This window comes from Sciurus vulgaris (assembly GCF_902686455.1).
Source record: "Sciurus vulgaris genome assembly, chromosome: 3".
Classification (NCBI taxonomy): Eukaryota; Metazoa; Chordata; class Mammalia; order Rodentia; family Sciuridae; genus Sciurus; species Sciurus vulgaris.
Genome location: NC_136463.1, coordinates 153904521 through 153976609, shown reverse-complemented (window position 1 = coordinate 153976609; position 72089 = coordinate 153904521). Strand labels below are relative to the sequence as shown.

Below are 72089 nucleotides of genomic sequence, written 5' to 3'. Positions count from 1 at the left end.
CAGTGAGATCATCCATCCTTTGGTTTTTTGAGATTGGCTTATCTCACTTAGCATGATATTCTCCAATTTCATCCATTTGCCTGCAAATGCCATAATTTTATCATTCTTTATGGCTGAGTAATATTCCATTGTGTGTATATATACATATATATATATATATATATATATATATATATATATATATATATCACAGTTTCTTTATCCAGTCATCAATTGAAGGACATCTAGGTTGGTTCCACAATCTGGCTATTGTGAATTGAGCAGCTATGAACATTGATGTGGCCGTATCTCTGTAGTATGCTGATTTTAAGTCCTTTGGGTATAGACCGAGGAGTGGGATAGCTGGGTCAAATGGTGGTTCCATTCCAAGTTTTCTAAGGAATCTCCACAATGCTTTCCAGAGTGGCTGCACTAATTTGCAGCCCCACCAGCAATGTATGAGTGTACCTTTTTCCCCACATCCTCTCCAACACCTATTGTTGCTTGTATTCTTGATAATTGCCGATCTAATTGGGGTGAGATGGAATCTTAGGGTAGCTTTGATTTGCATTTCTCTTTTTCAGGTCTTTCTTTTAATCTTACAATCTGAGTTCCTAATGTCTGATTGGCAAGGGAAGGGGAGCATTCCGGATGTGGGAGTCTGTTATATGGCCAATACAGAGGCAAAGGTAATTGGTACTTTTCCTCAGTGCCATTTGTCAACCCATCACCCTAGATACCCCTTAGGGCAGTTGGGAGGGGAGTCCAGAGAAGGAACCTTTGAGATCTGCCCAAGAGTAGCCTGGGCCAAAGAACCCCGCAGTTGTTCCAACCCTTCACCCACCTCCATGTATCCAAGGTAGATCAGGACTAGGGACACTGTATACTGACAGATGACAATTGTGCTCCAGGCCTGGGCAGAAAAGTAGGAAATGTCTTCAGCAGATTCCAACATGACTGGTCTGCATAGAGCAGGTGATTGGGAACTGTCTGGGCCAGGAAACATTTCACCCGAGTCTTGAAGGATGGCGGCTGCACTAACTGCATTTAAGTAGCCAACAGGTGCCCATTTTGCCCTCCAGAAAGAAAGAAACAGAAAGATACACCTTAAACAGATATGGGGTGCATGGAGAGAAGCTTACTTTGGTGTAGATCTTGGTGGGACCTCCAAATCTGATACAGCCATTAACCAGCGACAAGTTCTGCTTCCTCGGGTATTGAAGTATAACATCAGAGAAGCTTGCCAAGGCAAGCATATATTAAGCAGATTTTATTTAAAAGTAGTAACAATACAGACTTCTCCCAGGAGAGAGAAGTGGGGCCATGGCTGATGTTCTAGAGTCCCAAGAAGTGAGCACGCCCTACATCTTTTATAGGTTAGGGTCTCTTTTGTTTTTCAGGTCTCTCCCCCCTTATCTCTCTCCTTCCTGCCTATGTGACTAGGCCCAGGAAATGCCGGTGACATAGCAAAGAAAGTGCGAAGGAGATGGCAGGGGGAAGGACCACAGGGAGAATTCAGGCAGGTAGGGGCCCAGGGGGCATTAATTAGCAACTCCCTGCCTACAGTTTTTTGGGAGGGGTAGTTAGGCAGGTAACCTTGGTGACCAAAAGGGCTCTGGAGACACTGACATTCCAATCTCTCCCAGGGTTGGTCTCCAACTTCCCAGAATCTGATGGATTTTATGATGTCCATGGCTTCTATTTCCTTGATTTGACCCCATCCCCTATTTCTATGCTAACTCCCTGTCCCCAATTCTGGCTTCAAAATGAGAAATAAGCTATCTGCAATCCTGCTGTGAGACATTTGTGTGCCTCTCTTAGTAACTTATCAGATAAACAGAAAAGTAGTGCAGCGGTAGAAGATTTGAGCAACACAATTAATGATATTGACCTAAATGACCTGAAATTAAACAAGAGAAGTATAAGCATGTTATGTAAAATGTGGAATTAAATATCAAAAGAGACAGCTTTAAACATTAAAACTCAGAGAGGACTGGGAGGTGGACTTTAATTGATGAACAAATGCTATTGTCTCCTCTTTCGCAACCTGGAGAATCTGAAAACACCACTCTTTTTAGCCAAGAAGAAAAAACTGACTTCCTGCCAAATGGTTCATAGTCTGCTCTATTTGTCTCTTCCTAATTTTCCCAGATTTAAAAAGCAGATGTTCAGTGAAACTCAGATACAAAAGCCCTCCTTTATACTTTTCTAAAATCACTGATCTCTGTCCAAGGCTTATTCTAGAACTTTCTGGAAACAGTCTGGACTTCCATAGCTAAATCATCCACTGGTGCCAAGATAGAGCACAGTAGTAGTGTCCACCACTTCTTCCTAAACCTCCTCTGGAAATTCCAGGCTCACCTCAATATTCATGAACTCTAAGTGGCCAGGTTTAGCAATCAAGCTGCAGAGACCCAATCCCCAACAGCTGGAAAGTGAATGACCCCAGGGGGTGCTCCAAGAAGGAAGGAGAGATGCTGGTAGGGGAAGCCAGGGTCAACACCTCTGGCTTGGCTCACCCTCTACCAACATCTTGACCCATAGCCCACAGCCTCTGAGAAAGAAACTAAGGGTGCTGGTCAGCCACCAGGGTCAGCCTCCCAGAAGCAGGCAGTTGGGGAAACCAGATGGCCTGGACTTTTACTATCTGGAAAGCAACTTGACATGGTGGGATGAACCTGGACTTGCGTATCAGACAGATCTGGATTTAAATCCTTCTTCTATTTCTCACTTGATTATTAATGGGACACTTTCTTTGCTTCACAGAAACAATCTTTGTGGAAATAACTACTTGGAAAGTTTGCTATGGGGAGTGAGAAAAGCAGTATATGTGCTGCTTCCTATATAATCATACAGAGAGCAAGTGCTAATTCCCTGGCTCCTCCAGTCCCCGCAGGCAGCCACTGGTCACTTTCATCCCGAAGCTGTTGAGACAATGGGAGAGAAGGAAGGAAGGAAGTGTAACAGTGGTCCACTTCACCCTTTGAACATAGCTCTGAGGCTTATTTTTTTTTCCATAACAACTACTAATCATTTTATTATCATAATGACAAGACAAATGGTTTTTCATATCACCATTACACTCATGCTAACGATAACAATACTTTCTGTATTATAAATGCTACTTGATCTTTTTAAAACATATTACTTAGTATGCTTGGAGTAACTGAGCATGCTTAATAAAATAAAAAATTATAAAACATTCCAAGATTTTTAATTAACAAAAGTACCTATTTTTAATACAGTTTACACATGACTTTAAATGTTAGTAGTAGAAACAATGAAATTATTTCTTGATTTTTTTTTAAATTGTATTTACTTAGAAGCATTCAGAATGTCAACAAAACAGCTGCAACTTTTTTTTTTTTTTGCAATTACAGAGTGGTATTCAGTTAACAGAACAACAATTATTTCGTATAAGCTGCATCAGAGACAACTGAAGATGAAAAACTACCGTCCCCATATATAACTAATTTGTGCTGTGCACCAACAAGAACCTGCTTTAAATTTCCATGCCAATTTACAACCCCCATACTGTACCAGGCAAGGTTAGTGGCTATTGAAAATACCACCAGGACAGGGCTATCTAAAGACACATTCGGTAGTGTGTTAACTATACAAAAAAAGACACTGTACAGTTTAAAAACAAATCTTACACATTCTTACATTTCAATTTTTTTCTTTAAAAGGAGTGAGTTGTGTACAGGGGGGTTAAATGCTTTATAGACAAGAAAAAAAACTGCGCTAGAACCAACTTATTCATCATCATCATCTTCTTCTTCATCTTCATCTTCTTCATCTTCCTCTTCCTCCTCATCCTCTTCATCTTCCTCATCTTCCTCCTCTTCCTTCTTTTTCTTGCTTTTTTCAGCCTTGACAACTCCCTCTTTTGCTGCATCAGGTTTTCCTTTAGCTCGGTAGGCAGCAATATCCTTTTCGTATTTTTCCTTCAGCTTAGCAGCTTTCTTTTCTGAAGGCTGCTTATCATCTGCAGCAGTGTTGTTCCACATCTCTCCCAGTTTCTTTGCAACATCACCAATGGATAGGCCTGGATGTTCTCCTTTGATTTTGGGGCGATATTCAGAACAGAACAAGAAGAAGGCCGACGGAGGCCTCTTGGGTGCATTGGGATCCTTGAACTTCTTTTTTGTTTCCCCTTTAGGAGGGATATAGGTTTTCATTTCTCTTTCATAACGGGCCTTGTCCGCCTTTGCCATGTCTTCAAATTTTCCTTTCTCTTTAGCAGACATGGTCTTCCACCTCTCTGAGCACTTCTTAGAAAACTCTGAAAAGTTGACTGAAGCATCTGGGTGCTTCTTCTTGTGCTCCTCCCGGCAAGTTTGCACAAAGAATGCATATGATGACATTTTGCCTCTCGGCTTCTTAGGATCTCCTTTGCCCATGTTTAGTTGTTTTTCCTCAGCGAGGCACAGAGTCGCCCAGTGCCCGTCCGGCTCTCACTTGCCCCGGCGCCCTCTCTATGGAGCTCAATGTACTGCAATGGCTGTGAGAGCGGGAGCCAGACACAGCCTCCTCACTCTCTCCGCTCTGTAACCTATTTCTTGATATTTAACAATAACAAGACAAACTTCCCAAGACATGCACTACACACATATAATAGATTCTGTCATCAATATGATGGTCTTGGCATCTTAATATATTATGTTCACATTTTAAATTAAGTCCTATTTACTGAAATAAACAAAGATAAAGACAATAAACAAGAGGATCATAAAGAAGGAATACAAGTAACCAGTAATGTTTTTTATCAACCTCATTGTAATGAAAGAAATACAAATTTTAAAAAAAAATGACACATCATTCTTCAGTTATACTGACAAAGATTAAATACAGAAGGGAAAAAAAAGATAATACCTATGGTTGACCAGGGAGTATACAGATAAGCATGGTCACACATATACTACTAAAAAGAAGTGTAAATTGGACAGCCTTTTTGAAGAACAACATGTTAATACTTATCAAAGCTCTAAAAGTAAGCCCTTTCAATCAGTCACTCCAGTTCTAAAAACTTTCTTAAGGACATAATCAAGCATGTGCCTCAAAATGTACTAGGGCATTCACTGCACCACTTACAGTAACATATAATACAGACAATCAAGAAGAAAAGACGTATCTTATGGCACATCTTTCTTATGCCAGGCAGTGGGTGTCACCTCAATGTCATAATTCCAAACCTTTTTTAGCTTTTTCCTTTCCAACAGAGTCTACCTCTAATAGAGGTGAAAAAAAATGTCTGACTCTAGCTTTCTCTATGACCAGATCTGAGTTGATGGAAAATAAGGGGAAATAACCTGAAGGCTACCAGGAGAAATCTTCTGCACTGATAAAATAATGTTTTAGGAAAAATGGTCTTTCCTGCCTTATAGATGCAATTTAGAAAATATAAAACTGGAAGTTATAATATTATGCTGGGGAATGGAATGAGCCTAAGGCAAAATCAATAAATTGAGCCCCCCCAAAAAAAGTCTTTAATGACATCTCTGAATGTATGTTATATAATAAATATCATTGGTTACTTAAGTCAATTACATTTGGACAATGTTGCCTCTAGTCAAAAGCATTTGAACAGATCCTAGTCATAGAGGAGAATACTTTAGAACCACTAAAAGTTTATGTAACAGAGGTATTATGAACAATAGACAATTTTGAAAATTTACAAAACGGTATGTTCCCATTTAAAAAAAAAAAGTTAACATGGATTCAATGACAAAGAAAAAAGTCTGGAAAGATAACTCAGGGTTTAAAAAGTAGTTCACCTCTGAAAGATGAGATCCAAATGTTTCCTTTTTCCATATCTGCACTTACCATATTTTTCTAAAATGAGCATGTAAAATTCTGCCAACCTTTTTCTGTTTCTATCTATTCAATGCAATTTTAGACAGGAAGCGGTAAATGTATTATACCAGAAGTCTGCTTTTTTAATAGTAAAAGTTTTCAGTTTAAAAAAAAAAAAAGTTTTGTGAAATAAAATTTGATACCATCAGGCATTGATTTTTTTTTTTCTGTAAATATGGAAGATTACAATTTTCAATTCCCTTCATTATGCAGGGGATCATATCATGACTTTGTGCCATTTCGGATTGGAATTTCTTCTGTGAAGCAAAAACAGTCCCAAAATGAAGGATCTTCAGGTGTCATGGGAACAGCAGATGATATTAAATCATTAAAGGTGAGAATAGTAAACTGCCTCTGCGTTGGTATAGAATGATCTTGGGATGGAACATCCTCATGCCTAGATCCATTGGGTTTCCTAAGAGCTACTGCAACAAAATGGTGTTCATCTATTTTGCTTTCCTAGAATGTCCATTCTTTTTCTTCCTCTCCATCCAGGAACAAGAGTGCTTCTTTATAAACTTCACCTATAACCAAGTTTAATGGATATATATCGAATTCAAGCCGTTGCAATTTAAATCCCAGTCCAACACCAATAGCCTTTATGAAGCTTTCCTTCAGTGCCCAATTCCTATAAAACATATCCAGCTGAGTCCATTCATCCTTAAAGCTTCTGATTTTTTCCCATTCTTTGTTGATAAACTTTCTCTTCATAATATGAAAGAACTCTGGAATTGAACCACAGCCTGGAAAACTAGTTTTCATTATATCAATTCCAACTTGTAGCTCAGGTTCAGCAGCAAGCACTGCATAGTCTCCTTGATGAGATATGTTAAAGTTGAAATTAGGGTAAGGATTCAATGAGTCCTTTGCAAGAACTGGTTTTCCTTTTGCCGTTCTTCGCAAATGGATATGATTCCAAGGAATATTCAATTTCTCTGCAACTAATTTCCTTATCATCAGACGACCAGCCATGGCTGCCTTAGCGTCCCGAGCAAAGAAGAACTGGCCAATGCGCTCCTTCTCCTCGGGCTGGATCAATCACACCGCCAGCAGCCATTCTGCACGACTTGGCAGCCAAGTGCCACAGGAAAAGGCCCAAGGCACACCCTCCATGGGATGGCACCAAGCAGAATCGTTTGGCGGGGAAAACCATACACTGAACGGACCTCACCGCCCCCTCGGGCCTCATCTGAGGCTTATTTTTAAAAGGGGCAAGTTTTCCTTTTCCTCTTCTCCTGTTCCCCCTCCCTAACCTAGGGGCAGGGAACCAGATTACTTTGAGTTATCTGTGCTGCACAGGAAGGAGATATCTGCCAGAGGATCTAGGAAGTGAATATCTCCCCAATGCCAATGTTAACACGCCTCAGGGCCCCTGGGACACCCTGTCAGGGCATAGCTGGAATATGGCCTTTGAAGAGCTTCTTTAAAATCTCCCTGTTCCTGCTGAAGGGCAATCACAGCCTTTGGGACAGGAGTCCCCTGTGTTTCTCCTTTGCTGGCAAAGCAATAAAATCTCCTTTTCCTTTTTCCCAAAACAGTGTCCTCGTTATTGAATTGGCATCAGGGACAAGGAGCAAGCAGCAGGATAGTACAAAAACAGCCTTCGGACCAGCCCAGACACCATGTGACCCAGAATCCAAGAGCTCAGGGCTGTGACTCAGCTTCCTCCAAAGTTTTGCTTCACCATGTCCCTCCTCCTTCCCTGTCCCCAGAGGCTGCTCACGGTCTCCATCACTTTCCAGGCACTTGTTTTTCACTGCTGGGCATTGTGTGTTGTCATTCATTAATTATTTCAGCTTATCCTTTGAAAAAATACTCCCCAAATCTGCCACATACAAATGTAAAAGAGAAAGCAGTAGCTGATGTAACCATATTTAAAGTACTGATTTTTTTAAAAAGTGAAAAACTTTGCCATAACCTTTTCAATGCCTCCTTGACAGTGACAACTGTTAACATTTTGATTCTTTCAGACTTCTTCCTAGTTTTATCAGAAACTAATAACTCTCACTCTGCCACTACTAGTTATGTGACCTTAGGCAAATTACTTATTGTCTCAGTGCTTTTGTGTCCTCATCCGTAGGGATAATAGTAATTCCTACATTTGAGAGTTAATATGAGAATCAAATGGGTTAATGTATACAAAAGACTTAAAAGGGCTCCTGGCGTGCACAGTAAATACACAATAAGTATGTACAAATACTGTCAAAATATATATATGCTGACACCGTCCAGCGGCTTCGATTTGGCACAGGGGACAAACGAGTAGCGAGGCTCTTGAATTGGGAATGCTTTATTGTTGAATCAGGAAACCCGGGAACCCTGACTCTCAACCTGGAACCTCCAACCTCGAACTCGAACTCCGAACCCCGGCGCTCGAGGAGAGCCGGCTTATATCCCCTCCAGGAGGTGAAGGGTAGGGCTGACACCAATTATGCAAAGATTAGGTGAGGAGCTAGCTGCCCAATCATGGCAAAGGTCAAAACGAGCAGGCATGATCAGGAGCACTTGGGAACACTTGTGCACACGTTGTGTGCATGGACTTAATTGAATACGGCCAATGATAAATCACCTTGGTGTGTTTATGTTAATTAACCTCCTCACCACCGATGTGACCAAAACAACTTCTGGCTGGCTGCCAGGTGCCATCTTGGCGAGTCCGCATGGCATAGCCCCCAACAATATACATACATATCACACACACCATTTTATTTTTATAAGCAGGGTCAGTATTCTTTGCTAATATCAATTAATGTATTGCTTCTCAGCGGCAAATTCACTTTTTTTGTTTGTTTGTTTTTTGTTTTTTGGTACCAGGAATTGAACACAGGGGCACTTAACCACCGAGTCACATCCCTAGTCCTTTTTTATGTTTTTTTAGAGACAGGGTCTTGCTAAGTTGCTTAGGGCCTCACTAAGTTGCTGAGGCTGACTTTGAACTTGTGATCCTCCTGCCTTAGCTTCCCAGGTCGCTGGGAGTGCCCGGCTCTACTCTTTTATTTATTGGTTCTTTTTAGTTATACATGACTATAAAATCCATTTTGATATAATTAAATAAGCATGGAATATGCTTGTATATATCTCATTTGAATTAGGATTCCATTCTTATGGATGTACACTATGGTGAGATTAACTGTTAATATGGGGTATTCATATATATATATATATATGTAGGAAAGTTATGGCATATTAATTCCACCATCTTTCCTTTTCCTATCCTCCCTCCATTCCCTTCATTCTCTTTGTCTAATCTACTGAACTTCCATCCCCCCCATCACCACCACTGTGGGTTAGTTTCCACATATCAGTGAAAACATTTGACCTTTGATTTTGGGGGATTGGCTTATTACACTTAGTATGATAGCCTCCGGATCCCTCCATTCACTGGCAAATACATAAAGTCATTCTTCTTAAATACTGAGTAATACTCCATTGTGCATATATACCACATTTTCTTTATCCATTCTTATGTTGAAGGGCACCTAGGTTAGCCCCATAGCTTAGCTATTGTGAATTGAGCTGCTATAAACATTGATATGGCTGTGTCACTGTAGTATGCTGTGCAAATCCACCACTGTTTGGTGACAATAGTTCTAACTGGGTGAAAATTTCTTTGCCAGCTGGCGCAATTTTATTCAATGTCAATAGAGGGTGCTGAAGGGACAGTGCAGGGCCTGGCAGAGGAAGGAGTTTGTTTTCCTGGTTCTTGTATATTTCTACCCGCTCCTATCATTGCTGAAAGCTCAGTCCTTGTCCCCAGTGCCAATTCAATAAGGAGGATATGGTTTTGAGAAAAAGGAAAAAGTTTTATTGCTTTGCTAGCAAAGGAGAAACACAGGGGACTCCTGTCCCAAAGGCTGTGATTCTGCCCCTCAAGAGGAACAGGGAGATTTTAAAGAAGCTCTTCAAAGACCATATTCCAGCTGTGCCCTGACAGTGTATCCCAGGGGCCTTGATGTGTGTTAACATTCACTTGTTCATTGGGGAGATATTCACTTCCTAGATCCTCTGGCAGATATCTCCTTCCTGTGGAGACAGATAACTCAAAGTAATCTTGTTCCCTGCCCCCAGGTTAGGAAGGGGGAAAGGGAGAACAGGAAAAGGAAAACTTGTCCCTTTTAAAAATAAACCTCAGAGCTATGTTCAAAAGGTGAAGTGGGCCATTGTTACATTTCCTCACTGTCAATTTCTACATTCCATTTCTATGGAAAAATGGGCGATGACATTTTCAAGCTGATTCCTGCTGAGAGAGGGTGATGTTGAGGGGAAGTGACTCAAAGACCTTGTTTCCTGTCAGGTGGGGTATCAACAGTTAGGGGTTTTCTGCATCATGGTAGTCCAGAGGTCCAGGGTGGCAGTTGGCAGGTGACTGCAGAAGGTATTCGTAGGGCAAGGTTCATACTAGGACAACAATAAGCAAAACAATAAAGCATTACTCTTCATTGGTAAACAATTAGTATTTCAGCCAATTTCTGAAACACAGGACAAACTTGTATCTGTAGAGTCCTTTGTGACAGTTATTAGGCATTTCCAATAAAAACCCTTTCTTTATAGCCTCTAGCTTTCCTTACTTTCGGTAGAGCTATCACAAGTGTATGTTTTAAGTTGTATTAAAAAAAGAAATATTGTTTTTCCTTTTAGTTGTCCATGTAGGACTGTGCTGAGAAATTCCTCAGAGATCACTCTTGGGGATGTATGCAAAGTTTCCTGGCTCCTTTACCTTTCCTCTACCAGAGGTGCTATGTGCCAGGATGGGTTAGGTCTTGATGACCACATGTGGCTTCTCTGGGAAGTATCCAATGACCCTATTTGTAGAACGTACACCACCAGTTGACTTTCTGTTCTCTAGGGTCCTCTAGGTCTCCCTGACTGGCAGATCAGGTGACTCACTGGAGTTTCAGAGCCCTTAGAGGGGTCCCTCCTGTCATTCTCTGGGTACTCACTGACCTTAGAGGGCAAGGGCCAAATATTGGCTGCTTTTTCCTTGGCCCTTTTATTTCCTTGACTTTGGTCTCCAAATTTTGGGTTTTAAACATCCAGCAAGCCAGTTTCACCAGTCTTAAAAGCAGAATACCAGGTTATAACTCCAATATCTATAATTTTACAGTTATTTACCCCTTCTATTTAATTGGGATTTGTATTAGTTCTGGAAGATAGCCTTACATCCTGTGTCCTCTGCAAATTGTTAGGCGTTAAGGCGCAGTTATGGTTCGTCACTAGCTCCCAGAAACGCTCCACAGATACAGGTCTCACACAAGGAACTTTTATTTTATGCAGACGATTCACGTCTGCTCGGGGGAAAGGGAAGGAAGAAAAAGAGAATATGTGCAAGGTTCCTCTCAGACATAGGAATTTCGCAGGCTGAGAGGAACCAATCGCGGAGGAGAATTCTTACAGACTGACTGATGGACCAATGACATATTAGAAGTAACGTGGGAGGCAGGAAGATTACGGCAGCGTAAGCTGGAAATTCCTGTAACGTGAGAGGCGGGAAGAACGCAGATTGACAGGTGGTGGGGGAAGCCAGATTCCTTACACAAATGATGGCCTATTATTTCAAATTAACTCAGTTTGTTGTATTAGAAGTTACACTTCTGTAAGGCACTAGCAGATAACTGTTAAAATTTACAAGAAAGATACAAAATGAAATTAACAATAGCAAAAACACATTCAGTTTGTATAATAGCTACAGTCCAAGAAACATAATTTTTATAATCCCAAACCTTACTTAATTATATTATATCTCCTGTTTATTTTGAGATCACAGTAATCTTTACAACAAAAATCAATCTTTTGAACACTTTAAATGAGCTGAAGTTAAGCCTATTTTGGAGCCGTTCTAACGTGGAGTAAGATGGGAAGCAGAACTTCATCTCAGGTAAGGAGGGGCTCTTCACAAATAACAATACAACATTATATATGAAACATGAATCAAAGAAAAGCTAAGAGAGCTTTTAACTCTTCTTTGTAGGGAGAAAAGTGGCAAAATGTTTTCATGTTTTACAATATACACCTGAAACATATCAGGCTCTCATTATCTTTTAAAAATACATTTAAATTTCTACCCTAGTGTAAAAAGTAACATAAAATTTTACATACATCTTATTGATAAAAGATCCAGTTACAGAACTTTAAATAATATAAATTTCCAATTTAGTTTATTATTTCTATAAGATTTAAAATTACCAGTTCAGACAACTTTAGTTTGGAGAACACCAGCTTGGTAAAGTGCCCTTCCAAGCCTAATATTTTAAAATTTATATACTAGAAGAATATGAGTATACTTAATATACAAAAAACTAATAGTGTCACCATGACACAGATGTCTTTATGTTAACTAGGTTTAATTTTTACAGAAAAATTCAGAATCCACAGACATTTACAGACTTGCAGAGTTTAGCAGTGCTAGCAAAAATCAAGGATAGCCTTAAATCTCTTATACATTTAGGGAACAGTGTTAATAATCAAATTAGACTAAGTCAAGGCAGACAGATAAAAGTCAGTTTTTTAAATGGCAGTGCTGCCCTTTTATACCAGATGCATGTATAAAAGACAGCACTGACTGCTTAAACTGAAATGAACTTTCATTTTATAAACTTTTACAAAACATTTAGCTAAGGCTCAGACAAGCATATTTAGTTTCAGATGTATACATCTCTAGCCACAAACATTTAGGTTATTCATGAAAATCAAGCCTGGTCAAGATCTTAAGTCATCTGTTTCTCTAACAAAGAAAAATCCTAAAAGCAATGGACATCACACTTTAATATTTTATAGCTCTCAAGTCTCGCACAAATTGGCACTCATAAGTGTGAGGTTTTTTTAACAGGCAGAAGAGGCAGAGTAGGATATCTGGCAAAGCTGACTCATTGTACAATTTAAACAATTGTCCAGAAGAGAATGAATGCCTCCTCTTAAGGGTTATTATTATTATTATTATTTTCCCTGGGGCAAGTTATTTCCTCCTAAAACAAATCTTGGTTAAGATAACCAAGGGTTATCTCAGGGTCCCTGTGGCCTAAAAGGCCTTCCTCACTTCTAGTAGACCTCCAGTAGAACAGGCTCTATTTTCTTTTCCTGGAAGGTACTTGCAAATGAAGTTGTTAATTTTGGGGTGAGTATGTTATATTTACATTTAATTTACATAACAAATTTTATCCCAGGAGAGGGATCAAGTAATCTGGTATATTTTTAAAAAAGCTGTGCCTTAAATCTTTTTTCTTCCAGTTTGCACTCAAGGGGTTGAACACAGGTTGAACACAGGTTATTGTTTGACCAGTCTCCCTTATCATCATCATAATACCATCAACTTTAAGTGAGTTCCCCACTCTCAATTGTACCCAGAGAGTCTCCCTTTATATGCTAGGACACTCTGTCTAGTGAAGGTCACATTGACCAAACAGAGACTATTAGGGACATCCCTCTTCAAAAGTCAGCAAGGCCAAGATACAGGTGCTTGATTTCATGGAGACTCAAGGAGACCTTTGTATTTTAGCTCTGTGGGCAACAGGCAGGGCTGCTCCCAGAAATGTCCCCTACCAAATAGGGCAGATCTTAAAAAGGGGGACTATTTTATCCCCAGGTTATAACTTAATAATATTAGAACCCATTGTAATATAAAGCTGCTCCCCCGTCCTTTCCGTTGCATCACAACCTAGCTTGTCAGTCTGAAAGCTGCTCTCCCCACCCTTTCTGCTGCAGCCATTTTCCCCACCTCCCAACTACTTGTCAGTCTGTGAACATCCTAGCTAGCTATTGATTCATCAGCCAGCTTGCAAGTATCCCTCTCCATTATTGGTCCCCTGTTAGCCTGGCGGAATTCAACAGCTTAAGGGTAGCTACCCCTCCATCTTTTTCCTCATGCTTTCTCTCTCCTACTCACTTTCTTTCTGTCTCCTTGCTTTCTCCCTAGCATGTGCCCATCCTCTCTTTTCCTCTCATTTTCTCTCTTACCCTGCAGGGAGACACTCTGTTTGCTTAATAAACTCCCTTATGCGATTTCCCGTGTCTGGCGAGGTTTTCGTGGGTTTTCTTACATTGGTGCTGTGACTCAGAATGGGCTCTTCCACTGTCTTTTAAGCAAGTGGAAACCCATCTGATGCCCCAGTGCCCCCCGGACACAGCCTCACCTTCCATTTTTCCCAGATGCTGTGCTCTGCATCCATCACTGGACTTCAGATTGGTGAGTCCTCTAGGCGGGTTCCCTTAGGCCGGTTTATCTGGGCCCCTCGAGGTGGCTGAGGGGTGAGGGTATCCCCAGCCACGACAGCTGGCCCCCTTAGTCAGTCTTATCTGCTGAGTGGATTCCTGATTTTATGGTGGAGATTCTCTATCAGGGTTGAGTCTCATCTCACACTCGCGCTCCCGCTTGCACTTGCACTCGTACTCAAAAACCCTGATGTCAGGTCCTCAACCCTCCTCGGCTTTTGCCTGGCCCCACATTGATACTTGTGTGACTACACAATCAATGTGCTGCCTCCTCGTCTCCAGCTGACTACTCTGGTCTCCGGACACCCTGGCCACAGACTCAGCTATATCAGTCTCCACCATGGGATCTGGGTCCTCCATTCCGGCAGAATCAACCCTGGGAACACTTCCCCTGACCCCCGGCTTAAAGCCATCAAAATTCGTTTGTGTAATGGCACACAGCTTCCATGAACGAGCGGGCAGATGGAAAGGGATTCCTTAACTTCAGGTCTCTTCTTTCTTGCTTCTTGGCTCTTCCTGCAGGCTCCTGTGCCTCTGGTCCATGCTTCTCTGTCTCTCCCTGCTTCTCCATCTCTTTACCCCATTCTGTTTCTGCTTCCATTCCGTTGCCCAGCCCACCTAGTCCTCCTGCCATGAGGTCCCACATACACTGGTGTGGAGGGAGTAACCAGTCCAACCATCAGTGGCATGACCCAGTAAGGAGTATGATATAGCAGCCCCATTCCCCACAAGTAGTGGGAGATGGTTTCACAATTTTCTGCATCCAAACTTGAATTGATTACTAACCAGGAAAAAGAGTTAAAATGCCCTAGGCATGAAGTTTCTGCTAGAACATGTTAGCTCCTTTCAGATATCAGTCAAGGCTTACATTGAAATGTAAATGGAGAAAGCCAGAATGTTCAGTGGGAGACTAGTCTCAAAACCAAGGAAAAAAGTATCCATTTTCAATTTCTCCTGGGCTGCCACACAGAACACTTTATCTCTCCCTTTTACCTCTTCTCTCTGCCCTTCTTTTCTCTTTTTCTCATGCTATAATTAATGGCTATTATCATTTTTCTTCTAGAACTTTTGTTTTTCTTAAATGCTACATTTTTGAGCTCACAATTTTGATCCTACATACCTAGGTTAATGATTTTTGATCAGTTCTTTTTATCCAACTCTAGAGCTATTGTTGAACTTCTGTTACATTGCAATGGAGATAAACATTACAAGGCCTTTGCTTTTGTGTTAAATATAAGCATGAATAAAAATTAAAATTTAAAAAATGGATCCAAATACTTTTAATTCACATGATTTAAAAAGGTTCAATTTAAATTGGGTAAACTAATAGAAGTAAAATGTCTTTAAAATTAACTCACAAGTCTCTAGGTGGTCAAATTAATAAAATGTTGATGTTTATAAAATGTCTAACATCAATTTTTCTAGGACTTTTCTTCAACAGGAAAGAGATGGCAAATGCTGTTGGTACACTTGTCTGATATCTTGTTTTTTTACACTTGTCTGATATCTTTTTTTTTTTTTACAATAAGATGAGTGAATTAGAGTTGACATGTATGGGATTACTCAAATGTGTTAGAGACATCTGATTAATTTACAAAGTTATTCCATGGAGTAACATACTTAAACATTATTCTTTGTATGTTAAATGTGTTCATATTTTCCAGGTATACAAGCCTTTATGTTCTAGTCTCTATAACGTTTCTGAAAACAAAGAATAATGAGGGCTGGGGATATGGCTCAGTTGGTAGAGTGCTTGCCTTGTAAGCATGTAGGCCCTGAGTTCAATCCCCATGTACCACCAAGAGGGGAAAAAAAAAAAAAAAAAAAAAGCTATCAAAGAATAATGCTTACATACATATATAAAGATTGCTGACATAACTCTTTAGATCTGCATTTCCATCAGAGAACAGAGCTCCATCTGATCTCAGCTTAATCTTCAAAATCTGTGTTTATAACCTTTATTTTCTAATACTCCTTTGCCCGTCACTGAACTTGAGAATTTGGTCATGCTGGTCATGGCAAAACAGGAAAAATTAGCTTCAGGAAAAGCACCGCCTTACTTGAGATAAGGTTCTGTCTCACAACCCTGCTTCACGTTAGAATGGCTCCAAAGTAAGCCAGACTTTAACTCATTTAAAGTTGTATTCAAAAGTTTGATGTTTATTGTAAAGATTACTGTGATCTCAAACAGGGATATAATGAATAACTCAGCCAAAATTCAAGACAGCTATTGCACAACTGAATGTTTTACTGTTGGTGATTCCATTTTGTATTTTCCTTATAAACTCTGTTGCCTGATTAATATTTTGCAGAAGTACACCATAGATTAACTTGAAATAAATAGTAAGCCATCACCTATAGGACAGATAATGTAGATCCCAATTAGATAAAAGGGGGTAAATAACTGTAAAGTTATAGACATTGAAGTTAAAGCCCAGTACTCTTACTTTATGACTGGTGAGACTGGCTTGCTGGATGGTTAAGATCAGACTTAGAGATTGAGATTAAATACAGAGGCCAAGAAAAACCAGTATTTGGGTCTTGCCCTCGGTCAGCCTGAGTCCAGGGAACAAGAGGACTTCTCTAAGAAGCTTTGAAACTATGGGTCACACGATCTCCCGAACAGGGAGATTGATGAGGCACTAGAGGATGAAAAGCCAATTAGTGCACCTGCTGCAGAGGAGGGTCAAGGAAAAAGGGAGACATCCCTGGTGCTTTCAAGGGAAGCCACCTCATTGAGGAGACCCTGCCTAATGGTTGACACTAAAGCTAAGGCTCTCAGGTTCTCTACGAGTCACCCCTGTGGGAACTCAGCTGACTTTAACAGACAGGAGCAGATCACTTTGACCAGCTTGATCTTAGACACCTAGCAAAACAGTTAAAACCAAAATATAGCCATTCTTGGGCATTTAAAAGAAATAATAGTTAAATGTAACTTAAGATGTACACTTGGGTTAGCCCACTAGAATAAAGACTAAAAGCTACAAAAGAGAGATTCATAGGCAAATGTGCCTGATAACTATCAAGAGAAACTGCCAAAGTCAGAAGTTTTAGTCAGTTTAAGGCCTACAGACACAGGTAGGCTTAATCTATGTTTGCTAGTAACAGAAGTATAGAGATCTCTACTAAACTCAGTTTATAACAATAAAGGGATATTTTACAAAAATAAGATGACATTAAGTAACTTAACTATATTTTCTGGGGACATCAATGACATTAAGAGTTAAATGTTGAGTTTACATTCCTGATAACCTGGACAATGTTAAAGATCCCAAATGAAGGCCTTGTGCTCTCCAGCCTTTGTTAGGCCTTGTTATGGGAACAACTTCTCAGTTCTTCCACCCCCTTGTGAGGGATTCATTGGCATGTTCCAGATTCTGCAACATTTATATTGTATTAATCTCATTTCAGTACTCATGTCTTTTTGTTCTTCTCTCATAGAAGCACCCACCCTCAGATGCCTTTACAACCTGCTCTTCCCCAACCAGACTTCTACCATGGACCCCTCAATTAACCCAATTTCTAAAAAGGAAACTCCAAACTGCTTGCCCCACACTGCCCCCTTCCAGCTCGAAGAAGCCAGATCAGGCATTGCCCCCTTTCCTTACAGCAGTAAAGGAGTTCCTAAAATTATAGGGGTGAATGAAGCCAGAATTGGGGACAGGCAGTTAGTGTAGAAATAGGGGATCAGTCAAATAGAGGAAATGAAGTCCATGAAAACCATCTGCCTCTGGAAGATGAAGACCGCACCTGGGAGAATGGACTTTTTACATCTCACCTGCAAAACCAGCCCTAGCCACTTAGGCAGGAAGGAGAGAGAAGGTGGGAAAGAACTGGAGAACAAAAGATTTTCTTATAAAAACAGAAATGGGGGAATGTGATACAAAGCTGCTCCCCCGTCCTTTCTGTTGCATCACAACCTAGCTTCAGTCTGAAAGCTGCTCCCCTGCCCTTTGCATCACAACTTAGCTTGTCAGTCTGAAAGCTGCTCTCCCACCCTTTCTGCTGCAGCCATTTTCCCCACCTCCCAACTACTTGTCAGTCTGTGAACATCCTAGCTAGCTATTGGTTCATCAGCCAGCTTGCAAGTGTCCCTCTCTGTTATTGGTCCCGTTAGCCTGGCGGAATTCAACAGCTTAAGGGTAGCTACCCCTCCATCTTTTTCTCATGCTTTCTATCTCCTACTCACTTTCTTTCTCTCTCCTCCTTGCTTTCTCCCTAGCGTGTGCCCGTCCTCTCTTTTCCTCTCATTTTCTCTCTTACCCTGCAGGGAGATACTTTGTTTGCTTAATAAACTCCCTTATGCGATTTCCCGTGTCTGGCATGGTTTTCATGGGTTTTCTTACACCCATTGTTTCATTCCTTTTGATTGACATCTTTCATCTTCTATCCCCATTAAGATAGACTAGTTAATCATCAGACAATGAGTGTAATGGACCCCAGATAGTTGTGGTTTTTTTTGTTTGTTTGTTTGTTTGTTTTCCAAATGTAAAGGAAATCCTATGAGGTTAAGCACTCCAGTTCACTCCTTTGTCCCAGAGTAGCAGGAATGGGGGTGGAAATGGAAATGGAAATGGTAGTGGACCCAAATGGAGGTTATAAAAAATTCAGACTTACGGACCAAAAGTACACAACCAAATAGAAAGTCACAGGCCAAGCCAACAACCTTGGTAACTTCCCAACATCCGTACAGCATTATTCCAACAATTAGCCCCAATCTCTTAATGTCTGTTCAGCATGGACTCTGATCAATTATATCCAGAAGCCTAAGTCCCTGAACTAGTATTCTCAAGTAGAAAAGCTTTCTGCCAGTTTCCCCCTCACATCATAGTGAAAGAATGGACATTTTTTTAAGCTGTCTGTTTTATCTCAACTCCCTAACGTCTCCCTCCCAGTGACGGGAACAAAGCCCTTAAAGCTGTTCCAGGAATCAGCCCCAAACAGGGAGTAAAAGGGTAAATTGAGCCAGATAGCCAGATAGTGCTCAAACAGTAAGATTACCAGAAACTATTGACCAGAATCTACGCCCTGTTGTAAAACATTGTGAAACATGTTGTATGTTATCAGCAAATCCAGACCCCCTTTGAAATTTCCCAGCCGCTTTGGTCCCCTTTTCCCTTTCATGTGCAACCCCTCCCGATGTGTGGTCTCTGCCTTTATAAACCTACAAGATTTTCTGCTAGGGACTCGACTCCTGGAGTTGGGTCCCAGTGCGCTGGAATAAACACCTCTTGTGGTTTGCATCAAGTGATGCCTCCTGCGGTTGATTGGGGTTGCCGTCGATCCATGGAACAGAGTTGGGGTTTCCTTTTTGGGGGCCTTACAATAGGGAGTTCCACCTTTTTTCCTCTCATTTAAAAATAATTTTTGCAATCATCTGTGGATTTCATTCTTTGAACTCATGAAACAAGAATACAGAAAGGTCTATAACTCACATAGATTTCATTTATCTGCAGAAACAGTGAACTGAGCCCTGTTCTCAAACTCTGATTTTATTCCCATGGACAAAGAGTGGCTGGAAAGCAGGGTAGAGAGCAGGTCCTCTCTGCCCGTTTCTCTATAGACCAGGCAGCCTTCCTGGGATTTTCTTTTTTCTCCTTTATCTCAGGCCTGGTGTCCCTGACCCACAGCAGAATGATTTGCAGCTACCTGGGGCCAGGCTGAGAAGTAGTACTCAGACTGTTAGCACTGGGTTGAAAAGAAAAAAAAAAAAATTAAATCCTCCTTTGCTGTCCTCTATACTCAAATATGACAGGGAGCACCTTTTTGCATCCAACTTAGTTTTTGCCTGTTAAGACTTATTATGTAATCTCATACATTCCTGTACATATAGACTCTTTTTCACTTATTTTATGTGTGACAGACCAAATCCCAACTACAAGATTGTATAATAATTCAGAAAACCATTCGAAGACCAGATTGTTACAGTAAAATATCATCTTTTTCTTAGGCAGGTTTATACCTATAGGTGGCCCATTCAGTCAAGATCTTTTCCAAGAAACGATCTATAGGATCTATAGGATCAACATGGTGTTGCCCATGTCTTAAGGGACCAGAAGCAAATGCAAACAAAAAACTGACAGGATCCAAAACCATGGTGACAGATGGAAACCTTTAAAACTGACAGACCAACTCTGACTTAACCAAGTCCCAATTCCCACTTAACCATGACTTCTACACCAGTGGCACCCCATGAAAAGGGACCAGATATTCCCACAATATGGCCAAGGTATTGCAACTTTACTGCATTTAGTTTCCTTTTTCTCAAAGTAGACCAAGATGGAGCAGTCCTTACAGTGCAGGGAAGGTAGGCGGGAGTTCTATGAAGCAAAGAGGGCTTCTGCAGCTGCTGGGAGTCCCTCCGTCCCTCCCTTTACTTACAGGAACAGCTCCCCTAGTTTGAGCTAAGTAAGGCATGCTTACTTCCTAACTCAGTAGTCAGCTTTCAAAAAGTTCACTTTACATCCTCAGCATGGAAGTGCCATTGCTTGGAGTGCCAGGCCTGCCCATGAAAGCCAGAGCAGAGGCTCCCATCTGGGGTGCAAATTTGTAACCAAAACTCAATCCTTCTCCCCAGTGCCAATTCAATAATGAGGACATGATTTTGAGAAAAAGGAAAAAGAAGTTTTATTGCTTTGCTAGCAAAGGAGAAGCACAGGGAACTCCTGTCCCCAGAGAACTGTGATTCTGCCCATCAGGAGGAACAGGGAGATTTTAAAGAAGCTCTTCAAAGGCTACAGTGTGCCCTGGCAGGGGGTCCCGGGGCACCCTGATGACGTATTAGCATTCACTTGCTAAATGGGGAGCTATTCACTTCCTAGATCCTCTGGCAGATATCTCCTTCCTGTGCAGCAGAGATAACACAAAGTAATCTGGTTCCCTGCCCCCAGGTTAGGAAGTGGGAGAGGAAGAAGAGGAAAAAGAAAACTTGTTCCTTTTAAAAATAAGCCTCAGAGCTATATTTGAAAGCTGAAGTAGACCATTGTTACACTATGGTGTCCTGGCCAGGGACTTTCACAAGACCCAGTGACACTTACCCTCAGAAAATTTTGAGAGCAGCCCAATGGGCAGCTTTCTGTTCCCCAGCCCTGACTTGCTCTCTGCAGCCCCCCTGCAGCTTCTCACCACCACTGTTCCACAGCCACATCTTCTTCCTCCAGTTCTGGCTCCCAGCCTTGGGCAGGTGCTGGGAGGAGTCTTGCGAGTCGGTTCCTCCCTTGGGTTCCTTCCTTCCTTGAGGTTGCAGCTGTTGCCACTCTTTTTTTGTTTGCCACTTTTTTTTTTCCTTTGGAGTGCCCTTGTGCCTCTTGTAGGTAGAATTCTTTTACAAGTTCACAATTCTTCCTATTAAATTTCCTCTTTCAAACTTGTTTCCATCTCTAACTAGATCCTGAGATAATATATAGCTGTAGTTCATTACTTTAATTTGTGCCTACTATGTTATTGTATACCTTGTAAAATTTATTTAGCCATTCCCCTAATGAAGAAAACATGGGTAGTTTCCATTTTTTTTGGCTATCATACCCTGTGCAGTGGTAAGCATGTGTTTTTGTTCATGTTACTATTTCTGAAGGAAAAATTCCTGAAGAATGAATTGCTCTGTCCTGGGTTGTGAAATTAAAGCTATGCAAGACATTGTGAAAATTTTCTCTCTTACAGGCTGCTCTATTTTATATTTCCAACAAAGTAGATAGAAGTGCCCAGTGCCCAGGACCCTGACTCATCTTTTTGTCTTTAACATTTGCTTATGTTAGGGGTAGTGCCCGTTGATTAAGGAGATTGAACATCTCTTAACAACTTAATTGCCCATTTTTATTTCTTCTGTAAAACACAAATTTAGGTTCTTGATGCATCAGTCAGATGGATTTTTTCCCCTGATTCATGGACATTCTTTGTTGGATCATTCCTAAAAGTATGTTAAGTTTTACAAATTTTAATAGGGAGTCTTCATCCTTAGTTACTTATGTAGTAAATATTTCCATCTTATTCATTACATGTCTTTTAAAAAATGTCCATAGATATAGATATAGATATAGATATAGATATGGATATAGATATATAACATGGCATTTGACATTTTTATATCAATTTTTTTCTTTTTCCAGTGCTAGAGATTGTACCCAGGGCCTCACGCCTGCCTGGAAAGCACTCTACCCACTGAACCACATCCTTAGCCCAACAGTTAGCAATTTTAAGTGTACATGAAGTACAGCAGCATTAATTACATAACACTGTGCATCCATCACCACCATTCAGTTCCAGAACTTTTTCATCTTCCCAGGCTTAATTGCATGTTTTTGTTTGTTTGTTTGTTGCAGTACTAGGGACCGAATCCAGGACCTTGCACATGCTGGATAAGGATTCTCACTGAACCACATACCTCACCATTTTTTTTTTTAATTTTTAAAAAATTTTATATTGAGACAGGGTCTCACTAAGTTGCCCAGGCTGATCTCAGACTTGCACTCCTTCTGTCTCAGCCTTGAGTACCTGGGATTTCAGGTGCGCACCGTGCTCTCAGTTCATTGTATATAGCAGATGCTTTGTGCCTTGTTTATACAAAAGTTTTATACTTTTATGTAGCCAAATTTATCAACCTTTTCCTTTATGACTTTAGAGTTTTATGTCTTACTGTGATCCTTTATTGCATTTCCTTATGATATCTTTCTGGTTTTAACTTTTATGTCTTTAAATCTTTCGGAATTTTTGCTCATGTGTGCATGGTCTGAGGTAAGCATCTAACTTTGCTTTCTTGCAGGTAGGGACCCTATTGTCCTAACACCTTTTTAAAAATCCATTCTTTCTTAATTTTTTTATTATGTCACCTTCTCCAGAAACAAAATAAACAAAATCTGACTTATCTCCTCAAAAGATTAGAATTTTTGAGAGGAAATGGACATTTCATGCATTATAAGCTTCCTGCCTCCCTGCACATATAGAACTTGGGACATGTGGGTTGGTGTTTGTGACTGATAGGAAGCTGAAGAGATTTGGAATTTTGCTTTGGTGAAGCAAAGCAGCAGGTGGTGTCAGAACTCAGAATAAAAAAAGCTTCTCCTCAATTCATGAATGGATGTGTGGGTAATGTTGATTTGTCTTAGGATTTGAGCAATCTGGCTCAATCTTTTGTGCAAAGCACTTTTAGTTTGGAGTGTGGGGAACACGATATAGGTAAGATACAGTTTCTCTCCTTATACTGTTTGCAATCCCTAAATGCCCATCAGTCGGGGGGCCAGTTAGGTCACGAAGTTTCCTACTCACCATGGTGCTCTATCAGTCATGAAAAGGATGGAGGAAGTCCATATGTTCTGCTATGGAACCGTCTCCAAGATACATTAACGAGATAACCAGGGTGTGGAACAGTCTGCTGGCATTCATGGGGTGGGGGGTGTTAGGTGGTAAAAAAGGGCGCAGTTATGGTTCGTCGCTAGCTCCCAAAAACGCTCCACAGATACAGGTCTCATACAAGGAACCCTTTATTTTGCACAGACGAATTCACATCTGCACGGGGGAAGGGGAAAAAGAAAAGGAGAAAAATGGCGCATGGTTTCTCTCAGACATAGGAATTTTCCGGGCTGAGAGGAACCAATTGCGGAGGAGAATTCTTACAGACTGACTGATGGACCAATGACATATTAGGACGTAATGCTGGAGGCAGGAAGATTACAGCAATGTAAGCAGGAAATTCCTGTAACGTGAAAGGCGGGGAGAACGCAGATTGACAGGTGGTGGGGGAAGCCGGGAATTCCTTACAGGGGGAATGTAGGAAAGGGCCCAGGTACACATATGCCTATATAAGAATAAACTATCTCTGAAAGGCTATTCAAAACACTGAAAACAGGGGACTGAGGTTGTGGCTCAGTGGTAGAGCACTTGCCTTGCATGCATGGGGCATTGGGTTTGATCCTCAGAACCAATAAAAAAATAAAGGTATTGTGTCCATCTACAACTAAAAAAAAATTTTTTTTAAATACTGAAAACAATAATTACCTCTGTGGAGAGAACTGAAGTTTTGGAGGACAGTTTGAAATTCGCTTTCCCCTTTGAATCTTTTTGAATTATTTCACTGCTGCTTATATTTACAAATAAATAAAATCGGAATTTAAAGAATATGTTTATTACAGGCACAGTGGTACATGCTTATAATCCCAGTTACTTAGAGGACTGAGGCAGGAGAATTGCAAGTTCAAGGCCAGCCTCAGCAATTTAGCAAGGCTCTATCTCAAAATAACAAATTAAAAGGACTGGGGATATAACTTAGTGATAAAAGTAGCCCTGAGTTCATTTGCTGGTATGCAAATAGTAACAGTAATAATAATAACAAAAATAAAAGTATTTTACAATAAAATGAGATACACACACACACACGCACACTTGCATGCAAAAGTGTAAACAGTAGCAGAGAACAGAAGAGTCCCAGTTCTCTGGCTCCAAAATAGAAGAATGACTCCGTATAGGGGCTATCTTTCCATGGTGCTGTCAATCACAGGTAATGCAGCTGGTGGATGGACTGAGAAGCAAGAACTATGAAACTGCTCCGCTTATGCATGGGGTGGGGCATCTGAGCAAAGGTGGCCATGGGAGGGAGGCTGTGCAGATCTGAGAGTGTTCAGTGCCCTGTGGGCAGTCTCTTCCTGCCTCTGAATTACTCTGATTTTCCTTCTCAGAAGTTATAACCTCCTACTAGACACGACGAACAATAAAAGTGGAACATCCCGACCAAGGAGGAGGACCTGGGGAGACTAGAGCAGCCTGAGTCTCATACAGACAGCTGTGCTTGCAATTACTGCAAAATGACTCACCTTTCTCATCAGTGATATATTTGATCACAATCTTCAGCCTAAGTCAAGCCCATTTGTTACAGGCCTGAAACTATTGGCAAGCTGCCTTGTCCTTGACATTTCAAGGTTGTAACTCAAATGGAGAGGTCTTGACTCCCATTTCCAGGACTAGGGCTGGGGTGTGAATTACTTTACCAGATCTGCTCTCTGTTCCTCAGGAAACATTTTGATAAGAGCAACATGGTAGGACTGGGGTTGTGGCTCAGTGGTAGAGCACTCGCCTAGCATGTGTTCGATCCTCAGCACCACATAAAAATAAAATAAAGGTATTGTGTCCACCTACAACTAAAATAAAATTTAAAAAAAAAAAAGAGAGAGAGAGCAACATGGTAAAAACAGACCCGTGGGCTTAGAGATCAGCCAAATAAGAATTCAAACCTTGTTCCTCTAAGTTTCTAACAGCATGACCTTGTTTATTGCTAAGCTTCTCTGACCTTTGATTTTTCTGGTCTATAAAATGAGAACAGTAACACCTCTCTGGCACTCCCATGGGTCATTATTTTCAGCCACAATAAGTATCTAGGCTCAAAGTCTGGGGTTGCTAATTTGGCAGCAGCTCCAAGCCAATTTGGAAGAAGTCACAGGTCAAGACTGCCTCACTGTCTCCTCACAGAGTGGCCAGGCACAGAAGGGCATGAGTGATACCCCACGACCCTAGTAGAAGACGCGTCTTGAAATCTTCCTTTTGCTTTTGCTTACCCCACCTCCCACCCCACCATACCCCTGATGACCTCAGGTTAATGGGGCATGTGTAACTTGGGGGGAGGGGGTGAAGCTGGGACATGATGGTCTTCCCTTTCCTGGGGGAAGTTTGTGGCATTTTCCTGGCAGCGTAGAAGCTTCCTCCATCCCTTCCCCCCACTCCATGCAGGTGACCCTCTTAAAGCTTTCTAAGGTCTTGAAGATTTTGTAAATGGGGAAATAGACTGACAGGAGATAGTGCTGAGCTTCTGATCATGCACCCTGAGAGCCAGGCAACGTCAACAGCAGTGGCCTAAAAGGGGTGTCACAGATGAAAAGGCTGAATCTGAACTTGAGAACCTTGACTGACTGATCTATTAGAAACAGGTTTAGGACCTGCAGAGGCATTGCAGAGAGTTCCCCATCTGCATGCAGGTTTGCTTCCTGTCCCAGAGTAGATGATAGGATAATTATTTTGCCACAGGGATGACCAGGACAATAGAAATTGAGTCTGTGACCCTTATGGCTGCCTTGGCAATACTAATTCTGTTATCACAAAACTAATCACTGTTGGGGTTCAACATCAACCGATCCCCAGAGAGTCAAAGTGCACACACAATAATGCAAGACACACAGGAGGTTTTATTGCAAGCTCGAGCTTGGACTGCAACCAGCCTCTCAGACCAATACAATGGCTGAGTGGGGAGCGGCCCCGAGGTGTGAGAAAGCCCTCTATTTAAGAGATTTCAAGCATTCACAAAGACCTATATATTATTGGTTAACATTTGAACAGCTAAACATTTGTCCTCTTTGGTTGGGTCCCGCCAATCTATTTGATTCTCTTTGGGTCCCGCCAGAACTGAACGGTCCTGGAGGAAGAAGGGAGGAGGGAAGGGGTGAACTATGCAGATGAGTCGGGGCGAGGCCCCCCTGTCCTTGATAAATAAGGTTTCCAGGCAGCTGCACATTCCTCAGACAGGTATCTAAGCCCAGGAACCCAGCATGTCCCATTTGTCCTGTATTGGCTCTCGAGGGCGCTGTCACAAACACCTGCATCCTGGTGATTAAGATAGTTTCTCATTCCTTAGTGTTTGCACGCCCTTTCCTGTGGGGGGTTTTACAGATGTCACCCTGTTTTCAGTGTCACCACCAAAAGTACGGTCAGGCACCGAAGTGAAGAAATGTAGTCTGTCCCAAGCAAGAGAGAAAAACCACCCTGCACATCCTAGCTCCCTGGCCAAGTATTCAACAACACAGCAAGGCAAGAAGTCACTCATCTGGTGACAGGATTCCATTAATCAACTTCAACATGTGAAGATTTAAGGAGAGTTCCCACACATCCCTCACTCAGTTGAAGAAATAAAACATGACAATGTGTTTGGAGCCCCTGTAATTCCTCTGAATTGCATTTTCCTCTGTCTCCCCAGATCCCAAGCCCGCCCCAGAACCACTATTCTGAACTCTTTGTTCACCACCCCCATGCTTCTTTGTGTTTGTATGATACACATCATGAGTTCATAAGCTACACATAGGACCTTTTGTATGTTTTTAACATTTCATAGATCATATCATAGTATATATTTTTATTTGCTCAGAATTATGTTCCTGAACCATATGAAATTGCTGATATTTAGAATATGTAGAAGATCTTGAAGAATAGCAATTGTATATGGTCCAAACAAATAACTGTAATTCATTGTATTTCACTATTTGGTAATATTCCTTTATATGACTATACTAATATTGCTTCTTTTCTTCAAACAACACTTGTTTGAGAATTCTCCTCCATGTCTCCTGACACATGTACAAGACTTTCTTTTGGGATGTAGATCTAAAACTAAAATTTGGATTACACTAGAACATACTGTGTACAAACATCCAACTTTTACAATAGTTAGTGCAAAATGTTCTCTAAAGCAATAGCGTCAAGTAACATTTCTCTAAGCAGTGTAACAGAATTCCTTTCATATGTCCTCACCTATACTTGGTACTGACAGATTTTGAATGTCAATATTATGTGAATAAAATAGTATCTCATTGTGGCTTGATTTTTGCAATTCTCTGATTACTAAATAGATTGATTATGTTTTCCTGTGCCCATTGCTCATTTGCATCCCTCCCCCTGACTTGGGTTGTGTTTGTTTTCATTTAGTACTGGGGGCTGAAGTAGGGGATGTTTCACAAAATCTGAGCTACATATGCAGCCCTTTTCGGTGTGTTTGTTTTAATAGGGTCTTACCAAGTTGGTGAGGTACTGAGGCTGGCCTCAAATTTGCAACCCTTTTGTCTCAGGTTCCTAAGTCACTAGGATTATAGCACGTCCCACAGAGCTCAGCATCCTTCTCTTTTAATACTGGTTCAAAGGTTTTTGCTCATTTTAATCACATTTTTTGTCCATCTAACTTGATTGTTTAATTTTTCATGGATTTGCAGACCCATGTACATCTCCCCATTATATATGTGGATCTCCTTTGTCAGCTTTATAATGTGACAAATGCCAATTCCAGTTTGTCTCATCCTTTCAATTTAATATTGTTTTTCATGTTTTCAAATAGACAAGAAGAAAAATTGTTTCTACATAAATAAATTCAAAGTGACCGCTCTGTAGTAGGCTAAAGTGGGACTTTTCAGGAAATATCTTCAAAGAGATATTAGGTTGGGATTGTAGAGAATTTTTCTTCAGAATTCTGGGCTTGAGGACATGTAGATCTAAGTATGACAGTGTCCATATTCTTATGCAAGTGTTAGGTGTGGGAGCCATTTACGACCAGCAATTAAAACCAGGCTTCGTGAGCTGTCAGACACGGAAAGCTGGCTTCCAGGAACTGGCAATCATTAAGAGATTGTTCCAGATCACCTGAAGCACGTGGTTTCTGCGCAGAGTGACTCATGGCCTGCAATAAACTGGTCTGCTGGGATGACCCGCTAAAGCAAATGGCTTCCTTTCTTCCTTCCTGCTCCTCACAGAAGAAGCTCCTCCTGGTCTCCCTTTTACCTGTACAACTATAAATAAGAGAAGGCAGGCTCCATTTTTTCATTAGAGTCAGATCTTAGCACGGCTTGATCCGTCATGCCCCCTTTGACTTAAAAAAGACAATGTCTCCTGTGGTTATTCTATTAAATAAGTTTCTTAGTGATTAATCTACAGCCGGCTCATCCATCCGAAAGAAACCCTTTTCCTCACCCATGCAGGACGTGGAAGAAGCCCTACAGTCAGGGCTTCAGGTAATCCAGAAGGAGCTGGGGTAGGAAGAGGAAGTGGCTGGGACAGGGGAAGGCAATCTCCATTCCACAAAAATGACCAGTTCTATCCTGGCCTTCCTAGTATGAAGCGCTGCCCCAGATTACAGAGCATGTCTGGAAGTTTGAGTCCCCTCACCTAGGGCAACTCTCAGCCAGGCATTGAGGTGCCAGGTAGTGGGAAGGCCTCTCCTGCAGGGGCGCCTGGCTCTCCTTACAGTGCTTGACAGAGTTCCACTGAAGGATGATTGCAAAGACTCATCCTAAAAGGATTGCATGCCAGATGTATGCCTCCCTAGCTCAGATGTCATTCTGTGGAGTTTTCCTAATAATATATTACTCACTTCAGTCTGGGGATCTTGCTAGAGGTGATGGGAATAATTCTACAAATTTCCAGAAAAACTTCATGGAGACAAAACACACGTTGAAACCCTGTGATGATTAACCTCACAACAGCAGAATGTTTTTATTATGTCAAAAACCAAACACTGCATTTACTGGCACAGCCAGAACCTGTTGGGGCACAAAAACTTATAGAAAACAATGTTTCCCCAAGTTCTAAGCACAAAGTACCTCCCACAGTAGCTACTAGATATGGACCAGCTTATTTTATCAATGGCAAGCCCTGGTGATTAAGTAAGGATAATCTGTAAGGTGACTGTTTTCTCATAATCTTGTGGTAAAAACAATTTCTGCCCATGCTTTGGAAACTTCTTTGATTTTATTAGTCACAAGCCTGTCATCAAAGCCTGAAGAAAAATGTATATAAACCCAGCCTTCCCCAGAATAAAGTGGGAATGATTGCACCAAAACTAGAGTCTGTGTCTTTCATTCTCCATCCATCGCCGACGCTGTCTCCCCGCGCCCCCTTACCAGTGTGGAACCCATGGACTCCTGCTGGGGCTGGATCCCGGCACTCTCCTTTGCTTCCCATTGCGTAGAGGCAACTCTTCACTCCAGAGCACCCCACCAGGCCAGGCTGAGATACAAGTGCACTCCAGTTGGGAGCAAATCACACACAGGAATCCTTCTCTCAGGGCCTGCCTCTGAGCACCTGACAGAAGATAGGCATTTTGGGTTTTGTTTTGAAGAAAGAAGTTATAACATGTTTCGGATGCCAAGGGCAGTGCCCTGTGAGGGAGGGACAGGCTAATAAATCAGCAGAGGAAGGGGCCAGAGAAGTGACATCCACAAGTAAGCTGAGGAGACAGCCATGCACAAGAGGAGGGACTGTCATCTAATCTTAGCACAGGCAGTTCACCTGGTTGGAAGCAAACGACCAGGGTCAATGCGTAGGCATGTTGGTGGGCGTGGTGGGAGAAGTGGAATGTAAAGAAAGAGAACAGACAGTGACAGAGGCCTGAGGAGAGAAAAGGTGTAAGACGGTCTGAGAGAGAAAGATGGGGACTTACCTAGGGAAACGTCACAGGATTGCTGACATCACTGAAAAGCTTCTTTGAGGTTTGTAGTCACTGGTTTTAAACAAGACCAGTCTAATGTCTCCTGTTTTCACACAGCCACATCCAGGAATTTTGCTACAAATCTGGTGTGAGCAAATGTGGGATTAACCACAGCTGGGATTGTGCCATCTGTGTAGGACTAGGAGGAAGGCAAGGTGTGCACGGTGGGTTCAGGGGTGAGTTAAGTGATGACACTGGCACACAAGCGGGGTGAAGAAGGAGTGAGGGGTGGTGTGGACGTGGACAGGTGGTAGACAGAGTCTATCAGCCAACCTGAGGCCTCAGTTGCACTGAAGACATTTGGAGGGAGGGCCCAAGAGGAAGTGACGTGGAGAGCTTGGAGGTGACTATCGGAGAGAGGCAAGCTTGCAACTGAGACTCAGGTGGAATACATTTATTACTGATAACACGGTTTACTAGATGCATGGTTGGGTAGTGTAGACAATGACGTAGTTCAAGGAGATGGGGAAGATCACCGACAAATGCAGAAGTTGAAATAATGGGAAAATATACACTGTACAAAAATGGAATTATAGGGCTGGGGAGATAGCTCAGCTGGTAGAGTGCTTGCCTCACAAGCACAAGGCCCTGAGTTCGATCCCCAGTACCACAAAAAAAAAAAAAAAAAAAAAAAAAAAAATGGAATTATAAATGAATATACTCCTGTTTGTGTGTACTTATATTTTCCAACTATTCCACAATGTGCATACATTACACATAATCATAAAAAAAGGTAGCAAAAAAAGTCAAGGATATCACTCAAAAGATAAGAAACATTTCTCCTTATTTATAAATAAATAAATTTCTCCTCACTTATAAATAAATCTAGTTACAGTCCAAAAAGCTCATAAAGTTATTCCCATTCTGAAGTTGTACCAGTGTTTCCCAAATATCCTAAAGAATTATTCATAATGAGATCAAATGAGAGAAATGAGTTTCACAGTATGTTTTCTCTCTCAATAATACCTACTTTAAACAAATGTATATATTCATATTTGTTGGATTTGCACCTATAAAACTCTGGAGTAATCTATGGGTTGAGGATATAGAAAGGATTGGATATATGGTAGACAGAAAAATACAAGACTTTTTTGAATACACTTTCTTGTTTTCTTATCATGAAACAATGTAAAGTTATTATCTATCCAAAATTAAGTGTAAAAAGTAAAATTCAATACACTTTAAAATTTTTAAATAGAAAAACCTTTTGAAACTTTTTATCTGCAGAAGTTATGGTAGGAAGATTGTTTGCATTGCCAAATTAGTTATTGTTTAGAGATTTCCTCTAGCATTTTTTTAATGAGTACACTTTTTTTAATTTGAGGATGCATGCATAAATTATATATGAATATATAATAATACATATGAATATACAATTAATAACGGAATGTATGTCAAAATACACATAAATATTCATATTATCATATATGCTTTTACATAAAATTAGGTTTAGGTATAGGGGTGTTTTAGTCACCTTTTTTGCTGCTATGACCAAAGGACCTGACCAGAACATGTGTGGAGGAGGAAAAGTTTATTTGAGGACTCACAGTTTCAGAGATCTTAGTCCCTAGAAGTTTGGCTCCATTCCTCAAGGCTCAAGATGAGGCAGAAAATCATGGAGGAAGAATGTGGCAGAGAGAAGCAGCTCACATGATGATCAGAAATCAAAGAGAGATCTCCACTTGCCAGATACAAATATATACCCCAAAGCCATGCCCTCAACGCTCCACCTATCTTCAGTTATCACTCCCAATCATTTCCCATCTGCATTGTCTCACATGTGAGCTTTTGGGAGACACTTCACATCCAAACCATAATATTCTGCCCCTGGCCCCCAAAAGTTCACACAAATACATTTTGTCCATTTCTAAGAGTCTCCATAGTCTCAATAGTTCCAAGATTGCTCAAAGCTCAAGTCCAAAGTCTTGCTCAAAACAATCTCACATTGTGAGCTCATGTAAAATTAAAAACAATTTACAGATATCCAATATATAAAGATATGCATAAACATTTCCATTCACAAAAACAGGGGCATAGAAGGAAGGAATGGGACCAAAGCAAGACCAAAATCCAAACAAGTCCTGTAGTTCTGCATCTGGCATCTGGAGCATATGGCATGATGTCCTCTCCAAAGGGCTTGTGTAGTTCTTTCCCTGTGGCCTTTTTGGGTGCAGTCCAAGTGGCCTTTCTGTTGGCTTGTCTCTGCTCAATTCCTACAGTTTTCCTAAGATGGTGTCCCATATCACTGGCATTTCTTAATCTTGGGGGTCTCCACTGCAGCTTTGGCTTCCTCCATACATCTCTATGCTTTGTCTTCTCAGGGGATGCCTGCAGGGATTCTGACCCTACTGCACCTTACCTGGCCTCCAAGGTCTTTCTTTGAAATCTTGGTGGAAGCTTCCATGACCCCCTAGCTCCAACATCCTGTATTCCTTCAGAACCAGCACCATGTGATTGAAGCCATCTCAAGCAGTAGCCAAGTCTCTAGGGGCCCTGGCTGCAGCACACTCTGAGTGCCTGGGTGGCTGATCATATTGAAAAAACTTTCTAGGCCCCCCTTGTACAAGAAGAATTCCCCACTGGTCTTGTCTCAAGAGAATTTTTATTTGTACTTCTTTGAGTCTGAAATGGGTGTGGTCTTGCCAATTCCCAAGATGTCCTCAAACCACCTTTCTCCTTGTCTCTGAGCAAAGTGTTTGACATTTCTTTAGTGGTTGTAATGTCTACAACAACTGCAACTTCCTTAGCCCTAGTTTTACTCCCACCTTTTAAGTCCATGCTTTCCAAATATTTCTGCTCTGCTTTCTGCTCCCGATTATCACAATAAGTTTGGCTAAAAGCTGCCAGCAATATCCATGCCACTGCCTGAATGCTGTGCTGCCTAGAAATTTCCTCCACCAGATTAAGAAGTTCATCGCTTTTAAAATAAGCCTCACAGAAAGTCTCAGGACACGGGCAAAATGCAGACAACTTCTCAGTCAGAACATAATGGGAATGTCCTCCAGTCAAATTATCATAGTGTTCTCCTTTTCCTCTAAACCCTCTTGAGCCCTGTCTTCACAGTCCACAGTCCTATTGGCATTCTGGTCTGAGCTCCCACCAGAATCAGTCATTAAGCTCTGCTTACAACAACCTAAAACATTTCCAGCTTACACTGCTAAACATCTCAAAATTCCTCCCACCAATTCCAAAAGGCTCAAAAAGTTTCAGAACCACATGGTCAGGTTAATCACAGCAACAACTTCTCAGTAACAATTTCTGTTTTAGTCAGCTTTTTCACCGCTGTGACTAAAGGACTCTATCAGAATATATGTAGAGGAGGACAAGTTTTATTTGAGGGCTCATGTTTTCAGAGGTCTTAATCCATAGAAGGCTGGCTCCATTCCTGAGGGCTCAAGGTGAGGCAGAGGTCATGGAGGAAGAACGTGGTAGAGGGAAGTAGTTCACGTGATCATCAGGAAGCAGAGAACTCCTTTAGCATTTTTAAAAGGGTCCCATTTTTAAAATTTTTTTAGAGTTCCATTTAAAATAAAAACTAAACTTAAAATTTTAGTTCCTATGCAAAGCTATAACTATATAGTATATTCATACCAATCCTTAAGGGCAATCTGTAGACCTTCTATTAGACACACACCATACCAGAAAAAGATCAATGATTTTTCACAAACATACCTCACCAGAGGACAGTTACTCTTATTTTGTATGGCCCAAGTTTAGAATGAGAACAATGGTTTTTAAATTGGTTCCAGTTCAACAGGAATAAAGAACAATTAAAGCTGCCAAAAGTGAGACCAAGTGACTTGGAGGCATAAGATTGCAAATCCACAGATACACACCAGAGCAAATCCTCCACTAATGGCTATGATACTTTGATGAGTTGTTTAACACTCTGAGTCCTGGACAATGAGGTCACTGGGGTCCTTTCAAACTCCCAGCTCCATGACCCCACTTGTGGTATGACCCTACTTCCTCCTTGGAAGGCTTAAGCAGAGGTAAAGGACTGTAAAGTAGAAGTTGATCATGGAAAGAGAGGATGAGTTGGAGCAGTACCAAATGGATTAACGACTGGCTCCTGACAATAATCTGACACCCATCCATCTATATTAACAGTTCAAGGTAAATTTCATTATATTCTGTGGGTACCAGAATGTCTGCACAGAAATTGTGTGTCAGTACCCAAATCTGAAACAGTCAAAAGAGCCCAGACACCTATCTATTAATTTTTAAAGATTATTGGGAAAAAATAATTTTTTGAAATTATTTTTTCAAAATAAAAATTGAAAAAGAAGATGGAGCGCTCATAGACCCTAAGAATAAATTCACAAATACTCCAAGGATCCAAGTATTCTAGGTTGAAAACAATTTGCCTGGATCACTTAGAAAGTTATCTGAGTGAATGTATGGCACAAAGATTGCCTGTAAAACGAGGTAAACGTCTAAGTTGGTTTACCTTCATGGAGACTTAATCATGAAAAAAGGGCTGCAAATCAGCAGCATGAACCACTGTGTTACACCTGCCAGGGTCTGCTTTAATGGGTCAGTACTCATAAGACGCCATTTGCTCAGATGTGTAACGTTACCTGAGCACTAGTGAAAGACAGTGTTCGTTAAGAGTAAGCTGCAAGATATCAAACCCACCCGCCCTCACTGGCCCCCTAAAGTGAGGTCAGTAGGATGTCCTACCAGTAGCTCTCATAATAATAATAATCAGTTATTAATATAATTCATATTAAATCAGTAGAATTTAATCAGTAGAATTAGTATTAAATAACTATACAATTGCATAATACCTTTTTGACTACTTTCATGTCTTTTGATTTTGTGTGACAGTACCCAAACTTTTGTGAAAGAATGAGAGAACAGAAAGGAAAAAAATAATAACTAAAACTTGTAGGTTGAGCATGACTGTGCAAAATACGTAAACACTTCACTCAATTTTTCCATTTCCTTCATTTAAGTCTGGACCAACAATGGCTGTAGCCACTCTCAAATAGCTATCACCAAACAACCTGTTATTCCTGGACTTTAAATTCACAGACTCTTAAACACAGATAAATATGTTTTGCACGATCTTGGAGGGTACACATGCCCTTGAGTAGGAGAAATGAGTCAAGGGTGACTGTACCCCTGATGACTGTATATATCCATGACTCAGCCCAGGAATTCCTAAAGTGCTTGCTGGAGGCCTCTACAAAGTTCATAGAAAATTTTCTGATTAGAATTTAAACAATCTATAGGCACTAGGTCCCAATGATACCAAAATGTGAAATAAATCTCAGGCCCTGGACTTGAACATCAGCCCCCAACTGCTGCTGAAGATTTCATCAACTGTTGAAAATTTTATCAACTGGACTCAAGCCAAAAGGCCTTCTGCTGCTGGGGACATCTCATGATGTCCAGTTAAGGGAGACCAGGCTCCTCACTCAGAGGATGTCAGGGGCTATTGCTAGTGTTGCTGTTAGTGAAATCAACTGGAATTAAGCACAAAGGAACTCAAGTCCTGCTATTTCCACTTAGAATACTACCAGAGAACTCCACCACCTAAAAGTCATGCATGTACATGTCACAGTTGAATTTAAGTGTGTATACAGATACACATTCTTTCATCTTCCCAACAGTTAGTATTTTCTACAACAGAGAAGGCTCAAAAAATAGTTTGATCTAGCAACTGTTTCAGAGCATAGAGTTTTGCAGGGTGAAATGGAAATTCAAGGCCTCAATCTTCAGATCCTTTGTTATTTCCTTTATACCACACCAAACTTCATTGAAAAAGACTGTTAAACAGCCAAAGGCTATGTGTATACAACTAGACAAATACTATGATGACCAGCTTTTATCCTTGATCAGTTTGAACAAGGATTTTGCAAGATCATCCTAACATAGGTATTGGGTTTATTTCCGTAATCAAGCTACATTCAAGTCCCTGCAATGATCAGTTACATTATAACAGGGTATTTAGGAATAGTTCTCACAGCAAATTCACTATGAATTTGATTTTCATATAAATAATTATAAAGTCAAGCACCTCTGAGAGTTATTTTTCTTCATTCCTTAACATCTTTTATAAGCATCTGCATATTCAAAGAAATATAATATCCTGTCAGGCCCTGTGACATTATAGTCCACTAGAGTGGGAAATGGAATTCTGTAAGCAATGACTAGCTGAAGGACTGTAAGCAAATTGCCTCAGCTTCTTCATCTATAAACAAAGACTTTACCACAAAATTTCCCATCCTTTTCTTGGGTCAAACCTTCAAGGATTCAAAATATGTTCCCAGGAAATTAAAAAGAAAAGAAATTCCTTTTGGAATTGAGAAAAACATTCAAGGACATGTTTAAAATCTTAATGTAAAAATTATCATGGCTTCTATACAAAGTCAGCCCCTCCAGGCATTGTCAGACATCCCTCTGGTCAGAGAGAGTCCAACGATCCCTATGAACATCTCCTGTCCCTGAGGTGACTTCTTTCCTCGTCTTTGGAGCAGAGGAGCACTGTGTACTAGTGATAAGGTGGAGCTGTTGGCTGCAGTCCACAGAGCGCAGTTGCCAACCTGAGAACAGCAAATGAACAGACAAGTGCTGCCTTGTAGACTGAGTCCTGATTCAAGAGTTGCCTGAAGCCAGTGCCACTGACTTGTGGGTTTCCAAGAAAAAAAGAGAGGAATAAAAATTCCCTGCTTTGCTTTAGTCAGTTTGATTTGGGTGTTGTGTCACCAGCACCTGAAAATTTTTGAGCAACAGAGAATGTGACATTAGGTTATGAAGTTTCTGTTTCTAAAGCAGCTAAGTATGTCTGTCTTCTCCCTGAGGTGTCTTCTTCCTAGAACCAAACCTCTGCCCTGCCCAAGAAAAACAGTTCCTGCATAAGCACCTTCCCTACACTAAATCAGGAGATGGGCTGTGGCATAGACCAGATTTCCCCTTACTACATGTGCAGAAGAGAAGCTTAGGAAGGGGGATAGAAGAGGGAAGGTGCATCATAATCTCATCATCCAATATCCAGGGCCATGCAGAGAGGACACAGAATTATAATCAAGCTGCAGTCATCTAGAGAGGAAAGTCAAGCTCAGTCTAGGCTAATGGTTCTTAAAACTTGAAGGAATCTGAAAATGTACCTGATCCAACCTTGCATTTCACAGATGCACAAACCAAGGTCAGTTATTTGTTCTTTGGAGTACACACCCAAAACCAAGGTTACAACCCAAGTCTTCAATCAATAAAGAAAGTTTTCTAACATCTAGACTTGTCAAAAGAAAAAAAAAGGTAGAATTGACTGTGTCATCAAACAAGGTATTTCCTATTGCTAGAATGACAGGTAGAGACCAACTCACCATCTATCACCAATTCCTATACTGGGAGGGAGGCTGAAGGACATAACCAAAGTTTCCATTCATGTCTAGGAGTCAATGAAAACTCTCTACAATAACAGTTGTGGTACAGGGAACACTATTTTTTTCCTTAGTGTGAAAGCAGGCTGGGGTATCTGTCTCCGTGTTCCATCTCTGCACATCTTTTGACTCACATCATCGTTGACGGCAGTGAGGATGGATAAGATGTCTTCCTCTCTGCAAGAAAAAACCACACACCAGGTCTTAGAAAGATGCCTCTCAGGTCAGGTAGATGGATATGTGGTGGATACATAGTATATCAATAATGCCCTCTCTAGTTTATGTTTAAGGAGGGTTAAAAAGATAAGCATGGTACTTCTCCTAAACAGAATGCAGACATAAAAAATTTACTAAGGATGGTTTACATGTGCTATTCAAAATACAAGACAGAATGTGATCAATGCCATATGAAAAGTAGTAGGTCAAAGTTCCACTGTATCTTGAGAGGCGAAAGTACTTCTAGCCAAGAGAACGAGAGACGGCTCCACAGAGGAGCACTTGAGCCTGGGTTTGTAGGTATGGTGTTTACCGGAACCTTTTGGTGCTGGGTATCTACACATCACTTGAAGCAAACACAGGAGACAGAACTTAAGTTTTGCATTGTGGATCCATCACTCACTGATTGTGTGGTCTTAGGCAGGTTATTTACTTCTCTGTTCTTCAGTTCTCTCAGCTCTAAAATGGGAGACTTAGTACCCATCTTAGGCATTACCATGAGAACGAAATGATGTAATTCAAACAAAGAGGTGAGAAAATCAACCATACTACTCCATTATCATTTTTTTAGTATCACTATTACTATCCTTTTCCTCCTCTTCCTCATCTTCATCACTATTTTTCAGATGGAGGATATGGGTCCTGACTGATCTCAGTCCCTACATCCTGCTTGGTACCAGCTGTTTTCTGTCCCCAAATATTTTTCTGTGAGTTAATCTTTCTCATCACTGGTCTCACCTGAAATATTACCTCCAGTCAAGAAGCCTTTCAAGTAGCTCCAGCCCCATTCTCAATTTTTTTAAGTGCTGGGGATTACAGGGCTCATGCATGGCAGGCAAGTGACCTACCACTAAGTCACATCCCCCATCTTCCCATTCTTTATTTCATTATCCTGTTTTTCTTTGTTCATGGCAGTTATCACTCCCTAAATTGTCTTATTAATTTAAATATTCACTTGCTTACACTTTATTATCTGTCTTTTCCTCACTAGACTGTATGTTCCATGGAGAGGAGATTTTCGTCTCTTATGTTCACAGCTGCACCCTCACCCTCACCTCCTGGCTCAGTAGTCAGTGAAGGAGGCACATAATAGGCCCTCAACAAATATTGTCTTACTCCTTAAGCTACAGTCATTGGTGTTTGATGACTATGGTGGGGATGGAAAAGTTGGTAAAACAAAGAAAGAAGAGCAAAGTTGATTCAAGTCACCAATCTGGAATTCCCAGCAGAGCATGGGTCATTCCTAGAAATGGGAATTCCTAGATCCTATCTCCTAGCTCATGGAGAGGGCTAGGAAGATGAATTTGGAAAGATGCAAACTGAACATGAGGTCCAAGGGCAGTACCGGGTGGGATGTGTGGCAGGTTGTAAATGAGGTTGACTGGAGCAATAAGTCATTTATTAGCCCAGCAAATATTTATCAACCTCATCAATCTGATATTACACCAGTTCTGAAGACAAAAAGTTGAATTAAACAGGGTCTCTGCCCTGCAAGAATTCGGAAATGTGTGGACCAGAGATGCAGTTTGGGCGACATTTTCATGGAGCTGCCAATGGGGAAGAGAGAGGGAGACAGAGATAGAGACAGACAGAGAGAAAGAGAGAGAGGGATAAGGAGAGAGCTAGCAGATAAGAGGTCCAGAAAAGAACCTGGCAAAAACCCATTTCTAGGGTGCAGATAAGGAGTATTATTGCAGAGACAGAGGGAAGTTGTCAGAGTAGTGGCAAACAGAATGCCAAAGACAGTACATAGGCACTCAGTAAATATGACAAGTAAATTAATAAATGAAGGGACAAATAAAAAGTCCCCACACCTTTGTTCATGCTGTTACCTTTTTTCAGCACATCTTTCACCCAGATTCTTTGCATAGCATCTATTGGTCATCTCTAGAAGCCTCCTCCAATCCTCCAAATCTGGGTGAAGTACGTGTCCTATGATCCATAACACTTATGCTTCACAAAGTGTATTGATCACTGGGATGCTCTTCCCTACCTGTTTGTCTATCCCATTAGTTTGGAAGCAAATTGAGCATAAGGACTATGTCTTTGGGAGATTGTTTTGTTTCGTTTTTTTCTGTATCTTCCAGGTCTGTGCTGATGCTCAATACACATTTGTTGGATGGATGCATGCATGCATGGATGGATGCATGGATGGATGAGTGAGTGAGTAGTGGATAGGTATATAAACAGGTAGGCAGATGGATGATGAGTGAGTGAATGGGTGGGTAGATGGATAGGCAGATAAATAGGGAGGTAGATAGATCAATGCAGAACACTCACCTTGGGACCAACTTCTTCAGATGCTTGCACAGAGACTGAATATACCAGCTGCCATTTTTTATGTGTCGAAAGGACACATAACCTGGGACAGTGGCCAGACCAAGCAAGAAGTCTGCCTCATTGGGAACACTATCCTGAAGGGAAAGTTGCTCACAATTCTGAGCATCTGCTTCAATGAACACAGAAGATTGTATCTCTGTCCCTTGACAGGCCTGGATGAAAAAGAGTTTTGGTTTTTGAGCCAGCCCGGGGCACTGATAGGCTGTGAAGTGATGTGTGATCTCCCGAATAGGAATTAGGACCCCATCTGAAGAGTAGACTGCTCCAAATTCCCCATGGGTCAGAATGCAGAACACAAAGCAGTCTCCATCAGCATGGCCTGGATGACTCTTATACTCCTGCAGAATTTTGTCCATGACTCCTTTAGTCACATCATCATGTCTGTGTGTTGTGAATCCAAGCCACTCAAACACAAGCTGTAGGCTCTCTAGGAAGAAAAAAAGAGAAAGAAAAAAGAAAAAACAAAGGTGGGGGGAGGAAATACTGAAATGAAGTGAAGCAAAATGAAATGGAGTGAAACGATGTTAATTGTTATAAAAATTGTACAGCTCTTGAGTATAGAGCACTTGCCTAGCATATGCAAGGCCCTGAGTTCAAACCCCAGCCCTGAAAATTAAAAAATAAAATTAAAGCACAGCAAAAAGCCTGTAACTTAAAATTAACTTGCCTTCTCGTAGAACTCACAGTAGTGTCACAATAGTCCTGAGGGTCAGCATTGACCAGTGTTTTATTCAATTTTACAGTCTAGAAGCTGAAGCTGAGGCTGAGGCCCTGTGATCTTCCAGGATCACAAACCTAATTAGAGGTGGAGCCAGAGATCAAACCCCAGATTTTTTGGTGGACCAGGCTTGTACTGCCCCCAAGCACAGAGCTATAAATAGTCAGGGACTCCTCCCACTTGGGATGCACAAGAGCCTCAGAAACATTTATGATATCATCCTTACATTTCTATGGAAGACAAAATTTACTGAAAGGAAATATGAAAGTGAAAAGGGATTTAAAGATTCCCAACTAGCATTTGATATACTATCCCAAGCTTACCAGCATCTTTATGGGTTCCTGGTCTATCATACAAAGAAGTAAATCTATGATTGTTGATAATGACACAGTGGCCTCTGTGCTTCCGATCCATCCTGTACATACTTGTCTCCTTGAAGAAGAAGAGACAAAACCCCTTAGTTGAGACCATCATGTTAGGGGGCTCAATATTTCTAACCAGCTACTTCAGCAGATCCATACAAGGAAAGCAGGGTGTATCTCTTAATGCCAGTTCTTTATTTTTTTTTTTATGCCAGTTTCTTAAAAATCATTTTTTATTAGTCTAAACTCCTTAGGCTGGAGGTGTAGCTAAGTTGTAAAGCAACTGCTTAGCATGCACAAGGCCCTGGGTTCAGTCCCCAGCACCAAAGAAAAAAATTTATAAAAATCTTTGTAATATAGAATAGACCAGATAATTGCTAAAGTTACACACAGGAAGACCAGAGTTTCTGACCACTCTACACTCAATTTTGTTACTGAGTTGTAATTTGAATAAAATTTCAAATATTCTTTTTAAGTCCTAGAGCCCATTTGCATTAAAGATCAGTCACTTCTTTCTTTTAGGATTCCACTCCTAGTACCAGGAACTGAGAGTTCTCAAGATCCTGACTCTGGTTTGGAATTAACCAATTAATTCTAAAGTAGGATGCCAGGTCCTGTCTAAAACTCAGACTCCTATCAGGTTAGATTGAAGAATCTCAATTTCCAGGGTTAAAAAATAAAACATGTACGTTAACTTTGGCAAACCCAGGGTATATGCAAAAAAATATTCCTTTTCAGATTAGAAATGTGAAGAAAGAACAAGCAGGGAATTTAACAAGGCAACAAAAATATCAAGCCATGTATATATATATATATATTTTTTTTTTTTTTTGAATGGTCAGCTTCTGGAGTGATTGATTCCTCCGAAAGCTAAGAAATCTCTGTTGTGACTTTATTTCTCAGTGTAAATCACAGTGGGAATTTAAAAACATGTTGCAATTATTTTTGAAGGCTATTGTAAACATTTTGCAATTACAGATTAGCAGTGTTAGCTTTGGATGGGTCTCTGTGGAACTAAAATGATTTGAAAACCTGTTATATTTTTGATCAAACCAGAAAAGAAGTGACTTCACTTGATGGATGGATGGATGGATGGAAGGAAGGAAGGAAGGATGGAAGGAAGGAAGGAAGGAAGGAAGGAAGGAAGGAAGGAAGGAAGGAAGGAAGGAAGGAAGGAAGGACCCTCCTCTGGAAATAACCCAAAGGGTATGCATGCCCCAAAGTGCAATAGCAATCTCAAGGCCTTCACAGGCAACGATCACACACTTCTGATTATCCCAGAAAAATGTGGGACGATCAAAGAAAATCAAAGAGGGAGCAAGAACCAAGGCAGAAACACCTCTGAGCCTTCTCAGCTCAGGTGAGAACCCTGAGGAAACTCTCCAGACCTTTGTCCAGGTTTCAGAACCAAGGGTGTTAGATGCTCCCAACGTCGCCACAGACACAGGGATTGGTACAGCATTTGCTGCTCCATTGCCTAGAAAGAAAAATACCCAAACTTCTCAAATGTCTTTCCCTAAGCACTTAGTTTTCCTTGCTAATAGATTTCTGACATAGCATCCAATTCTGGAGAATTGCTTTACTCTCAAGGAACTCTCAAGACATAAACTTGGCCTGCATGCTCTTCCTGATACAAAAGACAAATGTCTTCATATTGCTATTTGTTTTGTTTGGGTTGAACACTGTGCTGCTGGCAGAGAATGGATGGGGGAATTAAGAACATGTGGATCAGCTCAAAGGTTCATGGTAGAAAGCATAGCTGGGTCGTCAGCATATCTCTGACCCTGGGTATAGAGAAGCCTGGTGGACATCAAGAAGGGAAAAGGGGGGCTAGGGGAAGGCCCACAGCATGGAATTAACTGGTGCCTTTGTCACTGGCTGAAGATCATAATGCTTTGAAGGGTTCCTGCAAACTCCATTTCCTCTGGATAATAATCTATCCTAAAGGGGAAGTCCATGATACAACAGTTATAGGAAAATATAACATGAAACTGTTTTCTTCTCCCACTCCCAATAGAATCACCAAGCTCTATCCTCATCTCTGGGGCATAGTCGGTAACTTCAGCTAAGGGTCAGTCTTTGGGGCTCAGATCAGTTGGCATGATCCAGTACTCCACAGGACCAGAGGACACATCAAAAGGAACCCAAGGTGCAGTGGCCCTGTACACATGCACATCTTTCTCACTTTGGGAAAAGGTAGCACTCCAGAGGAAACCACATCTAAACTTTGGAACTGCAGAGTTGTAGAACTGGAAGAAGCTGCCTTATTCTTCAGAGAAATGACTTGGCTGTCCAAGCTCAGATAGTGCCCAGATGCAGAGCCAGCTCTTGGAAGGAGAACTCTGCACTCACACTGTTGAGGTCAAATTCCCGGTCCTTTCCTTTCCAGCAGTGGGACATTCAGCAAAAGGGTAGGCTTCATGGGTCTCAATTTTAAATGGGTATTAAATGGGAAAACATTAGTACCTATCTCAAGGTGATGGTAAGATTAAATGAGATGCTCCTTGGAAAGACTCTTAGGACAGTGCTTGGCATATGCCGAGTGCCAGGGTAGCTCCCACCAGCATTGTCAACATCATATCACGTTAGCCAAAAAGTGGTGTGTCATGAATTCTGAAGGTTAAATTTCCAGGGGAAAAAATGAGGAATAGGCTCTGTTAAACTTTACATATCATAGATGCTATGTTTGAATATGGTTCATGACCCCCAAGGCTCCACGGTGAGTGAAGGCTTGGGTACAGGGAGATGGAATTGGGAAGCGCTATGGAACTTTCAGGAGGTGGGGCCTAATGGGAGGTCCCCAGGTCATTGTGAGTGTGGCCCTTAGAAGGCAGTTCAGATGTTATGAAAACCTAAGTTTGGTCCTACCCAGTTCTCCCCTCTTGCTCCTGGTTCAAGATGTAATCACTTGCTCTCTGGCTTGATATGACATAGGCAAGAACTCAGCTAGTGCCATTTGCCATGCCCTGGAACCTCCAAAACTGTGAAATAAATCAATATCTTCATTTTTACAGATAGCCTGTGTCAGATATTTCATTATAGTAAGGAAAATCAATTAACACAACAGATTCAGTCCACTTGCAGATTCTGGAATATTTTCCTTAGGGCAAGGACTCAGGACACGAAAACACACCGCTGCCATTGTTTCTCCCCCTTGTTTCTGTGTCTTTGAAAAATAGAAGTGGCATTTGGAGCCACTCTGTAGACAACATTTCCTCAGACTGCATATGATCTGTCACTGCTGGACTGCAGGCAACAGCCCCACCAGAGGTTCCTTCCCTCCCTACAGAGGGGACCTGATTCTGAAGGGTAGAAGGAGGGTAGCTGCCAGAATTCTCCAGAATCTGTTATCCTAGGCTTTCAGAGCAGAAACAGGTCTGTCATCTCCATCCCCCACAGAAAAACTTGGTACAAGTCACACAGTCTGTGGCATGCCTCAAATTCCAATCCGAAATGAATTCTCTAATACGTAAACCATCTCTCTCATGTTATCTTGAATTACTCGGTGCGTATCAAATATAACTACTCCTACTACTGATTCAGTTGTAAAAAGTACATTAGAAACACCTACCATGATTCCTTGAGTGCTCATTTTGCCACGGTACCTCCTGTTGAGGAAACAAGAGATGTATGAAATGTAGGAAGTTCACACAGTTAGGATGATGCTGAAGACAACTGGAGACACCATTATGTGAAGGATGCAAAGTGAAGGACTATATTTTAGTATGCTACCTCCTCTGTAATTTAGAGAAGATCCAGGGTTTGTTTGTTTGTTTTTTCCAAAAATAACAATAGGATAATTTTTTAATGATAAAGATGGTAACTGAATGGGAAAGGAAGAGAGGCAGGGAAGAAGTGCAGACTTCTCTGAGTGTGCGCTATAGGTTTTACTTCGGACCTACATCAATGATGTTTTGTTTTGTTTTATTTTGTTCAGTACTGGGGACGGAACCCAGGAGTACCCTGCCACTGAGCTACCTCCCCAGTCCTTTAAATTTTTTTTTTTCATTTTGAGGCAGGTTCTCCGTAAGTTGCTGTCCTGCAACTTGCAATCCTCCAGCCTCAACCTTTCGAGTAGCTGGGATTATAGGTGTGTGTCACCAGGCCTGGCTTAATGTTTTATATTATAAAATACAAACTTAAGACAAACTGGGGTGGCCTATCTTTTCTAAATCCTCCTCCTCACCTAGTACCACCACCACCCCAACTCCCCCAGCCCCAGTCTGCAGCAGAAAGCCCCAAAGGGGACTTGACCAAGGTGTTGGGAAAGGAGTACCCTGTGATGAGCAGCAGCAGAGCCCACGGTAACAACCAGCAAGTCACCCTAGGTCAGTGATATGCATCCCTGCTGAAACCCCCAGGCTTCTTGGCCACAGGGAAGTGACCTTTGTTTAAGCCAGACCCAAGCTGCAGGACTTCAGTCCCAGGGCTGCACAATACTGGAATTTCCTATCTCTGGGGGATCAAATACCAAGGAGGTCTAGTTTCACTTTTCAAAAGACTTCCTGCCTTTCTCTTCACAGTCCACGTCTTCCTTCCTGAAGTATCCTGGATTCCTTCTTGGTGGCACCCAACGGCTGGGCCAGGCTGCTTTCTGGTTTTGTCCAGCATTTCAGTGGATCTTCTGAGATGAAAGGAATGGAAGAAACAGCAGAAGGCTCTGCCCAGCTGCTCCAGACTGGACTTTCCTTGACTTGTCTCTTCAGGCAAGTGAATCTAGGGCAAAGCTTTATATCTGTCTACCTGTCTCCCTGAGAATATCACATCCTCGGTCGATACCACCCACATCTTTATGTCAGAGAATAAATGAATGACCACAGTCTGGTCACCTTCAGCCTTCTTTCAACTGTTTTCAAGGAGAGTCCAGTAACTTCTCAAAAAGAAGCAGTTGTTCTATTGAGTTGTCACGTCTCAATAGAAAGGCATGCCTCTCTTTAAAAAACTCTCACACTCAGAAAGACTTAGTTTTTAAACACATTAAGGAATGTAGCTTGAAATGCAAAGGCTTCTTTCTCTTTGAATTTAAATTTTAGCAGTGTTCTTTTAATAAGAAAACCCTCAGGTGCATATGAATCATGAAATGATTTTCCATGGAAAAAAGGCAGGGTTGCCTAGATAATTTTTAAGACACCTTCCCACTCTGAGTCTGTGAGAGCATATGTAACATGAGGTGCTGCCCCCACCCCACCCCCAGCCCTCTGCACTCCCAGTACCCCACAACCACCCCATTTTCATGTGGCCATGACCAGAATCATCCTACATCCGCTTCAGAGAACGAGGGCAAGCAACACCCCTTTAGAAAACAATGAATTTCTATAAGGCAAAGTGTAAACTCTGGTGTGTGTACATAGGTGTATGTATGTGCATGTCCCTGTATCTCCTACATGCATACCAAGCCTTTGGGCACAGCAGTGGTTGAAAAAGTAGGTGAGGGCAGTTAAGTTTAGCAGACAATTGAATTAGGGAATCCTAGAAGGTCAGTGCTGAGAAATTACATTTTGAAAAACTGCTGTATGTGTGTAGGGAGGTAGGGGTGGTCTGCAACTCCCTGCTCAAAGCTATGCCCATGGTGGGGACTTGATAAATGTCGGTCTAATTGGATTGCAGCAAAATAATTGAGGGGAGCCACCACCTCTCTCTCAACTCCTCTTCCAATTAGATGTCTAACTGCTTTTCTAGGATAAGAATTCATTGATTCAAGGGGTGTTTTCCTAGAAAAAAAGAAATCAATTTAGGATTTAGAATAATTGCAATTTTGTCCCATTTGGGAGAGGAGAGCAGGATTTTACTTATCTAGATAAGTAAAAAATGAACAATCTTGTAAGATCACTTGCAAAGTGCCTTCCCAACACATAAGATTCCTTCAAATGCTTAACCACCCCCACCTGCAACATGGAGGCCAGAGCAGGACCTCAGGCTCCAGCCAGGCTCTGGGTCAAGCTCTGGCTGTCTGTGCAGGTTATGGGTTGTCTTTGTCCAGCCTTTGCAGCCAGAGGCCATTGGATGTTTGAGAGCTTGTCTCGAAAAAAAAATTAAAAAAGACTGAGTATATAGCTCAGTGGAAGAGCACCCTTCACTTCAACCCCCAGTATCACCAAAAACAAAAACCTATCCATACAGCATTTATATAAGGTATTGCAAGTAATCTATAGATGATTTAAAGTACAGGGGAGGATGTGCGTAGGTTATATGCAAATACTAAGCCATTTTATATAAGGAAATTGAGCATCCACAGATTTGGGTATCCTCAGGGAGTCTGGGAACAAATTCCCCATAGATAAGGAGGGACAACTATACATAAACTACATACTATAGAAATCAGACTTCTTAACCAAGTAATCAAAATCATCATTACCAATGGAGGGCAGATGAATATCATGTACCTCCAGATCTGATGCCCTGAGAAAGGCACCATCTCACTTATGTGATGTTGTGACCAGAATATATAACTCGAATCTAATCAAGAGGAAACATCACATGCACTGAAAATAAGAAAAATTCTATTAATTTTTAAAAAGTGGGAGGGATGGCTACATTCTTCAAAAGCCTCCATGTCATAAAAGAGACAGGAAAGTTGTGGAGATGTTCAAGATTAAAGGAAAGTACAGGGACATGACAACTAAATAAAATACTGTATTACAGTTGTATGATCTTAGATTGAATTTTTTTATATTATGCTTATATACATGCTGATATTAGAAACAATTCAATAACAAGCCACATTTCAATTTTATAAGAAACATGCAAACTTTAAAAAACTAGTTACAGAAAATAGAATGGGAAGAAAAAAACATAAGCTATAATATTCCTTTTCATTAAAGACCAGCACCTTCTGAGAAGAATCAAATCAATTAATAACATTTATCCTAAACAAGTGGAATTACTTAAGTTCCAAACTATAGACAAAATGTTCTCAAATGTTTTGGTCTCAGGACTCCTTTATACTCTTAGAAGTGATTGAAGACCCTAGAGAGTTTTTGTTGCTGTAGCTTGAATCTATCAATATTAGACAATAATAGAACTTTATACTAAGAAAATGTCAAAATAACTATGTATTATTTTATTTAACAATGACAATAATAAACCCAATTACATAAAAAATTCATCTGTACTGCAACATAATATATCCAAAGGAAAGGTAGTGATCGTACTGATTTCATTATTTTTTTCTAAGCTATTTTGTCTTCCTCACAATGCAAAGAAATAAAACATTATGTAGAGAAAAACATGTCACTATTATGCCCAAAAAAGGGTCTGCTGCATCCTTGTAGGCCTAAGAGTATTGTTCAATAGGGAACGTTTAATGGCTCAAGTGGATCAATGGACCATTTTGATTCGGATCCACTGAATAGAATCTCATTCATATCTGGTGACTGGACAAAGTCCATGGGAGCTGTGACAGAACCATTTCCATGATATCCCCTGACCTCAATCAATAAGTAAAGACCTTACACAAGTAAATCTAACAACCAGTCTATGGATGATAGACTCTTTAGTATAAGTAGTATCTTTAGGATAGAAAGGGAAAAAGGACCCTTTCTCAAGTACATGGATAAAAGCATTATTGTGATCTAAAGATTGCTGGATTGATATTGCATTGCTCTAATGAAGACAAGGTACACATCACCAGATTAAGAAACTTCCACAACTTAAAAATCATTCAAGTAAAGGAGCAACGCCCTTTCCTAAGCTGACAATCAGTCCCATATTGGCATGCTGCTGGCTCGGAAACCCACCATCACAGGTAAACAACCGAATTGAACCACCTGGTTAAGTGTTACAGTAATAGATGATGCTTTTGTTTTTTGAAAGCCCAAGTTCACTTCCTTGATCTGTAGGAAGGGCAAAAGTAGATAAAAACCAGGTCTCAAAGCATGCTCTGGAGCATGATCATTGCCCTCTTTAACAGGTACTCCATCTATGTCTGATACAACAACAGCGTGGAGCCTTCAATGCAGGGATTGCTTTAGGTTATCCACCATGATGAACCCCTTTCTCTCACAGGATTGATCTTCATGCCTAGGTTTCTGGGCTGCCCAATTATCTTCACTGCACTCCAGTGACAGTTTCAAAAACAGGTCCCTCTGCAAGTCCCCCAGATTGAATTTTGTACTGACAAAATTTTTTACTGACAGTAAAAAACTATCAAGGACACTATTGGGTCAACAGCCAAAATTGAAATATGAACCATCAATGTGATAAAAATGTAGTATTCATTTAACATTTTGGCATTGAGAGCACTGCAAAAGAATATTCTTATTTTTGGGAAATATATACTGAAGCAATTAGGGATTAAGGGTCTTGATATATGCAACTTGCTTTCAAAAGGTCCAGAAAAAAATCATGTAGGTGTGGAGAGAACACAAAAATGATAAAATAAACAGAAAAAAATCTAAGCAAGCAGCATACAGGTGTTCTCTGTGTTGTTTACATTCTTGTAACTTTTCTGAAAGATTGAATATATTTCCAAATTTTAATGTTATAACTTCCAAAATATGAAACCAGGAAAATAGTAAAGTGTGGGAAGTCAACCATGTTTAGTAGAATCAGGTTTGGCTGAGCCATGGGTACAGAGGTCTGACTCCCAGGAACTGGCAGCCATGAGAGACTGTCTCAGGCAACCAGGGGGTAGATGGCCCTGTACAGAGTTGGTTCACCATCAGAGGAAATGCTAATTCTCTAAGCAAATTGCTTCTCTAACTCCACCCCATCCTGTTCCTCACAGAAGAAGCCCCTCCTCTAATTTCTAAGGATCATGTCTGCGAGTCAGGATTCCCGAGTAACTGGAATGAGATTGTTGACAGCTTTGATAACATGAATCTCTCGGAGTCCCTCCTCCATGGCATCTACGCCTATGGTTTTGAGAAGCCCTCTGCCATCCAGCAGCGAGCCATTCTTCCTTGTATCAAGGGTGAGATCCCTTGGCCCCAGAATAGATTGGATTGCTCCTGACCTGGGAAGAATGGCATCAGTCAAGTTGGTGGTGATCATCTCATCAGGCAGGGGCAAAACAATCCCTTGTTGAACCCAGCTTGACTTTTGGTTCATGTCCATTTCCCATTTCATACCTTGGACACATGGACTGCTGGGTTTTCTTCCAGCCAGCTTGTGGTTGTTTTTACAATCATATCTAGCTTAGTGTGGTGCAATCCTGAATAAGCTAATAGCCTGACCTTGTTCTCTGATTGTTGTCATTATAATGAAATAAAGCTTGCAAAGCACTTAAAAAAAAAAAAAAAAAGAAGAGGCCCCTCCTGGTCAGGTTCCCTTTACCTGTGGGACTATAAATAAAGGTGAAGGTGGGCTCCTCCATCTTGTGGGAGGCCAGATCCTGGTATGGCTCAATCCATCACACCCCCTTCCATTTGAAAAGATGATTGGCTCTTGTGCTTATTCGATTACATAAGCTTCTTGGTAATTAATCGATAGCATCGTCCTCTGACAGAAATCCTTTCCCTCATCCACACTGGATGTGGAGAAACCCCCATAATTGGCATTTGAACTGGAGCTGTTCGAGAGGATTTTATAAGAAGTAAGTTAAGTGTTGGCCCTTTCTCCTGGGAAGCACATGCTTGCGAAGAGCTTATTAAGAGGAAGAGAAAGGAATTTTTTATTGTGTGACGTTAAACCTGGAGAATTCGCTCTTTACAAAGACAGAAATAAAAACAGGAATCTATTCAGCTATATCCAATACGTAACCAGAGTGAAAATTCAGTGGAAAGAATTCAACTTTTACAGTTCTTGAAAGTAGTAGCAGACCTGGTAGTTTTAAATCTTTTTTTTTTTTTTTTCATTTTTTTTTTTTTTTATTTTACACAAATGGGGTACAACTTTCTCTGGTTGTACATGAAGTAGAGTCACACTGTTTGTGTAATAATACATGTACATACGGTAATGATGTTTGTCTCATTCTATTAACTTTCCTTCCCCCCCGCACCCTCCCCACCCCTCATTTTCCTTTATACAATCCATCCTTTCTCCATTCTTGCCTCCCCCTGCTGTTATATATCATCATCCAGTTATCAGAGAGATCATTCGGCCTCTGGTTTTTTGGGATTGGCTTATTTCACTTAGCATGATATTCTCAACTCCATCCATTTACCTGCAAATGCCATAATCTTATTCTTCTTTATGGCTGTCTAATATTGCATTGTGTATATATGCCACAGTTTCTTTATCCATTCATCTATTGAAAGGTATCTAGGCTGATTCCACAATCTAGCTATTGTGAATTGAGCTGCTACAAACATTGATGTAGCTGCATCTTAAACACTGATGTAGCTGTTTTAAATCTCGCAGACTCCATGGCAGGCCTGCCTGGGTCTCTCTCCTGTAGCACTGTGAAGCTTCACTGTGCGACTTGGCTCCTCACTGAGTCCTAACTTGGCTGAGATAGGTGCAGAAGTTTAGAATCCTGGGAAGAAAAGATCCTAATCAGGAATTCAGGGAAAATCTATAACTTAAGAAGGGGAAATTCATTGGCAAGTTTTGTAGTTTAAATATGTGTGTTCCGGATACAGCCTCCAGTGCTGCAGAAAGAGCATGGTTTCTGTTGGGGCGGGTAGGATGGGAGGCCGTAGACAGGACGCTCTGCAGCAATGCTGGGAGAGCCACCTGCTCCTAGAGAGCATGACTGGTTCCTGTCCAGGCAGTGCCCCTCAGGGCCGGCCACCAAGATGAGAGAAATGGCACAGGGATTGGAGGTCCCATGGCACGGGTTATGGGAATTTTAGAAAAATGGAGGAACCCCATGGTCTTTGAGGGCTCATTTCTAGCCCCTCCCCGCTGCTCGCTGGAAAAAATAAGTATCTTTAGAGACTGATCTCCGCTAACCTGCTGCAGCAGGGGCACCTCTCGGTTAAGCTGCAGTTCAGTTTTCACCAGCGCTTTCCTTCATTCTCTCAAATAGACTGTCTTCAGCCAAAGTTAAATGAGGAAAATTCTAAAGTTCAGAAAAGATGTTCCAATTGTGCTTTTATATATATATATATATATATATATATATATATATATATATATATATTATATATAGTTTTTTAGTCACCAATGCATGTTTTATTTTTATTTATACATGGAGCTGAGATTGAACCCAGGGCCTCACACATGCCAGGCAAGTGCTCTACCACTGAGCCACGACGCCAGCCCCTGATTGTGCTTTTTAATGGATTAATTTTTTGCTTTTTAGGGATAATTCTAAAGGTGAGTAACAATCGTCCCGACAAAAACCGGTAATCCGAAATATTTTGAAGTTCTTTTGTATCTTAAATTTTTAGACAAATTAAATCAAAGCTTTGATGGATATTTGTTCATTGATGTGAAGCTTCACTTATGATAAATTGTGAAAATTTCCTTTTTTGACCGATATATAAATGTGTGCATGCAATGATTATATTTACATGATTTTAAAATTTACTTACAGTTCAGTGAGCATGCTTACAATTTTAAATTAAAGTAAAACTGAATCCAAGTAACTTTAATTCACATGAATTAATAAGGTAAAGTACTAAAAATAAAAAGGCTTCTTTATAATTATTAATTCACATTTTTCCAGGTGGTCAAATAAATAATAAAATTTTTAATTCCCATAATATTTAGGATCTATATCCCTTATTTCTAATGGTTTTCTTCAACACGAAAGAGATGATTAATATTAATATCTACAATTGTTTGATGTCTTGACTTGTGCAGTTAAGAATAAATAAGTCTAATTTGAGGTAAATGGGATTAATCATCTAAACTTTTATTACAGGAGATACTTATTGCTTTACAAGGATGAAATGCTAAAAGATTATCAGTTGGATATTAAAATATCATCTACTAAATATAAAAACATCAGATACTCTTAATATATTTAAACATTAGATGTATTTGTAATTTGGTTAATATAAAGAAGGTCTAAAATTCCTTTATTCACTGTCTTCTCATTGAGAACCAAGATGCTAAGACTTAAACTATCAGATGTGATAAATAAGGGTCTAAATTTTTTTTTCATTTGGTAAAATAGAAAACTATAACATGTTTGAGTAAATTAAAACAAAATTTTTACAAAATAATTTTCAAAAGGTTTACATGTAATTAAGTTGGCTATATATAATTAAAATAATCAGCTAAGATAATTTAAAGCTTTTATTCTTTAAATTCTACTAAGTTTCTACCATAAAGGCTTTTTACAAACATAGATAAGATCTCTTCCCAACCCTTATTAATTGGGCCTTCTAACTAAAGGATAGAAGAAAAAGGAAATACTTAAAACATTAATCTCTCATTCCAATAAAATAATTTCTTATGCCTCTTGAGTTTCTATTATTTAGAAAAGCTAATTTCAAGGAAATTATGATTTATACAATTTGGTTCAACAACAACTGTTATTTTAATATACCATCTTACATTCCAAATTTCAAATTTCTCTTTAAAAGCTAAATTTGGTTAATATAAAAACATTGATGACTATGTTTTAATTAATGATAATGATTATTACTAACTTGTTATGCTAATTGTATCTTTATTTCCCAAATAAAGAAGTCTTTAAAGTATAAAATTTAAAAGGACATTTTACTAAGCGGATGCTCTCCAAGCTAAAGCTTTTTACAATAATGGTCTCTTACAAATTTATATGTATAATAGTAGTATATATAATAGTATATATAATAATTTATATTATATAATAGTAGCAAATTAATTACGAGTTTAATTATGTCATTTACTATTTTAAAATTAAATAAATATGTTATAAAATTTTTATGTTACTCTCTACACTGAGAAGTAAACTTAACCATATTTCTAAAGGACATTCAGGAGATACTGACTTATTTAAAGGTTTACAATATGGGATATAGAAGTATTTTGATACCTTCCCCCAAGAGGGAACAAAAACTGTCGTGACTTATCTGTTTCATGGTTCAGATATGATATTGAATTGTTACTTGATTTATATTGATCCAAAGAATTATATATGGAGGTTTTATGAAATAATGTTCAAATAAGAGGCTAAAGATGATTTCAGAATTAAAGCACCTTACCTGAATTTTAAGAAACCCACTTAGGAAACATTAAGTACACATAGGAATCTTTTGAGAGACTACCATCCATAAATAACTATTATTAATATTTAGTAAATAACCTTCTAAACTGCTTTCCATAAATAAGCTTAGAAATATGCATATCTTATACATATGGAAACATATTGTTAATTTTAAAGCTTATAAGATTGTTTTAGATTACACATAATTAGTACTCTTTTACAATATTACTTTTAATGCCAACTTTTTTATCATGTATTTCTTTTCTCCAAAACCCTATGTTGGGCAGTTGAGCTATTTTTGAACTTTGAAGGCAGTGTTGTTAAGAATGTTCATGCAACTGTGTCATTATGCATGAAGGTTATTTTCACAAAAAAATCCCTTAAAATATGATTGCTAGATCAATGACATAAATTCTAAAATTTTTAAAATAATTAGTTGGATCGTTGTCCTGAAAGATACTAACAATTCTAATATAATAACTTAAGTAAATTTAAGATAATAAGGTCATTACCTATAGGACAAACAGGTCAAGAGATTTTCAATGCTTGTACTGACTCCATTTTGTAACTTTGTCAGTCAGCCCACTACTGGAGACAAAACCAAATCATATATTTGGTAAAAGGCCTTCTTTTACTGTAATGCCCTCTTTAACTCAACAACTTTAATAATAGGTAACTTTTATTAATTTTCTTGGCCAAATGAAAATATTTAATAAGTCACTTCTTATGGTTTGAATACTTGTACAATCCTAAGCCATTGTCTACAATTTAAGGCTAATCATGCTCCAGTTTGTATTGATCATTTTCTATAATTCTAAAAAATAGGGGGAAAGAGAACCCTATGTAAACTCCCTTAATTTCAATAAAAGTTTCTAAAAATTATGATATTAGGAGTCTCACTGCTGCTGAGTGACACATGGAGCAACAGAATGCACCAGATTTTACAATTAGGAGATCTTGGATCTCCAACCACAATGTTTGTGTGCTAGCTCCGTTGAGCTCTCAGGTAAGTGAAGTATATGGGAAATCTGTTGGGCCCATTTCCCAGATCCACCTTTAATACACCCAGTGATGTGGGCTGGAGAATCCATTCCAATACTTACTGATAATATGCACATGATGGGAGGTTTTACAGATACTCACATTACACCCATCCACGTGACTGGATTTAACTGTACTGGCTCCAGTGGAAACATATCTATATCCTGGTCCCATGATAGACACTGCCTATCTAAAGGTAACTGCTGAGGAAAAGAGCATAGGGAATACCTAGGCTAGCTAATCATACTGGCTCTTGGAATTTAAGATTATATGTTTGAACAGTCATTAAAATGGGACTTTCTCATAAAAAGCCAGTCATTTCTATGCAACATCCACCAATATCAATTGTTCTGCAATAAAATATGGCACCTTTCCTAAATGGATAAAATATACAAATGTCTTGCCAGTTCAACATAGAATCTCAAAAGGTGGTGGGTATGTTTTGGATTGATCTTCAAAAATTAATAAAAGACAGTTACACCAGAACGTCACTTCCTCCAGAAGATTTAAAGCCAGGAAGGCTTAACGTGGCAGCATTGCCACTAAACATGTTTCACTTTTACTTCTTCGTGAAAAGAATTTATAAGCAACCATGTTTAACCTGATTTTTTAATACAAGGGAAGATCTAAGAAACTAGGCAAATAGTTGAGTTATTTAAAACTGTTTTCAGAATACAAAATAATATTAGATATATAATCATTCTGATTTTTTGAAACTCCATGTAATTTAGACAATCCCCTTTTGTTTGGATATTACCTTGCCCTACTAGTAACCATGCAATGAAGACCAAATTAGAGCCCAGCAAACTGATTGATGTTACACTAGAAAGATGAGTAATTCTCATTTGCATTCTAACAGTTATTTCTTATTTGATGATGATTTGGGTCCTATATATTTTAATGTATTCTTTCAGGCTTCTATGTGTTCCTACATTCAATATATCTGGGGGCATGAACATTCTGTCAAGATGCTGTGGCCCCTGAAAGTTAAGTATTAATAGAATGATTGAGATCAAATTAAATGGTTTAACAGCTACTATTACAAATATCAGTAATGAGCTTTCTGCTCTCCAATTTAAACAAAGTCTTAAATGCCATCATGACTGTAAGTACATCTTTGTTACTGCAACCAAATATCGTACTTCCCAATGGGACTGGGAGATAATCAAGAATCATTGAATGGACATTGGACACAGCAATAATAATAGCCTGGATCTTATAAAATTACATCACCACATCCAGGATATTCGAAAAAGCAAAATCGATCTCAAGAACCTTGCATCTCTAGCTGATCAAATACTTCCTAAATTGAATGGTATATTATTGGAATGATAGATGTGCAACTAATTCTTTTTGTATCATGATAATAGATTGCCATACCCTCAGAACCAAGATCTAGGACCTCGAAGTAGCTCTCAGAACCAAAAACCAGAACCTCAAAGTAGCTCCCAACATTTACATTTTAAAAAACAGAAAAAGGGGACTAAGTGGGAAGCCATCCATGGTCAGCAGAATCAGGCTTGGCTGAGCCATGGGACACAGAAGTCTGACTCCCAGGAACTGGCAATCATGGGAGACTGTTTCAGAGTTACCTCACCATTTGAGGAAACACTAATTCTCTAAGCAAATGGCTTTCCTAACTCCACCTGTCCTGTTCTTCACAGAAGTCCCTCCTGGTCCAGGCCCCTTTACCTGTGAGACTATAAATAAAGGTGAAGGTGGGCTTCTCCATCTTGCGGAGGCCAGATCTTGGCATGGCTCCATCCATCACACCCCCTTCCATTTGAAAAGATGATTGGCTCTTGTGTTTGATTACATAAGTTTCTTGGTTACTAGTTGGCACCATCCTCTGACAGAAATCCTTTCCCTCATCCACACTAGATGTAGCAAACCCCTCACAGTAAAGAAGTCATAAAATTATTTTTTTTCAGTGCTAGGGTTTGAACTCAAGGCCGTGCACATGCTAGGCAAGCACTCTACCACTGAGCCACACCCCCAGTCTCCTGTGAAAGAATTTTTTTAAGAATGAAAAGTAAAACTCCCAAAAAAGACCCACTAAGAAAGTGGGCAGAACATCCAAATAGACATTTCTCCAAAGAAGGTAAATAAATGGCCGATAAGCATATGCAAATTAGCTCAACATCACTAACTGTTAGGGAAATGCAAATCAAAGCCACATTGAGACACTGACTCACATTCATTAGGAGGGCTACTGTTAAAAAAAAGAAAGAAAGAAAATAACAAGTGTTGATGAAGATATGGAAAAATGAGAACGCTTATACACGGCTGGTAGAAATGTAAAATGGTACTGCCACTGTGGAAAACCATATGGCAGGTCCTCAAAACGCGAATAATAGAATTACTAAATAATCCAGCATTTTTACCAATGTGTATATTGCCCCAAAGAATTAAAAGCAGAGTCTCAAAGAGATACTTTTATACCAATAATCATAGCAGCATTATTCACAATTGCCAGAAGGTAGAGATCCCATTGGTGAATGAACAAAGTGTAACATATTCTGAGACATGCTACAATGTGAATGAACCTTACAGCCAGTCAAAAAGGAATATATATTGGGACTGGGGTGTCGCTCAATGCTTACCAAGCAAGCTCAACATGCTTACCATGCACAAGGACTCTGGGCTCAATCCCCAGCATGCAAAGGGGGAAAAAATTCATTTCTATGAGGTATCCGTGTAGTCAAATTCATAGTCTCAGAGTAGAATAGTGGTTTCAGGGTGAATGGGGAGTTACTTTTTAATGGGTACAAAGTTTCAGTCAAAGTTTCAGTTAGGGACGATGAAAAAGTTCTGGAGATGGATGTTCGCAATATTCACAGAACAATGTGCTTAACACTACTGAACTGTATATTTAAAAGCAGTTAATGTGCTAAGTTTTATGTAATGTGTATCTTATAATTAAATGACTAATGGTAAAATTTATGGTATGTGTGTTGTAACACAATTGAAAAAAAAAAAATTAAAAGGTCAAGATCATTGCACTGATGCTGATAGATATTGGTAAAGTAGAATTACCCAAGCATGTTGGAAAGAAACGAACTTAGGAAAGAATCAGCATTCCCAAGGTTAACCATCACATTGTGAGCAACACTGCAGATTCTCCCAAGGTTGCTCTACACAGACTTTGATTGCTGAGCACAATAGAAACTCACTTGGAATCAGCCATGGTGGGAATATTTACAAATGCTACCTAGTAAGATTGATTCCTCCTCTCTTCCTATAGACTGGAGGTGGGAGTCAGGCAGCTCATAAATACTGCCCAGCACACCACTCAACTTACTGGTAGGGTTCCATAGAACTGTTTAATGTCTGATGGGGAAAATATTCCTTCCTCTCCTTGATGCAATGACTCAGTTTCTTTGTCCACAGGAGGTGTTGCTTCCTGGGCAGCTGTAAATAAAACCACAGATAGAAAAAAATTCACCTTCTAACTAATAGCAATCCAAGACAATTAATCATCAAAAGTAACTATTTTAAAGAGATTTATGGGCTGGGGATATAGCTCAGTTGGTAGAGTGCTTGCCTTGCGGGCATAAGGCCCTGTGTTCAATCCCCAGCTCTGCAAATAAAAAAAAAGAGAGAGAGAGAGAGAGAGGGATTTATAAATTTTCAATGGCATTTGATTATGGAAACCTGCATAAATACTCAGAAAAAATGTAATTTATAAATTATTTTTATTTTCGTTATATTTTTATTCTTTGTCTTTCATATACTCCTTCTTATTATTCTTATTATTTTTATAATTTTACTAATTCCTTAAAACTACCATATATTTTACCAAATAATTTATGGTACTTAATGTTCCATATAATTGCAAAGATCCCAAAAGCATTACCTCAAAAGATAATATCAGGATTCAGACTGCAAGAACAGAAAGAAAGAAAAAAAGTCAAAAGAACAAACATTCAGAAGTGGTGGGTAAATGTATCATATCCATAAATGGATTTCTTTGAAACTTGATAAGATTGAGCTAGCTATATCTGTATTATATTCATGAAAAATGTCAGGCATATTAGGTGGGAAAAAAGCAAGTTACAAAATATGATTAGCATGGTCCTGTTAAATTTATATTACACACACTGTCACAGTTGTTTCTCTACAGAAAAGAATCTACAAAAATATATTGGAAACAGTGGTTATCTCTGGGGAATGTGTTGGCAATGGAAGGAAGAGGAGAAAGATTTTTACCTTCTACACTTCATATTATTTTCATTATTTGAAGTTTTATTCAATTTCATTATAATTACATGCATTATTTTAAATAATAAATTTTAAATATTAAAGCAAACAACAAAGTTCAAGAAAACTCAGAAAGTGAGCCAGGTGACCTTAAATAAAGCCAGGTCTTAAACAAACAAAAGGGACTTGGATTTTAGATCACACTTACAGAACAGATTGGGCTCTGCACATCCTTTCTGTTGAGTTCTCAATAGCCTTTCATCCTAAAGGCAGAATTAGGCCCCAACTCAGGATTGTATAAAGCCAATATTAAAAGATTAATAATGTTTGCCATCCAAACAGACCACACACAGGTAAATTTTAAAAAGAAAGAGAAGAATTAGAACTCGTCTGATACACTCAAGACTCAGTAAGGCAGATGGAAAAGCTGAGTCTCATCCAAAGTTCAAATATCCAAAATGACCTGCTCCCCTGTCCTGTGGTTCTTTGTGTGAGATACTACATTACAGGGAAAAAAATAGGTGACTAGAAAAAACACACACATCAGCATTTGGAGTTCACATGAGGATTCCAATACTCTTTCAGTATGAACTTCCTTCTTTTTATTTCCTATTTGATAATTTGACTGTAAGAACTGTTTTTATTTGTCATAATTTTTACTTAAATTTACATTTATTTATTGCTTTAATTATTGTTTGAGGTTTTTTTTTAAATCAATTTAACAATAGTGTATTTTGTTTCTCAACTCATTTTGTCTTCACTGAATTCTTAGAGGGAACTTCCTCTTGGCTAGTTTCATTTTTAAAGAAAAGATTTTGCACACTAGATTGACTCACTGAACAAAAATGTGGGTGTAACAGAGAAACTTCCTGAATATATTCATGAATTTCTATATATCACTCTAACAGTGGAAATAGACCCAGAGAAACATAAATATTTAGCATATTGACATTTGTCAGGTGTGATTCCTGCCCTGTGTTTCTACCTTTATATAATATCACAGAAAAGCTGTCTTTGTAACACATATCAAAGCTCTTGCCTAGCATGTGCAAGGCCCTGAGTTCAAGTCTAAGTACAGTTGGAAAAAAAAAAAAAGGAAAGAAATGAAAGTAATTTCTGGAAAGATAAAAGTCTTTATGACTTCTCTTTCTGATAAGCATAGCTACAATAGCAACATGAAAGGAATGTTTTCTCTGTGCCACACAAGCATTTTATAGGAATTATCTCATTAGAGTCTCACCAAAACTATGAGATAGATATATTATTACGCTCACGTTACAGAAGGAAAAAGCAAGACAAAGAAAGACTAAGGAAAGGGCCAAAGCACCACTAATAAGTAGAGTCCTGGCAATCTGACTCCATAGAGCTCACTCTTAATCCATATGCCTCCTTCTTTTTTATGTTATTTTATTCAAAACAATTTCTAGTTAATAAGAATGAGCTAGCTATCTCTGCATTATATTCATTTGCCTAAAATTACTTTCCCCCACTGAAACATAAGCTCCAAAAGGCCAGAATCTTTGCCATAGTCCTCCAATTTATAAAATAATGCCTGGTCCAAAGTATGCATTCAATAAATATGTACCAAATGAACAAATGGGGACATTTCTGGTTTTCCCAAGAAAATATTACCAAAACGATAAGAAAACCTCATACACGTAAGCATGGTGCAAGTAAGCAAAAATAAGCTGCTTACCTTTCTCTCTTTTATAGTTCTCTATCTTCTTTATAAGGCAAGGTAGGACCTTTTGAAAAGCTCTCTCCAGTACAATCAGATTATCTTCATCTATTTCAGTTTTTTTTTCTAGATAGTCCAATAAACTTAGAGAAGTCTGCAAGAGAATCAGTAGAGTCACATTTACTTACCTTCTGATTATCATTCAGATGTTAAACACTACATGCATGGACACTAAGCACCAGGTTGTGCAGTGATAAATGTGGTACAGCATCTGTCCCCAAGTGGCTCAATAGTGTAGGAAAGAGGCTTTACCAAGCAAATCTCTATACAAGCCACGTTAATACCAGATATCAAGTACTCATAACTCATTGTATAATAGGAATAGTGCTTATTATGTATTAACCTAAAAATGGCCCAATACTGTTACAGTAGACACTATTATAATATCCATTTAAAGATGAAATAACTGAAATACAAAGAGGTTCTGTAATTTGCTCAAGGTCACAAAGCCAATAAGTGGCAGAGCTGGTGCTATCTGTCAAAGTCTGTCTTATTGGCCAAAGAGCTATACTGACTCTAACTCACAGTCATAAATGATATAATTGATTAGGGAACCAGAAAAACAGGGACACCAAAGAAATGAGGGAGAAAATATTTGGAAAGAACCTCACGTTTGATATTTTAGAAGAAAATATCAAGTTATCCTGGTGCAGGGATGGAATCACAAATTGACTAATATTTTAATATATATTAATATCAATTTAATTATATATGAGGTAGAAGGTACCATAATCCTTTCAGAGATTAGAACTTAATATATTGATCTGATTATTAAAAATATGAACAAACTTATATCAGAACCCACAGAAAAGAGCAATTAGAAAGAGAACATGTGAACACCATCTAACTGCACATGTAGGCATTGGTCAGGTGGGAAACGGGAAGGGAGACTCCAGTCTCCACATTGAACAGTTTAAAGTTTGAAAACTTGCCAAGTACTTGGGAACCTTGGAAAGAGGCTGGAGTACAAACCCCAATGAGCCTTAGGACATGGCTGAAATGGCGGGCTGGTGTAAGGCCTTTTGAAGGAACACACACACCACAGGAGGAATTTGGTCAAAGTCCCAGGGGTCAAGGACTACCATCAGTGATCATTAAAGACAACGGGAACACGAACAGATTTGTTTTCAAATGAGAATCTTGGGAGTAAGTCGAAGGCAGAAATGAATTGAGAAAATATTGGCTGAAAGATTAAATAACCTGGTGAAGATGATCAAGACCTGGCCTAGGACTAGTGGTGGAAATGCAGAGGAGACACTGGACATCTGTGAAATATAATTTGGTGAGTTTTAGGGATCACTTTTAACTGGGTAAAAAAAAAATGAGGAAAGAATCACAGGTGTCTTCCAATGGTGATGATATTCATTTATTCCCCATTCATCCATCCCACATACCAGCCCCGAATAAGCTGCACGTGGGAGCTGATGTCTGGACTGATGAAGAATGCAAGGCCCTCAGTGACAAGGTGGAGAAGGGAACGCCATGCAAAGAGAACCAAGTGGGCACATGAGGAGAAACTGGGAACTGGTTATTAGGAAGTGCTTGGTGGCATCAGCAAGAAGTTTCATGGGCACGATACAGGTGGAAGCCATTCTAGAATACATCAGAATGTGTCTAAGAGTTGAGTTAGTGGAGATAAGAGTGTGTGTAGACTACTCTTTCAAGAGGGTTAGCAGGAAAGGTAAAGAGGAAGCTAGAGCGGCAACACAGGAAGAGGCAGGGTTAATAAAAGTGTGTGTGTGTGTGTGTGTGTGTGTGTGTGTGTGTGTGTGTGTGTGTGTGTTTTCCAACCTGGCACTCAAAACACAAACAATCCAGGCAAAGGCCAGAGTTTCAAAGTCTTAACTGGTTTCTGTCTGCATCTGGTTAAAAAAAAAAAAAAATTTTTCAAGAAATTCCAGAAACAGGAGGACCAGAAAGGCAAAGACGTATGTCACTCCAAAGCAGCCCCAGCACACCAGCTGGTAAAGGGGCAAAGTAGAAGATAGGCGTGGAGGAAGAATCTTCCTGAGCTAATCAGCTGGGCACAAAGGTCAGAAGGAACTCCCCCAACACTCCCGCACACTGTTCTGCAGCAAATAATACACAAGTGAGCTCTCTAGGAACCTCAAAACCAAAATCCATGTCTTGACAACAGCCTACCAGGAGGAAGAAAAGGAATTAAGACATGATTCTCAAAAACAATGATGGAAAGTTTATAATGTGTAAGAAGTTTATTAGGTGTTTGGTAAATGACACACACACAAACACACAATTTAAATGGAGCCCATACCTTAGTTTAAAAACACCACCCTGGAAAATACGAGCAGAGACAGTCCAAAGCTTTTTATTTTGTTTCTTCCCTAAAGAGCCAGTAGGTTCGGGTGTAGTTTCCTTCATATCAATCTCTACGCTGAGCACTGTGCTGAGGACGGAGTTCTGGACAGTTGTTCGGGTCTCACAGGAAGTGTGCAGGTAGCTAGCCTGCCTAATTGCATAAGAGAGTTATCAAAGCTGAATCCCAGAATACCCCAGAGAGGTCATTTTTGACTAAGCCTAGTTGTGCACATCTGTCTTCCCAGCTACTACTTGGGAGGCTGAGGCAGGAAGACTGAGTTTGAACCCAACCTAGGCAACAGAAAGACACTGTCTCAAAATGACAACAAAAAGTCATTTTGTCCCCATGAAAAGCCCATAAGAATTTAGAACCTTTTCCTTTTGGTTGAAGGGATCCAGGTCCTCCTCTAATGGCTATAAGTAATTTACTTTTTCTGTGGTACTTCTTTTGAAATTGTAATAGTAGATAATGCAGACTCTTCAAGCCCTGGTAAGAAACTCCTCTGGGATAGTTAGAGGTTGCCCTCCACGTACTTCAGAAGCTGGCCTGATTGCAAAGTCCAGGAGAGACAAACCCAGTTATTAAGGCTATAACTCAGCCACGATAATGACATGAAGAATTGGAATCCCCTGGGAATGAAGCTGAGCTCATTTGAAATCAAAGAAGGAAGTGATCCTGAATCTGATCACCTCCATGCCACAGCTAAACACAATGACTTCCTTTTACTGTTGGACTGAGAAAAACATTTAAAAAAAATCATTTGGCTGTCGAGCATGGGCCTTTGTTGACTGACAGGCTGATTTAGCAAGGGGAGGAATGTTTGGAAGGCTTTGATCATAAAAACAATCCTGTACACACAGACACCTTCGAACAGAGGTCCAGCACCTATGCAAACGAAAGAGGAAGGACACTCTCCTAGTTGTTCTGGGTGGACAAACTCTGCCGTATGGAGCGTTGCGGGACTCCTTCAACAAGTGTCCTTTCCCCCACCTCTCAATCCCCACTCCACATTGCCCTGAGTAAAGACTTCTGTCCAGGACAAAGGGAGGGTCAGAGCCATAAAAAGAGGTTTTATTTTATTTATAAATCCAGACACTGGAAAACTTGTAGGAAGACGCCCCAAGTTGGGACAGAATATTTTCAGAAGCACAGGGAGAGCTTTTCAAACTACAGGAATCTCTCCAGTGTTGAGAATTTCAGCTTTTAAAGAAAAATGCTATCTATCAGTTCAGCACTTTGCATGACTTTGCATGACTTTGCCTCACTGCAAACATGAGCACTGAAATGTCAGGCAGAAGCAGAATACCCCCTTGGTGCTTTATAAAAATTATTTAAAACAAAAATTCTTGTTTTTTATTTTCTAAGAACTCACACACTCTCCCTCTCTCTCTCTACACGCACATGTGCACACACACACACACACACACACACACACACACATACACACACACACAATGTTTATAGAACAAGATCTAAATGTGGACTAAAAGGGAGAAGGGGAGTGTAGCATAGAATGGCTGAATGCTCTGACATGGGGAGAGGACAGATAGAACACATGCAAAATAATTTTCCATCTATGTGAACAATCATATTGGTGAAAGAGGTAGGAACATATACTCTGAGACTGTAGTGTGTGTCATATGAAATAAAACAAAAAACATAGATTATCAAACATTCTATTATCCCCTGTGACATAAGAACCAGGATTCTCCCTGTGAAGAAAAGGAGATGCAGGGGGGTAAGAGAAGAATGGAGGAACTTTAGATTACGTAGAGGGAAATGAGAGGGGGCAGGGGGCAGGGGTATGAAAGATGGTGGAATGAGACAGACATCATTACCCTATGTACATGTGTGATTACACAAATGGTTTGAATCTACAGTGTGCACAACCATAGAGATGAAAAGTTGTACCCCATTTGTGTACAGTGAATTAAAATGCAGTCTGTAAAGTGGATGGAAATTTTTAATATTTTTAATAAATTCCCATCTATTCACTTACTTTGAAAGCACTCAACTCAGGAGCACAAACAGCGAGTTCAGATGGCACAATGTACAATAAGATTCTGTAAAATGCAAAAGGTGATTTCTTGACCTGGGCTGCAGTTTCAAGGGTATTAGCTTTATAATAGTGCATTACTCTGTGTGTTCTGTATCATTTTCTATACCTATGTTCTGTTTGTTAGTTGTTTAGTTGCTTGGTTTTTTATAATAAAAATGCAAAATAAGAAAAAAGTGTAAAAAAAAAAAACCAGAAATGTGTGAGATGACAAACACAGGCTTTCCAAGGACCATCTGAGGGAGAAAGTTAGTAGACTCTGACAAGGAGCAACAACTATGAAAATATTTTATCTTTGCAGATCACCCTCACAGTTCTTCAGTTTTCCCTGCTACCTCTCCTAGTTATCACTTCAAAAATCACATAAAAAGAAAAGATTCGGGGGACTGGGCACGTAGCTCAGTGGTACAGCACCCGCCTAGTATATGCAAGGTCCTAGGTTTGATCCCCAGCACCGCAAAAAATAAAAAAGGGTTCAGGCAGCTTTCTCCAACAGAAAGAGAAGGGAGAGGATGGCCTCATCATTATACCATTTGGTAATAGATCCTGCAAGTTCTGAGCTAAAATATGAGTAAGACTCAGTCCCCACCCCCAAGGAACCCACAGCCAACCTTTGGGAGCAAGAAACACAAAAAGGAGAATAAGAGGTGACCAACAGAAGAACTCAAGAGGCCGAAATCCCTGAGGACTCTAAAAAGGGAATAAAATGACTCAAAGGTTGAGACTGGAAGACAGGGAACCTGCTCAGGTCTCATACCTGATTCCAGGAAATGAGGCTAATGAATTACGAACATAGTCCTCATTTTACCGACCACATAAAACCACTTCCCGCTCTCCAGAGGTTTTCTCATGAATAACGTCAGTTGACCCGGGAGGACCTCACAGGTAGCTCAGAAACCATTTGATGCTCCCTTTCTGAAGTTGAATGGTGAGTTCATGACTGTTCACTTCTTGACTACATTTCAAAACTTTTACCCACATTACATGCATTCTTTTGTACTACTGAATACTATTGTATTCTTATGTACTTACCTAACTTAAAGTCTAATAAAAACACAAAAAATAGCACAATGGTATAGGGTAAAATTTGAAAGTCTCCCCTTCTCAAATTAGCTAACTTGCTTGTCACAAATTATTAAAGTTAAAAGAAAAATATAGATAATTGTGAGGCCTGGAAGAGACACATGCAACAATCTTCCTGCCTTTAAATGTGACCAATATAGAGATAATACTAGCTGATAACAATTCTGTTAATATTAAAACCATTTCTAGTAATTCAACACACCTGTTCAGCCCTTTACAAAACATCCTCAAACATTTGTTTCACTTGATCTTTACAAAAACGCTACAGGGGAGATGCTACAAAGTCTACTAAAAAGGACACCTGGGCCCCCTCAAGACCTCCACCTGGTGCTGGTGATGAACACAGAACTCCCGCCCTGCCATTGCTTACCACCTCTTCATTCCCTTCTTATGCTCCCAGTTTGATTTTATACCATAAAACACAATGGCTGTCAACAATAGTCAGTATTTATTGTGCAGTTAAAATGCCAAACAATCCTAATAGTGCTTTTTGCACATTTTTTCATATAATTCATCAGTACTAGAAGGAAGTGGTATGACTGGACATAATTTGACACACAAGAAAATACAAACTCATAAATGTTCAATCACTTGCCCACAACACAGTGTTAGTAGCAAAATCAGGACTAGAATCCAAACCCATCCAATACCAAAATCATTATTCCTAACAATGTTCCAGGTCCAATCATGGACCAAAGTCAATGTTCCTAACCACATATGGTACTGGTCCCTTTTTCAAGAGAAACCTTCCTATATCACTTTCCAATCATGGGTGAAGGGAATGCTTGTCTAGACCCCCTGGCTGTAGGACCCACTCACCATCGGGGTTTTGGGAATGTTATCTCCTAGCAGGAAGATGATTTCTTTCAAATTCTCTTCACCAATGCCTTCTGACAGTTCAAAGAGCAGTTTCCTAAGAAATATATCCAAAAGGACAAATGAAACCTCACACTTGCAGAGGATACTATGGTAAATCAAAGTCTTTCACAAATGTTATCTGTCAATGATTAACACTGGGAGTGGATAATAATGAGGTCTTCTTTGATAGATTCAAAAACAAAAACTCTGAGCCTCTAAGTGACCAATTTAAATTAAGATAATACAGTGAGCAATCGAGGCAGGCTTTCTGATTCCTGGTACTGTCTTCACACTAGGAAAACATAAACGCAAATTCAGCATGCTTTCCCCGTCTGACTCCATTCTAGAAGATCAGGATTAGTTTGTAGGCCGGCGTTGGAGAGGACCTCGTGTTGGCTAATATACAGCCCACTATAGATTTAAAAAGGAAAAAAGTGACTTTAAGTTCTGGATAGTCCTATTGTCCACAAACAGAAAAACACATTCACACACTAACACATGCCAGAAGCATCCCTCAGATATTTAGCTGGCAGAGGGCAGTGTGGAATTCTGGAATTCATCATCTTTCCCCTGACCCCAGGATAGCTCAGGTTCTGGGGCCAGCTTCAACGCCAAGGCCTGAAGGGCTGTAATATCCACAAAACATCTTTTGAAGATGGCTTCTTGTGAAGTTCTCCTAAGGGGACACTACATCTGTAGGCAGTTTAAAACACTGTTGTCTAAGGTGTGGTCATGACAAGCCCAATGCCAGTATTTTACCTTCTTGGGCAAAATGTCTATATTACATTTTATCTCCCTGAATTTCTGCCAAAAACGTACAAAAATCTATAACCAAACATGACACAAGTGATATCTCCCAGAGACAGATCTCCTTTTTCATTTTGCTTATTTGACTCCAAGTAGTCACTATTTTTTTTTTTTTTTCCTTAAGATCCTTGGATATAAGTAGACACACCAGAGCATCCCAGGAGAAAGAGCTGTGTCTGCCAGCATAAAGTCGGGGAACCCAGAAAAGCTCAGGACCCACCACCCAGTGTGGCTTCATGGATAGTGAGCAGCTCAACAAAGAAAAGTCATGTTCAAGTCCAGGGCTGGGTCTGGAAACTTCATCGACCCCCACAACCATCTGAAACCGACAAGCCTCCCAATATAGAATCTCTTGGTTTTCTTTTAAGGAGGAAGATAAGAAAAAGATCTTAGTTCCAGATTTCTTTCAGCCCAAAGGCCAAAATGCACCCTCAACAGAAAAAAACCCTGGTCTTTCTCACAGACACCTCCTCACCTGAACAGAGAGAGCTTCCTTTGGGTGGGGAGCAAACTCTCCACCTGCTTTTTGGTGTAGCCGAGGTGATGCAGCAGACGATTCTGCTTGATTGTATAGAGGAGTTCTGCCAGGAAGAAGGGTTCTTTCACACTTAGCAACTCCCTCTCCATAAGGTGATCAAAAAGATCCAAGGCTGAGCTGGACTTTTCCAGCTTATTCTGGGAGATGAAGCCTATGCAGAGAAACTTTAGGCTTTCCACATCTTGAACCTTCAGTTCTTCATCAATAGCCAGAAGCTTCTCTCGAAATCTCCATAGACAGTTTTCATCTGAACTAGAACCCAGATTTTGATCTTGAGTTGTGGCCATCCTGAAAGAGAGAGCGGCAAAGGAAGGCAGAATTGAGCAAGATGCAGGGCCCCTTTGGTTCTAGATCTGCCCTCAATTCCAGTCTGCTTTGTTCTGGGCATTTGCCAGGCTCTCCATCAATCCCAGTCTCTTCTGTTTGGGGAATTAGAATTCTCTGGAAGTGCCAGAAATAAAAATTATACAGGGTTACTTTAAAACCCAACAGCCCAGCCAGGCATATGGGTGCACACCTGGGCATATGGGTGTAATCCAAGTGACGTAGGAGGCTGAGGGTGAAGGATTGCAAGTTAGATCCTTGGCACAAAATAAAAACAAAAAAGAACTGGGGATATAGCTCAGGGGTAGAGCATTTGCATAACATGTGTGAGTATCTGGGTTCAATTCCCAGCACCAAACACAAAAACAACCAACCAACAAACAAAGAAAAAAAAAAAAAAAAAACCAGCCCAGAAAACTCTATCCCTACACTTACAAGTTACCATCTAGGAGATCTGTGGAGGGCGCTTTTATTGGAACTCCATTTACTTTGATTTCTTCTAAATCAAAACTGTCTCCAGCAGGAGAGATTTAAGAGTAGAGATGATAGCACAATTTCTCTGGTAATTTGGTTGGAATTTGTAAGCCCCCTAATTGGCAGAAATAGCACTTAGATTTACTCTTTAAGTTGTAGAAACAAAGCAATCTTGGCTTGGTGGACATTTCAGAAAGAACAACCCAAGACAGTGAGGCACCCTGAGGGATATGAGTGCATCCTTAACTGCAGGTTGCTAATGCTAACAGGGTAGGTCTTTATCTCACAACAAGGAAGCCATTACCCTAGATCCTGGGGGGAAAAAAGGGTGGCTTTTTTTTTTTTTTTTTTTTTTTTTTTGTTTTTTAAATAAGAAGTGCTCAAATTAGTGTAGGAATTTACAAAAAGTACTTATCTACCTGATCTATTTATAAACTATGGGATTCTCTACATTGAATTTCATTCTACTCAAAGGAGCAATGCATTGATAAAAAAAAATTCTAATAATCTTCTTCATTCTATAAAGACTGAGGTATGAATTCACTGCAGAATTTCAGCTATTTTAGAAACAGGAAAATACTTTCTAAAGGTAGGAATGAAATTTTAATAACAAAAAGTGGTTATATAAAGGTGATATAACAGATATTATAAATTTTCTTCTGGGCTTCCATCCGAGTTTTTTTTTTGTTTTTTTTTGTTTTTTTTTTTTTTTAATTTGAATATATATTACTTTTGTTGTCAGAAAAAAAGAAAACAGATGTTATTGTGGTGTGTGCCCACTGTCCCAGTTACTTGTCTGGGCAATATGGCGAGGCCCCACCTCAAAAGAGGAAGGAGAAGAAAGGGAAGGAGGAGGATTAGGAGGGGGAGAAGAAAGAAGAGAAGGAGGAGGAGGAGGAGGAGAAAGAGGGAGAGGAAAAGAAGGAGAAAGTGGAAGAGGAGGAAGAGGAGGAAGAGGAGGAACATGGGTTGGGGTCTTTGCTTCTGGTAGCCCTGAGATCCATCGGTTGGTTTCTCAGAGAAACTTTCCTGGTCGACCTCATCACCTGCCTTGTGGTTTCCTAAGATTCTGATCCCAGCTTCCGTGAGTCTGACAGACTTTTCCGTGGACTACATCTCCTTATGTTGAAGATTTCCTGGTTTTCAACTAACTTTCATTTTCCCTGACACAGCAAAGACATTGAGGCAGAAATAATGTCATCGCGGGCAACAGGATTTTTGCAAATTTCTATGACATGAGTAAAGGAGAAGGTCGAGCCTGAATCTGGAAGCCGGGTGCTGGGTAGGGGGTGGAGGTACTCACATGTCTTCGGCTGTAGTTCCACCAAGCCTCTGGAGGTTAAAAATTGCCTGAACACGAAGTTTTAAAAAAACTAGAATTGTTGGTGCGCTCCGAAGTCCAAGGAAGCTTCCATTTGCGCGGGAAGAGAGGACCCAAACCCTGCTTCTCCGATTGGTCTGGAGGACTTTGACACCAACTTCCTGATTGTGTCATTACTGCCCACGCTTTTTCCCTCCCTGTCGCCTGACTAAAATAACCTGACAAACAGCACCTCCTAAAGGCCAATGTATACTTTGTTACTCACCTTAGAGCTCAGGAATTTCCTATAGGAAAAGCCAAATGGCTCTGGGACCCAGGAGGTGCTTCAGCCTTTCCTTTAGAACACAATCCCCGCAAAAAGGGGACTCGTCAATTTCCCTACCCATCTCCTTTACAAACTCACTTATCCTTTAAAATAAAACCAGAAAACTCATGAAATTGTAGTTATCTTAATCTTTTCTTGAGTATGCCCATGTGCAAATAAATAAAAATTTTAAGTAAGCCCACATGCACATATATAAAATTTTTTAAAAGACAAAAAAAAAAAAAAAAATGGAAATGGGGGACTATCAGCCCACTTGGAGTTTCTTGCAAGTGAATTAATTAATGGTAGCCAACAGTGTCTGCACTCTCAACACATTCAATCCAGTAGGAAAAAGAGGCTTTGAAGACATTATTTCTTATAATAAAATAATACTATACACTGATTCCCTCGTCTTCTAAAGTAACTCTCATTACAATGAGGCTTGTTTTCTGGAAGAACATGTTTTTTTCTCCCCTCTCCCCTTCCCTAACAAGATTAGGAAGGCAGTGTTATCTTTTTCTTCCCCTAGTTAATTGCCCTTCATCATACACACTACAGGAAGGAGATGACCATCTCCCAAATTAACAAGTGACTCCTAATCTGCCACGCCACAGAGGGGCCCTGGAACCCCCACCAGACCACACCTGGAATATAACCCTTGAAGAGTTCCTTTAAAAACCCCCTGTCCCTCCTGATGGGAAGAAGCACAGTCTTTGGGACA

General features: G+C 40.0%; 2 protein-coding genes and 1 pseudogene across 3 annotated transcripts; all 3 read right to left on the bottom strand.

Annotated features, from left to right (window-relative positions):
• Nucleotides 1–3691: 3691 nt before the first annotated feature.
• Nucleotides 3692–4522, bottom strand: LOC306657368 (high mobility group protein B1-like). The gene has a single exon (XM_079133311.1). It carries the CDS (start codon nt 4380–4382, stop codon nt 3735–3737), a length of 648 nt encoding a protein of 215 aa, XP_078989437.1. The 5' UTR covers nt 4383–4522; the 3' UTR covers nt 3692–3734.
• Nucleotides 4523–4938: 416 nt separating this feature from the next.
• Nucleotides 4939–7178, bottom strand: LOC306657294 (L-aminoadipate-semialdehyde dehydrogenase-phosphopantetheinyl transferase-like; annotated as a pseudogene). The gene has a single exon. The product of its transcript is annotated as an L-aminoadipate-semialdehyde dehydrogenase-phosphopantetheinyl transferase-like (transcript).
• A 24838-nt stretch (nt 7179–32016) lies between these two features.
• On the bottom strand, nt 32017–71547 carry CASP10 (caspase 10). The gene is made up of 10 exons (XM_079135545.1): nt 71047–71547; nt 68883–69233; nt 67562–67655; nt 61245–61380; nt 58650–58759; nt 44858–44894; nt 42675–42763; nt 41248–41356; nt 40147–40633; nt 32017–37827 (listed from the first exon to the last, which is right to left on the bottom strand). Coding segments are annotated over exons 1-10 (1563 nt in total). The 5' UTR covers nt 71049–71547; the 3' UTR covers nt 32017–37679.
• Nucleotides 71548–72089: the final 542 nt, after the last annotated feature.

Coding starts and splice junctions, on each gene's coding strand:
- LOC306657368 (XM_079133311.1), bottom strand. CDS start 4,382: ATGGGCAAAGGAGATCCTAAGAAGCCGAGAGGCAAAATGTCATCATAT.
- CASP10 (XM_079135545.1), bottom strand. Junction 42,764..44,857: donor TGAGCACTCAAGGAATCATG/GTAGGTGTTTCT, acceptor TTTTCTTTCTAG/GCAATGGAGCAGCAAATGCT. Junction 37,828..40,146: donor CTGAAGAAGTTGGTCCCAAG/GTGAGTGTTCTG, acceptor TTTTTCTTGCAG/AGAGGAAGACATCTTATCCA.